Below are 72,089 nucleotides of genomic sequence, written 5' to 3'. Positions count from 1 at the left end.
AGAAAAACAAAAATGTGGCCAAGTAAAAAAAAAATTACCACAATGGCCATGTTGAAAAATGTATATCTCATTTTACATTCTCTGTCAAGATGTAGGTATTCTGCTTGCTTATTGGTCCTTTAGAATCAAGGTTCTTATATCTTTCAAAGTTGTTTGTCTTTATAATGCTGTTGTTATTGTATGCATTGTTCTTCTGGTTTGGCTCGTTTCACTAGCATCATCTATACAAGTCTTCTGAAACCACACCTTAAATCATTTCTTACAGCACAATAGCATTTTATTATGCCATTTACCACACTTGGTTCAGTCTTCCCTAATTGATAGGCACTATGTTAATTTCCAGTTATTTGTCACTACAAAAAGAATTGCTATAAATATTTTTCTACATATTCCCTCTTTCATATTCTGCAATTTTCTCTCTCTTCTATTTCTTTGGGACATAGTCCTTTTTTATTATAGCTTTTTATTTACCAGATATATGCATGGATAATTTTTCAGCACTGACCCTTGCAAAACCTTTTGTTCCAATTTTCCCCTCCTTCCCCCACCCAGATGGCAGGTTGACCAATACATGTTAAATATGTTAAAGTAAAAATTAAATACAGCATATGTATACATGTGGGACATAGTCCTAGTAGTAGTAGAGCAAAGGATATATACATTTGAGTAACTTTTGAGTTCACCTTCCTGTTCTAATATACCCTTCCTCTTCTCCCACTCAGAGGACCATTGTTTACAACAAAGATATAAAGAGAAAAAAAATGAGATTTAGCAAAACAAATCTAACCATCAACCAAGTCTTATATAATATGCAAAATTCCATACCCCTTAGCTACCTATGGTAAGAAGGAAGGAAAGTTCATCTTCATGTCTTTATTATTCTCATATGTTACTCTGAAAATATTAAAATACTATATAAATGAGAATGATGGAAGGTCAAATCAATAAGCATTTGTTAAGGGCTAACAATATGTTAAATGTTGTAAATACTAGGGACACATAGAAAGACAAAAACAGTCGCTAGTCTCAAGGTGCTCACATTCTAATGGAAAAGAAAAGCAGCAAAAAACTATATAGATAGATATAGATTTAGATATAGATATAGGTATAAATATAGAAGATATAGCTAGGGAAAATTTAGAAGGGGCTATACTAGCAGTTGGGAGGATGAGAAGTAGAATCTCCAAAGGAGCTGGAAGATAGACACAAGGAAGGCATGAAAGATAATCAATGAAAAAGGATGGAGCTGGAAGAGGGAGTGTGGTGATTATCTTGAGTGCCATTTCAATTTGTTGTCACTAGTGGGAATTGTTTAAGGTTTACATATCTCTCAGATGTTGTGTGAGGAAGCCCAGGTCCTTAGTCCTATTAAAATTTAGTTTCTATTCTCAACCAACAGACTTGTGAGTTCATCTTCATCAAATGGCATCTGTTCAACATTCATACATGTAGAGCAGGAGCAGGAGATCATTACATACTTCAACAATACTATATGATGATCAATTCTGATGGACGTGGCCCTCTCCAACAAAGAGATGCACCAGATCAATTCCAACAAAGCAGTAATGAACTGAACCAGCTACACCCAGCGAAAGAACTCTGGGAGATGAATATGAACCACTACATAGAATTCCCAATCCCTCTATTTTTGTCCACCTGTATTTTGATTTCCTTCACAGGCTAATTGTACACTGTTTCAAAGTCCGATTCTTTTTGTACAGCAAAATAAATGTTTGGACATGTTTACATATATTGTATTTAACATATACTTTAACATATTTAACATGTATTGGATTACCTGCCATCTGCAGGGGCGGGGGGAAAGGAGGGGAAAAATTGGAACAAAAGGTTTGGCAATTGTGAATGTTGTAAAATTACCCATGCATATATCTGGTAAATAAAAAGCTATAATAAAAATTCACACATATAGGATACTTTCCTGGGTATTATAGGAACACACAAATCCAGGGCCATGGCTAGGAATTCTGCTGGCCCAGAGCAAACTCATTTGAGGAAGAGGGATAGATTATGGTCTGGATTATGGATTCTGTTTTCAAGCTCAATACTAATCTCTGTCCTGTTCCAGGGTTACATTGCTTGTTTCCATAGGATTCCATCTGAAAGGAAGGAGCATCTCTCTAGTGGCCCAATCTGGCCCTTAATGTGATACCAACCTTCTGGGGATGTGAAGTCTCCTTTTTCTTCCCTTTTCTCGAGGGGAACTATTGCTGTGGAGAAGAAGTGAGCTCCCCTGGATACCAATATCCTGGACAAAATCTTTCAGTCCAAACTGAAACGGTGACCAATTCAGATCAATACAGTGTCAACACAGACAAACAGATTAAAATCCACTGGCCTATATATTTTGTATGTATAAGCCCCTCCCCCTCCATAAAAACAGAGAACTATTCAGTGATACCAAGAGACAGACTTGGGTCTGAGTCAGACATAAATAAATCCAGCAGTCCTTAAAGAGAAGTACTGTTTCCTTTTGGATTCTATATATATCCTCTGTTTTTAGCACTATGCATTATACACAGTAGGAGCTTAATAAATGCAGATTGAATTTGAAAGCAATATTTGAAAATTTACATGAGGCTTTTTTTCTTAAATTCCCTAAATTTCCATTATTTGCACTCATTTCAGATGTGAAATAGATCCATTGATTATTTCTCAGACATGATCCCAGGCGAAATGAAGCTGTTTTAACCTATTGTTGTGCATCCTTCATTCTCCAAGAGAACAATGACATCACAAGGATGATGTCTTCTCTTTCGAGTGAATTGGATGTGAGGCAGAGCTGCACAGCCATCGGTCTTACTCTTTCCTCCAGTGATACTATGAGAACAGAAGGCACCCTGTACAGAAGGTTAGCCCCTTTTTTTAAAGCTAGTGAAATTCAATTAGCCTTCTGAAAACGAGACTAGCATTTCTATGAACACAGGGAAAAGTTGGTGGCTAGGCAAAATCCAGCTTCAGTGCACCCAGTTCAATCCCTTTTCTCTCATAGGATGCTGATGGAGCAGTTTTGATTCTAAAGACTAATTGGTACACAGTATAAAAATGAACACATTGACAAATGACTGAGTTCCGACCTTGCATTAGCAAAGATCAATGCGACAGCCAGCTCTCTAAAGCTGTTGGACAAACCTCAGATGGTAACTCAAAAGGAACAAAATCCTTCCTGAGAATGCCAGAAAAAGATACATCTCACAGACAATCACCCTACACTCCACAAATCAGTTCAGGGATGAGGGTGATAGCACGGCAGAGGGTGAAAGCCAGGAAGGAATGATCTGGCCACAGATAAGGAGCACCCAGTTACCCAGTCAGAGCAGTCAATAGGCCAGGAATCCAGGCAGGTGAGGTCAGACAAGGGACCACAGACCAAAGCCCTCTCTAAGGCTGACTTGATAATGAGGACAAAGGTTCTGATTCAGCTGGGGGCTCTTCGAACTTTGATGGGAAAGAGTATTGAGACTGGGGTCCTAAAATCTGACTCCAAATCTACTGTTTCTACCTGGGTGATTGTGATCAAGCCACTTAACCTTTTAGGTCTTAGGTTCCTCATTTATAAAATGATGGGGGTTGAATTGGATGAACTCTAAGGTCTCTTCCAGGTTTAAATAACAGAGATTTCTCCCTGAGCAGCCACAAGCCTGCAAGCAAGGCCAGATGAATGACAAAATCTTTTTGGAACATCAGTCAATCAATGAACACTTATTAATTGCCTACTATGTTTCCGGCACTTTATTAAGTGCCAGAGACCCTGTGCTAAGTACTGGAAAAGGGGAAAATATAATACTTGATGTTAGATATTGATGTCAACTTAATTCAGCACTTATTGTGTTTATTATTTGAGAGCAGGGGTTATTTTGTCACTGTCTTGTATCCCTGGTACCTCTCAAGGATCTGGCACATAGTAGGTACTTAAAAATGCTTGTTGAAGGCAAAGGGCAATAAATGATTATGTTAGGAGTTGTGTATACAAAGATGAAGTAAAATATAGTAACTGACTTCAAGGAATTTGTAGATTAGCAAATATATGAATAATTGTAAGTTTAAAAATGCATAGCAGAAGTTCAAATAGGGTGGTATGTGATTTCTGAGAAGAGGGAGATTTCTAATAGGCGGGAGGATCTGAGAGAGCTACAGAAAAGAAAGAGCTCTGGATTTGGGCCATCAAGTAAGGGAAGATTTGCGGAAAGAGGGAGGAGGAAGAAGTAAGGGAATTGTTCAGGGTTGGGGAGGGAGCTTATCTAGAAACGTGTGTGTTTATAAATACATATATGTGTATAGACATATATGTTTGCAGATATAGATATGCAAATGTGTATTTATACATAGAAATAGCTAGGATAAAAATTGGGGAAAGGAATAGTCTAGTTCGGCTATTGTATGAAGAGGAATGGTATAAGATAAAAATTCAAAAGGCAGTTGAGACCAGATTGGGAAGGATACTGAATGACAAGCTCTCTTCTGCATAGTAGATTTTCAAGTGGGAAATTGCATGTTATGGTGCCATCTGTGTATTAAAGAGACTGCCCTAAAACTATGAAGGATGAATTGGAGATGAGCGACTAATGAGAAGAAGACCACTTAGTAGGCTTCATTTTAATTTATTGGTGAGGCAATATGGGTTAAGAGGTTAGAGCTAATAATAAGAGGTTAATAAATGCAAATTGAATTGAAAGCAATATTTGAAAATTTACATTAGGCTTTTTTTCCCTCAATTTCCCCAAATTTCCATTGGTTGTACTCATTTCAGATGTGAAATAGGTCCATTTTGGTTATTTCTCAGACGTGATCCCAGGTGAAATGAGGGTATTTTTAATCCGTTCTTGTTCATCTTTTATTCTCCAAGAAGAACAATGACATCACAAAGGTGATATCCTGACTTTCAAATGAACTGGAGGTAAGTGAGGCAGCTAGGAAAGATTAAGTGTCTGAGGCTGGATTTGAACTTGGGTCCTCCTGACTCCAAGGCCAGTATTCTATCCATTGCACCATCTAGTTACCCCCAATAGGCTTCATTTTAGACCCCTCCCAAGAAAAGTCTGACCATTTGGGAAAAAACAGAATCAGGATTTTACCCTTTTTTACAGAGCTAACCATGTCATGAGTATTCCTTGGATGGTGAAATCCAGTAGGAACATACTGTTTGCCAACTTTGTGGTGAGCCACAAACCAGATTTGTCACCATTCAATTCAAATGGGGTGTCAATCCACAAAGCTGAGGTATGGGAAGGCTGTTGAAAGAAGAGTGGCTGGTGGAGCAGAATGTTAGAAAAATCAGGTTGAAGGATGGCCATTTATCCAACAAAGTTCCAGATAGGGAACTAGAAAACAATCAATTATTCACCGCAGATTTATTGGATACCTAGGATATTGCTTATTTTATGAAGGATGTAGAAGTATGAATTAAAGTTTCTGCTCTCTATGAAATTTGTCTAAGTGGGGAGATGAGTCATGCAGGTCAAAATCTCTACACTTAGTTAGGATTCTGGGATTTCAAATCACAGAATCCTAGAACTTTTGATTTGGAAAGGTCCTTAAAGGCTACCAGGTCTAATTTTCTTATTTTGTAGGTGAGGATACAGATGCTTAAAGAAATTAAATGATTGACATAAGTTACTAGGCATCCCATAGGATTCTTGGATAGATGGATGATGCGACTGGCTAAAATGCTGACTTGGGACAATGATTTTATGTAGAAGCTAGGATTTCTGGTCTGAAGAAATGGATTTTATTGAGCTATATCTGCCTCTGGCCTTGATTCATTCTAAGAAATGCCCCACAAATGTCACTATTGATTTCTTTTTTAAAAAAATGGAAATGAGAAAAACAATTCTAATCATGACTCAGTGCTTCTATTTTATGCAATATAAAATTATTTTTTTCTGGGAATATGTTCATGAAATCAGATGGAGATGACCAGAATCAGAACACAACTGTTTATCTACTCTGCTTCCTCACTCCTGAAATAAGATGTCCAACCTTTCCTAGACCATAGATCTTGTGGGGGATGAAGATTAAGAAGAAATAAAATCACTTTAAAATAAAGTCCTTGGTGTTAGTAAATAGCTGGCATAATGGATATAGGTCTAAATTTGGTGTCAGCAAGACCTAAGTTTGAGCTTTGTTCTAGACACTTATTAGCAATGGACAAGTAAAGCTCTCTCAGACTCAGTTCCCTCATCTGTTAAAAAAAAAAAAAAGATAATAACAGCATCTATTTCACACAGATCTTTTGAGGATAAAATCAGGCAGTCAATAAGCATTTGTTGAGCATTTCAGCATCCTGGTAAATGCTGAAGAAGTCAGAATATGATGGAGAGCCAACATTGAATAATTATGTAAAAATAAAGTATGGATAATCAAAAGGAAGGCACTAAGATTAAAAAGGAATGGGAGATGATATAAAGTAGTTTCTACATTTTATAGCAGTATGTAAAGTCTGGTTATATTAGAGCTGCCACCATATAAATTAGGGATTGAGAAGTAAAGGTATCCCTTGAAAAATAGATCTTTCCTGAAGCTTTACATGTGATCCATGACATTTAATCATATGGTAGAGAAGAAATACTGGAATGAGTGGAGATAGAGCATCCAACAGTTCAACTGCAAGCCAAATAAAAATAATCACCATATTCTATTTTTAGGCTTTACTATCAATACAGCCTATTTTCACCAAACTGAAATATGGTGACTGTAATTATGTCAGAAATATCTGGGTTAGCCCCTGCTGGGGAGAGGGTAAGAAAGGGGAGGGAGAGGAAAAGGGAACTGAGGGAAAATTAGTATTAGATTCTTAAGTCGTCCCATTATTAAATCATCAGTTCAAGCAGGGGCAAGAAGCCAACAGGGAACAAAGGTCATTATCATTATTAAATGAAGGCTGCTTGCTAGTCTGCAATGCAAGCCAGCTCCTGGGACAAGAATCTTTAACCTAAGAAAGCTAATTGCATTAACTGATGAGAACAAAGCATTTGAACTCATATTGCTATATAGAAAGATGGCTGAGTTGCTCATGCCTTTACCTAAGCCCTATTTGATTAATGTTTTGATGCATGTCTAGCTTCCCAACCACAATGGTTCTCCTCAATCAATCAACAAGCATTTTAAAATATCTGTTATATGTGAGGCACTATGGTAAGAAATGGGGAAACAAAGATAAAATGGTAACAATTCATGGTATCAAGGCATTTTCATTCTACTGGAGAAAATAATGCATACATGAAGAAGTATATATATATATATATATATATATATATATATATATATATATATATATATATATATGTACATATGTGTGTGTGTGTGTGTGTACACAATACATTAATAGCCAGTATTTATCTACAATCTTAAAGTTGATGATACTTTATAAAAGTTTTCTCATTTTATTCTCACAACTATGGGAGATAATAGACATTATCAACCTCATTTTTCAGATGAGGAAACTGAATCAGGCAAAGTTAAGTGACTTGTCTAGGATCATACAGCTGGTAAGTGTCTGAGCTCTGTGCTAACCCAGCTAATGATCAGTCAATAAACATATACTAGATGCCAGGTGGTGGTTGTCCTTTGTTCCTGAGAGGATCAAAATGACATCATTATTTTAGAGTCAAGTTACTGTATCGGACAGTTGCTGATCAGATCAATATAAATTTTCGGAATGCTCTGCACATTCCTGCCACAGGTTGCACATAAATAGTCCCTATGTTAGGTACTGTGCTAAGAGCTGGAATACAAAGAGGCAAAAGATAGTTCCTGCCCTCACGGAGCTCACAATTTATTGAGGTTGACAAGAAAACAAATATGGACAAAGAAACTACATGTAGAATAAATAAGGAATAATTAGAAGAGGAAAGGTTCCAGAATGTGGAAGGGTTGGGAAAGGCTTCCGTTAGAAGCTGGGATTTTAATTGGAATTTAAAGGAAGCCAATTCAATGATGAGATAACTCAAGGAGAATGACACTACTGATAACGTATGTTGCCTATGCACTATGTGCACATAGCAATCCTCTTGTAACTGGGAGGGATTAGGAAAGTAGTTTCAGGATTGGGATGGCAACAGAAATTGGAGGTAGGGGGATCAGGAAAACTCTCATGAAATTTAAAGGAAACATAGGATTCTAAGACTTAGAAGTTTAGAGGGAGACCAGTCCAGGTAAGGGGCAGAGCTAATGAAAAAAACACTGGATAAAGAGATAGAATGTTGTATGTGAGGAGAAATAGACAGAAGATCAGTTTGGTTGAACAGTATTGCATATTAAGGATAATAATGTATGACAGTCCTGGAAAGGTAGGTTGAAGTAAAGTTGTAAAGGGCTTAAAACACCAATAGAAAAATTGTATTTGATCTTAGAAATGATTTGGAATATCTTAAGGAAGAGAGTACCGGCCTCATCTGCACTTTAGGGATATTATTTTAGGAGTTATATGGATAATGGATTGGAATGGAGAGAGACATAGGGCAGAGACACTGATTAAAGGACTATTGCAATATTACAGGCATGAGGTAATGAGGATCTGAACTAGGGTGTAGAAAGAGATACATGCAAACAGATGAAATTGTAATAAAATCACAGGTCTTGACAATTGGTTGGATTTAGGAAGATGAGGAAGAGCAAAGATCAAGGATTATTCCTTGATTGACTGAAAGGAAAGTCTTAACAGAAAGAGAATAGTTCAGAAGAAGGATTGTATTTGGAGAAAAGATAATGAGTTCTGGTTTGAACATGTTGAATTTGATGTGACTACAGGACACTCTGTTAAAAATGGCCCTTAGGCAGTTGGCAGTGGAGCTCACCTTTATATGTACATGTAGATTATATTCCCTTAAAAAACATGAAGATTCTGTTCCCTGGAAGGAGCTACCTAAGAGATGTACTCTTTCAACAATCCATCAGTTAGAAATATTGTTCACCCCCTTATAAAGAATATAAATGCTATGAAGGAAGAAATGATTTCACGAGAGTGTTAGTACCACACATCCTGTACATCCTAGGCACTTAATTCACATTTCTTGGACTGAAATGGCTTCTCATCATGGGTGGCTATAGCCAATGTGCTATAGGCCTTCAACTCCTGTCCTTCCCCTCCCCCATATTTGTGCTTTCACCACAACCAACCATTCTCCTTTGGAAGCCATTCATATGCTTATTAATGTCTTTTGTGCCAAGTCTTGAACACATGAAACATCTTTGAAATGATGGTAAAGATCTTTCCTAGATCAGTGGTATTATAGATGCTAATTCTGAAATAAAATATTGTTTTGTCATTACTGGACTGATGCTTGAAGCAAAGCATTTGTTATTTAAGAAGATAACCATATTAATTCCTGTTCTATTTTAAATAAAGGGAGGGGGCAAAGGTGAGGGCTGGAAGAGAGGAAGTCAATGTTTGTCAAATGGAGCATCATTAGTAGGAAGAATGTTCGCAAACTCATCTGAGGATGAGTTCTCTTTTTATTGTCTGGGTTTTGCTTTTGTATTCCAAAGGGGGACTTTGGTGCAATTTTCAAGCACGCTATTATGAGCAAATTGTTTGATGGGCCATCTTAGATTTGTGACACATTTTAGTTTCATACACATAAAAATTAGCATCATGTACATATGAGCAGAGTAGAGCTGGCTGACAGCAACATAAAAATCCATGGAAAAAATTTTAGTTTATCTTTCTTTTTTCATTTACTACCCCAAACATGTGACAATGGAAAAATGTGAGTTGCAAACAACTTTTCACTTATCTGACCTAAAACATAACATGATAAATATCCTGTCCATCCTTCCCCCCCCCTCATTGTGGGATGTTGTCAGAGAATTACATCAGATACAAAAAGGGTGCTTACTTCAAATGTGCCTAAAAGTGGGGATTTAGGTAGAACCCAGCGGGCAGCAGAGGGGTGAAGTGCAGAAAATTAATCTTTGACTCAAACTATGTGGCCAAGACATATGGAATAGCCGAATACCCAGCTAACTGATAAAACCCAGCCATCTGGAAAGAAAGAGCTTCTGAAGTAGAAAAGATAACCCAAGGAATGTCGCCTGTCCTACTTGTCCAGGTGGAGGAAACACATCCTGGTTGAGGATGTAGAGGATGATAGAGTAATCAACCATAGGTAGTTTCCAAGGGGTGCTGGGGGCCTACATGAAGCCTTAGCTATCCAAGCAGAGGCTTGTCTGTTCCAAAGGCAGGAATTCCTCCTGTTCACAAGTTTCTGAGCCAAACTGGAATCAACTCCATTTTTAAGTCAGAAACCAGGCCATGGAGACTGGGAAATTCATATTAATGGCTGTCTACGTGGATGAAAAATGAGAAATTCAATGAAAGATCAACTATTTAGAGCCCAACCATATGGAACCTTCATTGAATGAGATTTTGTCCTATATTTTTAGGAGAAATTAGCAGATTACTAGAAAATAAATGGATAATTTCATTAAAAAGAACTTTTAGAAGAGAGTCTAGATTAAGTATACATTAAGAACCATCCCCTGTATCTTTTTTTATTGATAGTCTGATGCCATAAAAAGATATAATAAATTAAATTCAATTTTAAAAGTGTTTATTAAACATCTTAGGTATTAAACTATGTCCCAAGAATTAAACAATTGGTGCTTTGGAGGAGATTCCCTCCTATTATAATGTCCTAAGGCAGGCAAGTAGATTCATGATTGAAACAAGCTTTTTGTTTATCCCTGAGTTGACTGGCAATTTCTATTAATCAGGACATCTTGTGCCCCAAGCATTGGTGAACAGAGGTTTGACAATATTGAGTTTTTTGCCTCCAATATAAATATCCATGTGTTCCTGAATATATATGTTGGATACCCAGTAACGCCAAGCACATGCAAGAACACAAAGTAAAGAACAATATGAAAACAGTTGGACAAACTATCAAACTTTGGCTTTCAGTATTTGATGCTTTTTCTGGAAACTTTGTGACTACATGGGGGCAGGGGAAACACTCATAGGTTAGCCTTGGATCTCAGAAGGGAAGGAGCCTGGAAACTGTTTTTTTAAAAAGAGACCCAAAGCCAACAGATAGCAACAAAATGGAGCAGGATGAGATGATCTTAAGTATTTGTCTTGGGTCTATTTCAGCTGGTAGTGGGAGGTCATTGGCACAGGGAATGGATCAGGAAACTCCCTGTACCCAAGCAGATGGTCACCTGCTCAGCAATTTATAGCTATTGAGATTTGCTGCAGAGTATTAGGAGGTGAAATGATTTTCCCAAGTTCCTATAGCCAGCGTCTCTGTCAGAGGTGGACCTCATATCCAAGTATTCTTGACTCTAAAGCTGGATCTCTGTCCATTCTAACATATGACTTCTTTAATATAATATACATGTACCAGAATATAATTATATTTTATTATATATATAAAATATGATTATATGTATACATATGCATATATATATATACATATTACATATAGAAAGAACATATGTACACATATTTTAAGTTTAACTGATGCTTTGGAGTTTTGTATTATTAAGATTTCTAGATTCCCCTTCCCAGTGAATCTTCCCTTAAAATAACAACAAAAAATAAAGTAAAATTAACTGATACACTGACATTTTACTCCTATGATTTTCTACTTCTCCAAGGAAAGGGAAGAGAAACATTTCTTAATTAGTGGCTAAATTATTTATATATTTGTGCTGCGTAGAACTCACTTTTTAAAACGTGGGTATGAAATAAATAAATAAAAATAAAACATGGGTATGCCATAAAATGGTCCTTAACAGCCCTTTTGAGAGGAATAGAAGTCAATCTCATACACACATACATATAACACACACATATACTTATGACACTGTTGAAATAACAAGTTCAGTGCCTCTAAGGTAATTCAATGACTTCTATTAATTAATATACATATATGTAGGAACTGACTAATAAATACGTATGTAGATGGATTAAGCAGTCAGATATTTTTCAGGGATGACTTTTTTCAGCGTGAAAATGCTCCTAATCTCATAGTTCCAAAGGGGCTACAGATGTCATACTGGAACTCCGCCACTGAAATGCTGTCTGTTTTTGAGCAGTTTTTTTTTTTTTTCTGGTCACTGTTAGCTCAATATGATGTTCTTTGGAAAACCAGGCTCTATCATGGCATGATCCAAGTCATGTGGTGCTTGTTTTCAAGACCAACTCCCATGATTGAAGGCAGATGCTACTTATCCTATTCTCACTTTTGGAGGAACTCTGTAATTTTTGGTGGGGCAGGCAATAGTCTGCTTTGTCCCATAGAGCTGACCATCATCTTTGAAAATGACTAGATCAAGGAAAGTACAATCCTTTAGTACAGCCATTTTAAGTTTTCCTTCTTCCCCTGCTTTAACTCAGTTCATTTGAAATAACTCCTAACCTGAGGAACTGGGCAGTGGAAAGAGCACCATGGATGTAGTTCTAGCTGTCACTAACATAGTGGTTTTACTCTTGGTTCTCAATGTTTTCATCTATAAACATAGAGACTGGGTTTAGATAATCTCTAAGATCTCTCTTAATAAAATATTTTAAGAAGAGTCTGATTCAGGAAATCAAGAAAGCCTAAATCTCTCTTGGAGCCTAAGATGGTTCCACTGTACTTAAAAATGGTGATAGATCACCAAATATATAAGGGAGAAAGACATTTCCCCCTACTAGTATGTATCACTATTGGAATTCATAAGTCAAGAACTCAATTACTTCAACTGAAGGCAACGATATTTATTAAATGCCACCTGTCCAACATTTTGAGGGATGCAGGAGAAGTAATAGATGAGATATGAGATCCCTACACTTGGGATGCCTACAACTTAGCTACTTATTGATCAGCTTGCAAGTCTGAACATCTGTCAAGAGTCTTTGCCTACTGTTATATATGCTGTAGGGGAAGAAATGGAATTGAAACAGAAGGCCTGATCCCTTTCCATTCACTAAAAATAAAGCAGTATTTTTACTTTATGGAAAAAGAAAGTAAGTAAAAATTGGTCTTTCTTTAGAGCAATAGTTGGAAACCTTGGCTAAGATAAACACTTGTTCTACTCTGAAGGTAATTCTATAGTTTTCAGTAAAAACAGGGTTCCATTGGCCCTACCTCAAGAATCAGATGCCCTCAAAGAATGGATTTAAAGTAATGGTATCAAACAAATAGAAATGGAGACCACTAGACCATACATGAGGACCTTTACAGATCGTGTAGCTCTAATGCATCTATGTAAATCTTTTGTTATGTATTTTGTTTTGCTAAACTTTTCAAATTATACTTTAATTTTGTTCCAGTGGCACTCTGATTTTGTTATTTTTTTTTTGTTAAATATTTTCTCATTTTGCTATTTTTTAATTGCTATTTTGTTAAATATTTTCCAATTATGCTTTAATTGTGTTCCAGTGGCACTCTGTAGTGTTTTGCGTCATGTTTTTTTTTTTTTTTTTTTTTTTTGACACCTATGATTCAAAGCTTCCCCTACTTTAAAGTAGATAATGCTTGGGAGGTATAGTGATGATAACCCAGCCTTTGCTTGAAGACCTTAAGGAAGAACCTCCTCTGCCTTCCCAGAGAACACATTCCATTTTGGGATAGCCCTAATCAATATAAAGTTTATCCTTACATAGATCTACATTTCCTCTTTGTACCTTGTACCCAACATTTTACTTTTGCCTGTTCAGTTCCAAAGGATCATCTAATTTCTTATGGAAGGTGGAGTACTGAAATCTAGTTAACATGGTTCAGCAAAGAAGGCTAAATTTGCAGTCAAAGATCTAGGGTTGAAGCTCAGCCTCACCATATATTACCTACATGATAATGGGTAAATCTTTTAAATTCCCTAGGTTTCAGTTTCCTCATCTTGTTAGTTAAAAGAATTGGACTAGGATTCTAAGTTCCTTCTAACTCAAAATGCATGAACGCCAATCCCTTTAAGCACTTCAGTTTGAGAGAATATGAGTACCTTGAAAAAATAAAAAAGGACAAAACAAGGTTTTGATGCATTGGTTGTCATTTTTTACATGTTTTGATTTATTTTCTCACTGGAGAAATGGTATCAAATCACAGGAGAGCACTGGAGAAGAGATTTGATGGGTTTGCCTGAGAAAATAGCCAATTATGTGCTACTATACCTTGAATGTTGACAGGAAGTTGAAAAGGGGAGGAAAGAGGGTGAGCATCCCTTACCTACTACTTAGTTATCTCTCTTACTTTCAAGTAGCAAATTACCATGGGCCCAGATTGGAATCATAGTTCAGGACTCTGAAAGAGAAGCTCTTATGCTCAAAATGACAAATGACTAGGGATTTTCCAACTCTATGGGAGTGATGACTGCTCAATCAAGTATTTATTTTATTTCTCTGCTTTTAATAAAATTATTTTATAATATTGTGTAATGCTTACCTGCAGTAGACCTCAGTCCACTAGGATGGCACTAGAGGTGTAGGTAAACTATGAATATATTTCCCCAAGTTTCTAGGTAGGAGCTATAAGTCACTAGAGTGAGAAACTCCCCTAAGATGCACCTAAGTCTTTCTTGTCATGTGAGCATGCATCTATTTGTCTATTCATTTATCTATATATAGTTGTATAAACATATTAATATGTATTATACACATATGATATATGTGGGTGTGTTTATAAATACAAGCACACATATAAATAACATATAAAGATATATATGTATACATACATGTATCTATATAAAACAGGTAAAGTAGGGATTTTACCCTAGATCCTTTCTTTGACTTAAAATCTAGCTCTTTATATTATACCATGTTAACTAGATTTCAAAAAAAAAGTAGATATGTGAAAGAATATCTTCTCTCTCTGAGTAAATATGTGTATGTGTATGCTTGCGCACACAACTACCTCTGGATACTTATGAAACACTCAAGGCATTCAAGCATTCAAGGTCCTCTATAATTTGATTCTGACCTATCTATTCAGGTATATCTTCTACTATTCTCCAAAATAAATAATTTTTTTACCAGATGGACCTATTTACTTTCTCTTGAATAACTTATCTTTCATATTCTTTCCCCCTGGAATAATTTCTTCCACTTATAATGTCCTTCCTTTAGATCCAACTACCTAAATTTATCTATTTTCATGGTTCAGATCAAGTTTTCCCTGAACTTTTTCCTTCTTCTAAAATCACTTCAACTTAAAAAAGTGATTTTTTTTCCTTAGTAAAGGACTCAGAATACACTTCATTATATGTTGTTATAGTGTTATAATGTATACCATTATGTTACATATTGTTACGTGTCTTTTCTCCTCAGCTAAATAGCAAACACTTTGAAAGTAGGATTTGTGCCTTTTATTTCTTTCTATTCCCCTATCATGCACAGTACTAGATACATCATTATCACTCATTTTTCCAAGCAGTTTATACACTGCAACTTTCTTACACACTGTATAATCCATTCAAACTTGTTTAACATTGCCAATACACACACACACACACACACACACACACACACACAAACACACATATATACACATATATGAAAAGGATAAATGGTCATGTCTTTCCATGGGCAGTCTCCATTGCCTCAAAGCTATCCTTCCTCACCTCTACTTCTTGGAACTCCATCCCTGTCTGCCCTTCCCCTACTGAAATTACTTTATATATCTTTTGTGTTTACTTATTTATATACATCTTATTCTTTCCTGTTTCTTAAGCCCAAGAGAATACAAGATCCTTGAAGACAAGGTGATTTTATGTCTTTATACCTATACTGCTTTGCGCCTAGCAGATATTTTTTAAAAATTTTGGTGAATTTAATTAAATCTATTGAGATATTCATGGCACTTAAAAACTACTACTTCTGAGGAAGATGGCAATTGATAGGTACAATGGATATATGAACAAGGAAAGAGCCAGCCTAAAACATTTGAATGATGTCATAAATGCCATTCTGTCTTCATACTACAAATTTCACTTGAAAGACCCTCATTTCCACTCCATCTACAAAGTGCCCTGATTCCTACTAAAACTAGAGCTTGGTTTTTATATTTCTCTCTCCTAAATTACAGTGGTCCAGAAAGGGTCAATGCTTCTGAACATCATGAGCTGGTGCAGGATAAGGATAATGCATCTTTATTCTCTAAATTCCCTCTTTTCCTTCCCAAATTAATTTTCCAGAAGAAGTAATTAATTATCTGTAGAACAGAAATGCTCTGTGGAGGCTCAAAAATCAATCAGCAATGCCAAAAACAAATTCAAAAGCCAAATTAATAAGCAGATGTTCAATTTCATCAGAGGATTCTGCCTTTATATGCTGTGACAAGGCTTGTGTATCTTTCTATTTTTACCCCTGCAGAATTCTAGGCTAGCCAATTTTCTCTATTTGCTTCTTTTGGGTATAGCCAGGACTCATCAGGGTTATACAGCTATTCAGTTCTCTCCAAGCCAGAGAATTTGCATATAGTATATTGCTAATGTACTGCTCTCACTGATTGCTAGTGACCCATATGTCTCTGCAGTGATGGAGCTATTGCTATATCCTAGCTTCATGGTCACTGCCAGTTACATATTAGAATCTACCAATAAAATCAGAAAAAAGCTCATGGTCACAGCTGGAAGAGGGAAATGGCCATTCATGAAATGATAAAGTCATACCAAGTTCAGGGTGTGACTTTCACAAAATATCCAAGTTCTTCTACTCATCTGTCAGCTCTGTCTGAGCTTTTAGGTGGCTTTAGCGGTGCTCAAAAAAATGGGGATCTTTACATGTGGCTCCTGGAAAAGTAGAAAGCAAACCATAACAATGCACCTGTTCTTATACTGGTCTGGAGTATTTCTAGCTGGAGTTGAACTAATAGAGTTTCAAAAACATTCTTAGTTCCTGAAAAAAAAAGTAGCAAGGGCCAATACAATTGAAATCCCTGTGAAAGGGATTTGTATCCCTTAGGATAATCTCTACACTATGTCCAGGATCACAGATTTAGGGTTAGAAGAAAATCATAAAAAACCATCGAGTCCAACCTCCTCATTTTTGCAGATAAGTAAACTGAGGCATAAAGAGGTCAAATGATTCTGGGGTCATCCAAGTAGAACATTTCTGAGGAGTGATTTGAACTTCTTAATTATAAGTCTAGGTACTATCCACTGTGCCAACTTTTCTCCTAAACATATCATGACATATGAAAGGTAACTTATAAAAAGAGTTCAACATTCTTAGGTATCCCTACAGAGGTAGCACCCTACAACAATCTTCAGGGTCAAAATATAAGTAGTGAAAATAATACTGCCCACAGAAAGGGAAGGGGGAAATGAAGTAAACAGAGGGAAGGAGTAGGAAGAAAGGGAGTTTACAGAGGAAGGAAATAGAAGAGAGAAATTATCGCATAATCTTTAAGAACCCAAGGTCACTTTGATGAGGCATTAGGTTAGGATTTTAGAAGAGATTGGAAGTACAGAAGCATCTAAAAGAAAACAGGGTCCATGCCTATGAGGAGACAAGGACGTTAGTGTGTGTGTGGGGGGGTAAGTGTAGGAGGGGATATTTGAGAGATAAGAGAATAGCTGACTAACATTTATGGTGTAGCAGAGAAAGCAGATTTGAAATTTGAAGCCCTGTTTTCTACTAGTGGCCATTTCCTAACCCTGTGACCTTGTAGAAGCCATTTAACATGGGCCTATGAAATGGAAATGATTACACAGGTACTACTTATCTCCCAGGGGGGTTGTAAGGAAAGCACTTTGTAAAAGGTGACGAGGGATCACCTTTAGATTAGCCCATCCCAATATATTCATCTTTTTGTTGCAAATGATTTACATTACTTCAGTGCTACAGAACTAAAGCTTCTTTTCACAGTTTATTAAAAAAAATACAAGTAGTTTTCTCATTACCTTCCAAACCGTACTAAATTAGAGACTGAAAAGTGCAAATGAATAGCTGGCCATCAATTCTGCATGGCTCATTGTGTTCCTGTGTGCTCACTACCACTAGCTGAAAATAACTAGAGTAGCTCGTTCATAGAACACACTAAGAAAATGATGGAGAGGGGGAGGGGTGTTTTGAATCTCATAAGGCAGATTTATGTTAATATTTCTAGAGGGCCCAAGAAACCTTTTGGAAAGGTTCATTGGGTGGATGGAAGTAAACTAAAGCATATCTTTTCTTCTGTCACTAGTCTGGTACTTTCCCTGATTCTGCTCTCTGAGGAGATAGCAACATTACTGGAAACATCCAACATATTTAAAAATGTAGGCTATAATTCTTGAGTTAAGATTTTTAAAAAAATATCTAACAGTGTTACAAATCAGAAAAAGGAGCTAGAACAGCTGAGAGGTGCTAAGGATTTTATTTTTCATTTATTCTAACACCATTTTTTTATGGAGGAGAAAACTGAAGATTCCATGTCGGACAGTATATACACAAATTTTCTTAAGGAATCAGAACTAGCATTTGCATAGTGCTTTGAAGTTTGCAAAGCAATTTGAAAATATTATTGCATTTTGATTCTTCTGAAAGTAGGAGGCAAGTAGAAAGTAGAATCAGTGGCAAAGGCCGATCTTTTCCTAGCTTTGCTAGCTCCCAAATACGGTGCTTGTTTTTTCACTATATGAAGCTGCCTTCTTAAATATTTGCTCTTGATAAAGAAATGATCTTGCCCAGAAGACATAAAATCTAAATTAATTGGATCCTTCTAAATCACAGCACAGCAGGTAGGAGAAGGCTTCAAGTCTTTCTCTTTTCCTCTTTCTACCTGTTGACTTTGAGTAAAACATTCACATTCTCTAACTCTATATCCCTCATAATAAACGGGAATAATAATACTTCTCTATTGGGTAGCATTGTTGTCAGGCAAGTGATTTATACAGCCTGAAAGTAGTTTAACCTTTAAGCTATGGGAACAATGGATTTAGCATCAGAGGATTCAAGTTCAAATCTCACCAGTGCCAGTTATTTACTACTAGTGTGACTTGGGCAAGCACTTTCACTCAATTTCCTGATCTATAAAACAAGGCAGTTAGTTCAAATGGCCAATGAGTTTCCATGATCTTCTTTGAATTATTAAAGAAACATTAGGATTAAATGGACTGTTAGGAGTCTTGTTTTCAAATTCTGACTCTAACATTAGCTACGTGACCACAGGCAAGTCATTTTGTCTCATCAAACTTCACTTTCCTCATCTGCAAAGTGAGATTAATACTGTACACATTACTCACCTCATAGGACTGATGTGAGGAAAGTGCCTTCCAAACTTTACAGAGCTCTTATTATTCAGAGATAGGCAATATCCATCCCATGGTTATTCCTCTCTACCTGACTCTCTGACTTTTCATTGATGATTCAGCCACCAACACAGTCACCTAGAAACACCTGAGACAATTAGTCACTCCTACAATTTGCCAATATAGACAATGCTTTCTTATTTCTCTTCCCAATATCTTTCACCTTCATTGTCTTTTTTTCTTCCTCCTCGTCTACTGCTTGTTCCTGAGAACTTCCTGTGAACTCAACTGACACAGTTTAGGTATACTGGGAGCCACCACAGTTACAACATTTGCTGATCCCTTTCACTACAAAGTATAACCAAGGGACACCCATTTGTGGAGGGGTAGTCCTTCATAATAAACTTCCCAAATGTGAGATTGATGAGACGTGGCAACTATTATGAGGGAAAGCTGAGTTGATTTTCCTGTAGTTATATTGGAATAGGAGTCAGGTTTTCCCTTCTTATAAAGATCACAGCTATCTTTTTTTTTTAATCACATCTCTTGATGATTTATTGGCTAATAAAGGATCACATAAGTTAATTATGTAAACAGCACTTTACAAATATTCAGAGAACTATGTAAATGCCAGTTACATGCATGTATGAGTACACATGCAGATACATGGGCACATAGATACATAAAGGGTTTGTGTATGCATGTATACACATATATACCCATGGGAATGTATAGATTTATTTACTCATGAGTAGGAGATGACTGGTGTAGAGGAATAAATATTCATATAAATAGCTACTGCCCACAGGGAGGATAAGTAAAGGGATAGAGAAACAGAAGCACCGTGTATCAAAGAGAATATGACAATTATTTCCCAAAGGTAAAAGATTAGGTTACTTTTGGAAGTCTGAAAAGCTGGCTATCACAAAGCAGACTATAATTCTGGGAAATTGAGGTTCTCACTCAGTTATGCTTCCAATGGAATAAAAAACCAAGTCTTTATTATTAGCATTTGGGAGAGAGGCCCAAATAATACCCATCAAACTTTATTACACTAACCAAGAGAGCAGAGGGGCAGAGGGGACAGCAGAATGGGGGATGGGGAGAGACAAGAGGTAGTAATAAAAACAGAGTAAAATCAATCCCACTGCTATTAACAACCACTATATTTCCATACTTAGATCCAGCAGCTTCTGCAAGGGTAGATAAGAGCTGAATGAACATTAACAGCACACAGCAACATTAACATCTCTTCACACAAACTCTCCCTCCCCTTTCTCTCTCTCTCTCTCTCTCTCTCTCTCTCTCTCTCTCTCTCTCTCTCTCTCTCTCTCTCTCTCTCTCTCTCTCTCTCTCTCTCTCTCTCTCTTTCTCTCTCTCTGTCACACACGCATGCACACACAATAGATGCAATGCTCTATACCAAGACTGACATTATTCTTACTTTTCTTTGCTCTGCAGCAGCTTTCTGCCTTGTTTGAGGACACTCCATATTTTATTCTTCTCTTTACTCCCTGACAACTATTAAGACACATGATTCCCCTTGAGATACAAGCATAATTTGAAAATGAACTTTTTATTTCAGCTTCTCTTGAGAGCTCTAGGGATTTCCCCCCTCAAAACGGCAGCCCCCAGGGCCACAATGAAATGAAAAGATGAGACAGAAACCAGGAATTTGTCTTCTGAACAAAAAAGTCCCCCTCCTCCGACTCTAGTGGGCTCATGCAATAGCCAGCAAACAACTGTTGGTAAATGGTCCTCTATTGCCCAGCTTCTTAAACTAGGGTTCACAACCCCATGTGGATTCTCATAAACTAAATGTGGGAATCGTGAAATTATATTTAACCAGTATATTTTTGATTTATTTACTTGTTTTTGTACTCACATACCTCGGGTTGCATAAAATTCGTTGGGTGAAAAGGGATCATGAGTGGAAAAAGTTTAAGAAGTCGTGCTCTACTGAAAACACTGCTTCTCCCCAGTACAGAGACTTCCAATTGGGAATCGTGCCTGAAATATTTAAGGCTTAATTCTCAAGCCGGACTTGTGGAGCTTCATGATTTCTCTTTTGGATTGGACTCATAGCAATAACACTCTACCCTCTCAGTAGGGCTCTTTTGGATGACCTAGGGAAGGGCATGATTCAGTGCTCTTTCAACCACTGAACTCTGTCAACACAAGACAGCTGGATATTTTCATAAGTGCATGGATTTGGCTTTGAAGGAGACCTAAGAGGCCATCTGATCCAACATACTCATTTTGGAGATGACTTGGAGAGGCAAAGGACTTGTTCAAGGTCCAAAAGATGGTTAAGTGTCTGAGTCAGGATTTTAAATTGGATCTGTCATGGTCCAAGTCCCATTCTCTACCTACCATAACTATCTCCGCTCCTTGTCTAACAAATGCTTTTCTGACAGGCAGAGGGGAGAGGGCAGCAATGGAAAATCTTCTGACATCAGGCAATCATTCTTTGCATCACAAAGGGGAACTGGATCAAGGCTAGGAAATCTGTCACAAAGTGATGAGAATCAAAGCTAAGTACATTGTGTATCATTCTTGATTCTGAACCAAGTGGGAGTTGAGTTGAGAGGAGGGAATATTACATTTGGCCCTAAAGAAGAGATATGAAAAGATACCTCTTTTATTTTGCAGAGATGATGGGCTCATGGGAGCAGAGCAGTATATAGGTTTCTAGATTTTTTTCAAAGTATTAATTGTTTTTTTTCTTCTTATATTTTTCCTTTAAAACCTGTTTGTTACATGAGATGGTGCTCTGGGAAGTAGCAAGAGGAATAATAGAGGGATTTTTAAGCTTTGTACAAAAATATATCAATAAAACTTATTTTTAAAGGAGAGCATACTCCAGCTGAGAATCAGTACAAAAGTGTTCACAGTACAAAAGTTCATTATATAGAAAAATTTTTCTAGGATAAAGATCAAAGCACTGTGCATGACTTTCAAGGCACTTCATGATTTGGCTTCCATTCTGTACATCCTCTATATTTTCTTTTAGACCCCAACACAAGCAATTTCAGGCTTGTCTTTTGTTTAAGTTTCTTTTTTCTTCCACAATACCTTTGGCTTTCTCCTTCAGTTTTTCCAAATCCCAGCAATCCCTCAAGGTCCAGCTTTATGTCCACCTTCTCTAAAAGGTTCTCTTTGACCATTCCAGCCCATTTGATTTTCTCCTTCTCAGACATCCTCCCTGTTTGCAGTAATGATTGGAGTATTTCATCATTTCCTATCAGAGGATCATAGATTTATAAAGCTATTTGGAACCTCGAAGCCATCTCATCCAACCAACCTATTTAACAGGCAAAACTTAAGGCTAGAGAAATGGCGTGACTTGCTCACAATCTGAGTGACAGATGAAGGATTTGAACTCAGATCTTTGAATTCTAAACCATGTTGGAGGAGAGCCATTGGTATACTGCTATAGCTAAGCGCAGGAGTTATGGACTGGAATTGTAATTCTATTTGTATCAAGAACTCTTCTCTCCATCAATGCAAGCTGACCCCTTCTATGAAAGTTAAAGTCTGAGAGCTGCTCAGAATAGAGGGACTAGAGATATAGCCTGAGGGTACAGGGAACCTACGATACTCCTGAACAATGTCTGAATCAGATTAAAATATAATTGGGAAATATTTAACAAAATAAATGGCAATATAATAGAACACAGATAATGCTAATATATGGTTTTCTAAGTCAAAATGTGGCCCACCCAGATCCTTTCATAAGGTATATCAGCTCTGTTTTTGCTAGATTTTTTGAGACTAATGGTCTGCAATACTCAAAGGATAACTCAATTGTCCAGGGCAACATAGTAGATAGCAGACACGGGACTTGACCATAATTCTGGGGCAGACTCTTTAGCCATCACTCCATGTTGCCTTTTACTGCTTCACTAAAGTGGAGCTTATTCCCTTTCATGAACAGAAAGCTATTGGAAGGCAAACATGGTTGTTATATTTCCTTTGCATCCACTGATGGCTGAGATAGTGTTAGGAAAACAGCAAGGCCTCCATAAGTTCTTGACTGTGTTTCTGTTCTTATGCTTTTCCCCTTACTTAAGACTACTCTCCCAGCTCCTCTCATCTGTTTGAATCCAGCCCTATCTCCTCCACAACTTTTTTCATCCTTCACTGGTATCCTCTTTTTCTGAATATCGACAACATTTATTGAGCATCTACCTTACCCTGCTAGATATTGATCAAATGCCAAAAAGAACATTTGCTTAAAAAATATTTTTGGAGAACTCACACAAGGCAAGTGTTCACATGGAAGTCAGAAGAAGCAATATAAGGGCATTCTCAAGGTCTTTGAAGAACTCTGGAATTGATAGGGAGGCACTAGCTCAGGATTATCTAGCCCGGCATTCCCACCTCAAAAAAAAAACCATTGTGCTCTATGATTGAAGCAGAATTGCAGTCATTCAAAAGAAACATGAGACGTGCAAATTTAGAAACATCTCTGCTCAAAATGTTCATATGGAATATTTATGCCCCATCTGTCGTAGAGCCTTCTGAGCCACAGTTGGACACACTACACCTCGATCTAACATAGTGGTCTCAATTTGGCCTCTTTAAGAATGAGGAACAACTGATCAAGCAACTATAGATGGCATTATGAAACCCCTTAATTTTAGAAAAATATAAATTCCTGGTACCCACAAAGGGCAACAAAATAGAGACACAGGATCAAGGATGTGCTTAATGTTTTGACAACTGACTCCTAGGCCAGGAAATATATACATGACATACTTTGAAATTTAATCATCTAAACATTTTTCCATCCTTTTCCTAAATCAAGACAATAAACACAATAATATATCAAGCTCTGATTTGTTTTCCTGTTTCCAAGGTGCAAATGTTTGTACAAAGTATAGATTTAGTACACTCATGCCTGTTAGGTTTTTATAAATTGCAGCATGTAATTACTGAACAGTTGTGTCCCCCAAAATGACTCCAATTCATGCATAAGGATATTGTGTACTTGAAAAAGAAATAGAATTGGTCATGAAATGAGAACAAAGAATAACAATTGAAAGACCAAGAGTTGCTTGGGTAGCTACAAAGTATTCAAAAGCCTAGAATCTAATTTTCTGTTATATTGGGAAAAATTCTCTGTGAAGGATTTATTGGAAGAGTAAGAAATACACAGAAAGAGAAGGAAAAGAAGGGTTGTGCTCTGTACCAGTGGATGAATGACAAGATCACAGCTCTACTGAAACATTAATGCGTAAGTGCTATATCCTGTCTGTCATTAATTCTTAAGTGTGTCATACATATGTCTTGTTTCTCCAGAGAAAAGAACACATAAACTCTCAGAAGTCAGGGATCTTGATTTTTCTTCTTTACATGTGCCTGACACATAATAAGCATTTAATAAATGTCTACTAGGATGCTCCTCCATGACCTCTATCCCCCCAGGAAAGCTGTTTGCCCAATTAGAATGTAAGCTACGTGAGGGCAGAGATTGTTTTGCTTTTATTTTTTTATCCCCCCACAATTAGCATTGTGCCTAGTACAAAATAAATATCTGACAAATGTTTTTTCATTGATTCATTTATTCTAAGGGACTAACAAAGAGTAAAGCGCATAGTAGGTACCTTAATAGTTAAATGGATATGAAGATTTGTAGAGTGGGACGTGATTTATGTCTTTCAATGTTTAATAGGTAGTCATGTGGAAAAGTGATAAGATTTTAATCTATGTTGTCCCAGAGAAAAGAACTCTGAGCAATGGGGGAACATTACAGGGGAGAATGATTCATACTTCCATGAAGAACATTCTTGTAGTGACAGCTGTCCAAGAGGAAGCTAGATGACTAACTCTCAGGGACGATGGAGAAGGGACTCCAGAACAGAGCTGGAAGCTGGGCTTAATGCCCTCTAATCCATTTATAACTCTGAAATGCTAAGATTTCATACATTTTTGCATATATTTACTTTACAAAGGGGAATTAGACCTGCTCTTACCTCCTTTTCTTCATCCTTCCCTCTCTAATACAATTCACATTAATTTTGGAGTCTACCAGTACCACTGTCTACAAGAAGCCTTTCTTGATTCCTTTTGATGCTAATGCATTCTATCTGTTGTTTATCTCCCCTTTATTCTGTATATATTTTGATTGTACATAATTATTTATATGTTGCCTCCCCCATTACACTGCAAGCACTTTGAAAGCAGGGACTACCTTTTATCTTTCAATCTCTATAGTATATCACAATGGTATACAATAAGTACTTAATAAATGATCACAGGCTGACTGACTTCTCCTTCTAAGTTGATCCCCATTGGCAGAAATGTTCACATGTAGCCTGCCCATTTCTTATCATCCATTCTTAGCTACAGAGATATGGCTTATATAATCTAATGATCATAAATGGAAGGAACCTGAGAGATCAGCTAATCTTCAGCCCTTTCCTAGCTACTAATTTTTTCCCTGCTGTCTGCACACATGTCCAAATCTCTCTTATTCTTAAGACACTTTCATTAGATCTTAATATGTCCAATAACTATCACCCTCTTTTCAGTTAAATTCCAGGAAAAAGGCTGTCTTCCACTCAATATCATCACTTTTCCTCTTATCCCCATCTCTACATTCTGGTTTCCAGCCTCCTCACTCAAATTAAAATACTCTCTCCAAAATGACCAATTATTGCTTAATTGCCAAATCTAATAGTTTTTCCCTCAATCCTCATCCCACTTGACTCTCTACAGCCTTTGTCACAGCTGACCAGCTTCCCCCATGGCTACTCTTTGCTCTCTTGCTTTGTTGTGAAACTGCTCTTGCTAAGTTTCATTTCCATCGGTGTGACCAATGCTTCTTAATTTACTTTATTCTTTTATCACCAAAGTCCACAAACTTTGGGTATTTGTTGGGGTTCTGGTCTGTGCTTTCTTTTCTTTTTCTGTCTAGGCTCTCATCCTTTGATAATTCATTAGTTCTCATAAGTTCAGTTATTATCTCTACACAGGTGATTTTCAGATCTACACACCCAGCTCCTTCCTTTATCACCTCCAGTTCCACATCACAATTGCCTTTTGGATATTTTTATTGGATTGGTCCTCAAGAAATCTCCTATGCAACGTATAGAAATATAACTCATCTTTTCCACAAAACTCATCCTTCTTCTGAACTTTCCTACTTCTGTGCAGAGTTTTGCTGTCATAACCGTCTCCACCCTTTGTCTGACTTACTCCACAATATCAGTTACCTTATTTTATTTCATTCTCCCCAATATTACTTAGATATATCTGCCCTCCACACACAACCACAACATAAACCCAAGTTTAGGCCTTCTTCACCCCTTTTCTGGACTATTATAAGAACCTCGTAGCTGGTCTCTGTACCTAGAAACCTCTTTTTTTTTATTCCATTCCATCCTCAACCCATTTCCAAATTGATTTTCCCACACTACAGACCAGACCATGCCTCTGCCCCCATCCTGGACTGGAATCCAGTAGGTCCCAATTGGCAGGATGAGCAAATATCAAGTCTTCTGTTTGGCATTTATATCTCTTCAAAACCTGGACCCTTCTTCTTCAGTCTCCTTATATATTACTCCCTCCCATCTACTCCACTTTCTAGCCATATAAATCTTTCTACCCATAAGACAAGGTACACTCTGCCCCTTCTTTTCCATGTATACATCCTAATCCAGCCCAAAAGGTAAACATTTATTACTCCTTATAAAACTGTGTTCACTACTATCTTATGACTTTGCATGGGGTATCCCTCATGTCTGGACTGCTGTCCCTTCTTACCTCTGACATTTGCAGCCTCTGACTTCCTTTAAACCTCATCTGAAGCACTACCATCTGCATGAGAACCTTTTCTGAACCTATTAGCCATCAGAGCTATCTTCCAAAAGGTTACCTTCTGTTTGCTTTGTGTTTCTTGGAAATAATTATATGCAAATCTTGTTTTCTCCCTATAGACTTCAAGGGCAGGGAAATTTTTTATTTTTTAAAATTTTGTATCCTCGGTTTCTCCCACCAAACCTGGCACATAGTAGCTATTTAGCAAATGCTCATTGATGGACTGATCTAGCCCAATGCCTTTAAATACAAATCAGAAAAATGGATCCTAGAGAAGTAACTTCAAATAAATCTATAAAAAGCAATTTTTGAATTTTAAAGTGCTATAGAAATATGAACTGCTGCAATTATATTATCACCATCATTATTCATCCTCAACAACATTATTATCATCTAAAATCATACAGATCAAAGACATGAGTTTCTGATTCCAAATTCAACCCTCTTTTGATTATGTTATGTTGTAAGAGCTAAAGCCTGTTAACCTCAATCTTCTCTGTGGGAACAATGAATGCATTGGAGTTTTTGCCTTCCTGCTTTCCAACCTCCTGGTCCCACTCCCTGCTGATGAATGATAGTGGGCCACAGAACCAAAAGGAAAATTCCAGTTAGAGTGAGAAGAAAAGAGATTTAAAGATAGATGGTCGCCCTGAAGGGTGATCTATAGGGAAGGACAAGTAAACTCAGTCACCCAGAGGCAACAGTTCTGACTGCCAAGTATAAAAAGTGATACAGAGCAGCTGGGAGTAGTAGGAGGCTGAGAGAAATACAGAGCCTCACACAGGTGTATTACTCATATTCAACTACAGAAATAGATCTATGACCTCACTAATGTGCTATCTCCAAGGACAGAGATGGAAATCTTGTCCGACTGTTGATAACGTCTTCTCACTGGTTTGTCTTGGTTGGGTCCAGTCAATATGCTAAGACTTTCATCAATTTCTCTTGATAGCATGAGTATGCCAACAGAGCAAATAGGGCAGGGGTTCTCAAACTACAGCCTGCAGACCAGATGCACCCGTCGGGTTATGGCAAATGGGCTGAGGGGCGGAGACAGAGTGTGAGTTTGTGTTTTTACTATAGTCTGGCCCTCTAATGGTCTGAGGGACAGTGAACTGGCCCCTATTTAAAAAGTTTGAGGACCACTGAAATAGGCTATCCCTCAAGTATCACCCACTTTAGCCACATAGCCACCCCAACTTTTTCATTTATACATTTCTTTGATAGCATCCCTTATTCCTTTTCTCCTTTGTAGTTGCTTATTTATGTTATAATTATAATAGCCAAAAGTTAGCATTTATATAGCACTTTAAGATTTGCAAAATACCTTAGAAATATTTTCAGATTTGATTCTCACAACAGCTCTTGGAAAAATGCTATTTTTCCTTGATTTTATAGATGAGAAAACAGGCAGACAAAGGGTAAATGATCTTCCCAATGCTACACAGTCAAGAAGTATCTCAGGCTGGATTTGAACTCAAGTCTTATTAACTTCAGGTTTAGAACCTTATCCATTGTGCCTCCTAGCTGCAGTATATTCATGCAACTTTCTATTCCCCTTTGAATGGTTACCAATTTCTACTCTTGGGAGATTGCAGGGTTCCATCCATGATTTATGAAGAATGCTATAATTAAAAACGTAGATATTTCAGTGACAATTTTGGGATCATTAAAAGAACTTAAAAACACAATATTCCAAAGACAAGGTATACTCTTCTCCTTCTTTTCCATGTGTACACCCCAATTCAACCCTAAAGGTAAAAATAAATTGGGCTCTCCAGGGGTAAGAGTCCCATTTCCCCTTAAGTTGGCCTAGGAAGTACTACTTTGTAACTGCCTCACAAGAAACAATATGATGTCATAGAAAGAACCCTGGGATTGAAGTCAGAATTGAATTTGAGCTTCATTTTTCACCCCTTTTCTGTATGAGTCAGTCACTTCTTCAAATTTGAAATAAAGGAAGATTTGTTCCACAATTTTAAAAATAGAGTATTTTAGTGTTTTTTTAAGGATATTACTGGTTGTATTTTAAATATTAAAAAAAATTTCCAGCTGCACAAGTGCTCATCTTAACATCCAGGTGATACATTATTGAAGAGCCTGCAAAATAAAAGTCTCTGGAGCCTATAAGTTAGGAAAATAATTTCATACTGAAAATATTATTGTTGAAAATCTATATAAACACTATTGAATGCAAATATAAAGAAAAGTTAATATACTATTGTATACAATTATAAAGGAGGGTACAAAAATATAGAGCACATTTAATTCTCTGAGAAATTCATGTACAATCCCAACAACTTTAAAAGTCTTAAACAACTTCATGTAGATAAAATGTTTCAATATGACCCTTAAAAACATATTTCATTTTCAAGTCTTCTCTCTTTGTACTAATGTTATACAAGGAGGAGTTAACCTGAGTTCTTGCAGGCTCTGCCAGTGGAATTCAACCTCATCAAGTCCAAGCAAATTAAAAAGATTCTAAATATGGGGTAGGTGACAGACTTTGTGACAGTTTTCCAGGAAACAACATATCTTGGTGCATAGAGCTGTATCACCAGAAACTGGCCAACAGGCCATGAATTATTCAATCATAACAGTTCATGAAACATGGAGGGAATCTCATTGACCCGAGAATTGAATTGTGATGGACCCTGGTAAAGGACATAGCTACACAGATGGAATCAAAGAAGTTGGGGCTGTGTGGTAGCTTTAAGGATTATCTAATCCAGTCCCCTCATTTTCCATACCAGTAAATTCAGGCCCAGAGTGATTATGCAACTTGTCCAAGGTCATGGGATGATTAGGTTTAAGGATCACAGCTGGATGCTGAATGAAGCAAGCAGAACCAGAAGATCACTGTACATGGCAACAAGAAGATTATGTGATGATCAACTGTGATGGACTTGGCTCTTCTCAATAATGAGGAGATCCAAAGCAATTCCAATAGTCTTGTGATGCAAAGAGCCATCCACATCCAGAGAAAGAACTATAGAGGCTGAATGTGGATTGAAACATAATATTTTCACCTTTTTCTTTGTTTTTCTTCCTCACGTTTTTCCCCCTTTGGTTTGATTTTTCTTGTATAACATGACAAATATGGAAATATGTTTAAAAAGCATTGTGCATATTTAACCTATATCAGATTACTTGTTGCCTTAGGGAGGAGAGAAGTGAAGGAGGAAAGGAAGGAGACAAATTTAAAACACAAGTCTTACAAAAACGAAAGCTGAAAAATACCTTTACATGTATTTGGAAAAATATAAAATAGTATTAAAAAAAGAAAACAACAAAAATATGTGATCATTTTGATAGATACAGAAAAAGCTTTTGACAAGATGTAAATCCTATTTCTGTTAATAACATTAGAAAACACAGGAATAAACAGAGCTTTCCTTATTTTTAAAAAAAGACAGAACTGAAAAGGAACATAGAAGGCATCAAACCTACCCTCTCATTTTATAGATAAGGAGCTAAAGCCAAGAGAGTTGAAGTGATTTATATTTGTGGAAAGATTTAAGTCTTCCTGATTAAGGTCTTCCTGATTTTGGAAGCCCAAGATCCTACTCTAGACCATGTTGCTTTCTTAGGCTAGGATTCAAATTCAAATCCTTGGATTCTAGAGTCAGTTTTTTGCCCCCCATACCACACTGTCCTCTGGACAAAGGCCAATCGATCATTTGGTATCTCCATTCTAGGCTAAGGACTCTCATTCTTCTTCACTTGGGCTCAGAATTCAAAAAAACATTTATAAAATATCTACCACTGTGAGCAAAGACAAAAACTGAAAAAGATCTTATTTCAGCATATAAACTGCTATAAAATGTGGACTGTTAATATTATTATAAATGTCCTTGGTATATATCAAGAGAGTACGTAGAACAATCAAAAAATGCTTACTAGGCATACTAGGCTTTGCTCATAGAAATATATATATTGACCCATCAGTCGAAGGAAATATTTGTTTGTGCCATATCTGACATCTTTCCAACAAGCCTTTTAGATGGGCCTAGCTCTTTAGGTAAGAGATATACAAGAACCTTATGGGATTGACTACAGAAAACACTTAATAAATATATTTTTTTATTCATTCCTTTATTCATTTGTTCATTCAATAAAGTGTGCCATATCTGACAACTTTCTAACAGACCTTTTAGATGGATCTAACTATTCAGGAAAGAGATGTAGAAGAACCTTATGGGTTTGACTGTGGTAAACACTAATAAATGTTTTTTATTCATTCATTTATTCATTTGTTCATTCAATAATTCTCAGGATGAAATTATCACCAGAAATAGCTGATTTTGGCCATGACACTAGCAGAACAAAAAAGAAATGTAAGAATGTTCTTTAGTGGCCCATGGAATGAAACAATGATCTCTTGAAAAATGTCATAATTCAAATCTTGATGTATGCTTTCGTTTCATTGGGTAGAGTTTATCAACTAGATCTAGAAAATAGGTTAAAAAAAACTATTATTCCTTCTTTCCTTTCTTTCTCCCACTTTCTACATCTAATAAAGAAACAAAAATCTCTTTCAAAATCTCTTTCATCCAGCTTTTGGATAGGGCTTCCAGAGGTTCAAGTAGTGATCCTCCTCTTCAACTGTGTTAAAGGGAAAGTTCAGGTTGTCACAAATGGAGACAATTGTTTTCCTGTGTGTGGAAGGCCTAAGGAGAACCAGAAGGTAGAAAAAAGGATTGGACAATCCCTATGAGAAGGCCAGTCTCACTTATTGTGGTTTCTTGTAAGATACCTGGTAGGAAGGAACCATCACCTTCAGAAAGAGGCTAAGGTCCAGAAGAACTCTAGATCCACAATTCCATTTTTAGACATCTAGTAATCCTAGCACCCCTCAGGGTAAGAGTTATTCAACCCATCATCTCCAATAGGTCACATGAACAACAGTTTAAGTTTCATACAATTATCAACTTCCTGTAATTAGAAAAACTCCTCTGGGGCTTTTGACAAGAATAGCATCTCAATAATCTAGATAAACTGTGTTCAGGGCTTTCCTTCCTTTACAGCGTCAGGCCCATGTCCCATGTTGTTTCTCAACATACTGCCTTTGTGATCTCAGGTAGGTAACATGGCCTCCCTGGATTTCAAGTTCTTCATTTGTAAAATGATGTGGCTTGATCAATGATCTCTGAACTCCCTTCTTCTAGCTTGGGGCCCTTGAGTGTTCCTTCACCACTGAATAAGGCTGCAAAGGGCTCTTCAATGCTTCTTTCCACCTGGGAAGCAAATGCATTATGATGGTACTGTTGTGCACCCCCCTCTTCATCTCTGATCATCCCTGTCTTTCTCCAAGCTTCAACCTGGGTAATGTTCTTTATGGAAGACCCTTTCTGATTCCCTTGGTTTCATATGCTACCGTCTTCTTAAATTGTCACATATACACATATTGCTTACATGGTATATACTACTCCTAGTAAAATTTAAATTTCTTGAGAAGAAAGAGAGGTTTTTGTTGCTTGTTTTGTTTTTGTGTGGTGTTATATTATATATATATACACACATATACACACATATATGTGAATATACATATATATATATATTTATTTATTTACCCTCTGCGCCCACCACCATACCTAGCACAAATTAAACATTTAAAATCGAGGTCCTTAAACTGAATTCTTATTCAAATAATCCTTTTTTCCTCACTAACTGATCAGTTTTTAGAGGCATTATTCAATTAGGATTCCAGGGAACTCTACTTCCAAGCAGCTCCATCTGTCCTATTCAGAGGGGCACTTTTGGGGGGAAGTTATGGGCAGATCACTTCTTGAGGAAGTTATGGGCAGATCAAGAGGCCAATAAATTTCTGTAAATACTCAGGTCATGGTGCTTTACAAAGATGAGGTCAGTTTGCTCCCATGAATCATTCACGACTCACCAACTGAGCCACCCCTTGGCTCTAGTAAATATTACGAGATGACACATCTAAGCATTTCTTCCTAGATACTGGTTTCTTTTTTCAGTACATCAACTTTTTTGTAGAGTTTTCTGACAGGCTCGTGGTACCCAAAGAATCATACAGGATTTTCCCTGGATCAGGGTCCCTGAGATTTGCCAAGTTCGGTAATGCTTTGAAGAGTTCAAAGGAAGCAGACTCATATGTGACTCATGATCTCCTGATACACCACGCTGCTAGATGCCTGGCACAGTGCTCCATGTACAATAGGTGTTTAATAAATGTTTGTTGAATGTAAACTTCTCGAGAGTAGAAATTGTCTCTTTCTATATATTTGTATCTTCAGTGTCTAGTATAGGACCTGACATATACAGCAGCAGGTGTTTAATAAGTGTTTGTTTATTAACGAATGCCTGACTTAATACTTTGCTGCAACTCTCTGCTTATTTAAACCCTAATCTTTCTTAATATGAAGAATGAGCCAGTACTTAAATAGTGTTTTGCAAACATTTGATTCTAATAACAACCCTGTGAGGTAAGTGCAATTATTACCCCCATTTTAGAGATAAGAATGGTTTAGAGAGATTGATTTATTCAAGATTACATAGCTAGAAAGTCTAAGGAGGTATTTGAGACTGATTTCAAATCCATTGCTTTCTCCCTTTCCCTTCTAGGTTCTACTGAAATTGCATTTACTTCCCTTTCACTCCAGATAATAATGATCTCTCTCCTTTATGGTGAGTAATGAGTGCACCCACTTAACACTTAGTCTATACAATCTTAGAATCTCAGAGATGGAAGGGAACCTGGAATCCATCTTGTCCAAGTTACCAGATGAAGAACGTCCCTGAAGACAACCCTCCCAAATGGCTGTAACCAGCCCACTTCCTTTTGTACTCATATATCCTAAAGAGTATTTTTTTGATGCTACTTCTTGCCCAGAAATTAGTACTGGTAACATGTTGCATGACTTATGCTACCACATGTCTTTCTATTGCTCTTTGTACACACATAATTATATACCCATAAGTCCTCAGTTATTTTTTGATGTAACCATTTTCTACCCACTTTATTGGGCTTGAATGGTCAAACATTCCTTTGCGCACATGTCCTATCTTTCCATTATTTAGGTATATACTGTCTTTAAGGGTGGGGATTGCCAGACAATCCTTATGTTCCTACTACCTTACCCATAGTAGGTTCTCAAAAAAATGTTGGCTAGTATCCTCTTATGAATAGCTGGCATTTAAAAATGTTTGTTGAATGGAAATGTTTGGCTTAAATAAATTATGATGGTGCCTATAATTCTGAATCTACGACGTGAAAGGCAGTGAGAGTGGGTGAAAGTTGAGAACTTCTCCAACATCTGGCAGACTTGTGGCTGCCAACACTTGAGTACAGATAGAATTATTGCCAGTGTAATATGTCCATCTGGGAATGTGTCGGTAATGCCAGCCTTCAACTCTTGAGCAGCTCCTGGATGAGCCAAAGGTTTTGGGGAAGGAAAAGTGAAGCCCCTTCCTCTGCTTTGTCAGTTTCTGAAATCCCCTTTTTAAGGAAGTATCCGCGCCAACAATACTCACTCCTTCATTCCTCCTTGGGCTGGGTCCCAGACTCTGGATTTCTTTCTCCCTTAAGCCCCTGCAGGTATGTTTTCCCTCCTGTCCCACCTTTCCCATCTACCTTTGAAGTGGTTTTTTCTATCACTAGAATATAAGCGCCTCAGGGGCAGGGGCTGGGTTTTTTTTTTTTTTTTTTTTTTTGTTGTTGTTTTTCTTTTTTTTTTGCTTCTATTTAGATTTCTAAAATTTATCACTGTGTGTGTTTAATAAATGTTTTATTATTTCTCATTGGAAATAAGAGAAAAACAGTATTACATATTACACATGAAACACTTTTTCGGCTTCATGTGGGGGCATTTTGATGTAGTGGAAAAACACTAAATTTGGAAACAGAGGACCTTTATTTGAGTCTTCATTATAATACTGCCTGATCACTCCCCAGACTTTGGGGTCCTCTTAAAGAATGATGGACAAAATCATCGACCACAATACCCCAAGCTAGATAATTCAAAACTTGAAATTGAATAAAGTGAATTCTTCCCCCCCCAAAAAAATTAATAACACTACCTGGTTGTGTGATCTTGAGGAAATCACTTATGTTCTCTTATAATAAGCTTCGTGTGTGTGTGTGTGTGTGTGTGTGTGTGTGTGACTGAGTGGTTTGAACTCAAGCATTTCTAAAGTGCCTTCCAGCTCTACTTGCATATAATTTTTGAAGACAAATGAAATCAGGATAATTAGAGCTCCCTGAAAGGGTCCTGATCCTGCTAGCCTAACAGTCCAAATCAGCTAATGGATTTCTTTCTTTCTTTGCCTTAATCACTGAATGGGTATTGCCTCAGTCAAACAGAGGCCTGTTGAAGATCTTAACTTAAAAAGGCCAGTGTCTCCCACAGCAAACAGGGCCATCTCTGGACATCCTGATCTATATCTTGTCATTGGGCTCAGATGACTCCAGAGGAGAAAGTGAGGTTGGTGACCCTACTTAGCCCTCCCTAACCTAAATTTAATTCATTTTCATATCATGATGTCATCTCCCTGATGTCATGATTGTCTTTGAGAATAAAGGACAATCTCTTTATCTCCTCCTCCTCTCTCTCTTTTTTTTTTTTCATTTCTTATTATTTTTAGGAAGAGACAGTGTTAACTCTCAATATATGAGGATAAAATATATGCTCCCTCCATATCCACCCCACCATGGTGTCCCAAAAGTCTTATTGCAGTTATTGACCTAAAACTTCACTGAGACTTTGGGGATATCCTGTATACACAAACCTACACACAGGCACATACATATAAGTAGATGTATGTATAGAGTTACATACACATATATATTTATATGTATGTAGTTTTTACTTTTCTATGTATCTCCATCAAATATAATTCTGCTTGGATTATAGTTAAGTGCCTAATAAATTCTTGAATGTTGGAGTGGATGGATATATGGATGAATACAACCCCTGCCCTCAGGAAATTTACTGGGTGGGGAAAAATAGTAAATAAGAACAGAGAAGTACAATATAGGGTAGGCAAAGAAGAACTTTAGAAAATGCTCTAGAAAGATTTAGAATGAAACAGGCGCTTTTGGTTAGGGGCCACAGAAAAGGCTTCTGGGAACAATACAATGATTTTAGGGATGTATTGAAATTTCAAGATGAGGGACCATACGATTTTTTAGACCTAAACATCAAAGAGAGGAAACAGAAGTCCAACCACTGTGGCCTACATTTCCCCACCAATTATGGGTCTATAGCCTCTAGTTACTTTGCAACCACATGACTCTCTCCAGCCAGCATGTAGCTGTTGATATTTAAAAGTGGAGTGAAAGAAATTTAAAAATGAAAGAAAGAAAAGAAAAGAAAAACATACAGTCATAATGATTCAGGCTGAGTCTTTATCCAGAATTACTGGAAACGCAAGGAAACAGACAGGGTTAGTCACTGAAAAAAAATCAAAATACACACACACACACACACACACACACACACACACACACACACAGAGGCACGCACACAGGCCTGGCCACTGACTCACTGACTATTGTAATGTTGCTGAGGAAATGAGCCAGGACATTTTTAAAATGCAAAAAAAAGGGCAGTTAAGTGCTCAGGAAAGGTATTTCCCTTAGAGTTCAAAAAATAACTGTTGGGCTGGGTGGTGCAAGCAGAGGTTCAGAAAGGTTTGCCAACTGCCTTGTCTGGCCAATACTTGATCAAAGAAGCTGGTTGCTTCTTAATGATATACCATAGTAAGACCTTTTTCTGGTTTGTGTTATTTTTTAAGTTTTGATTTTGGTAAATGTAGGGATAGAACCTATTTGTGAAATGGCTACGGGGAATTCCCATGGTCACACAGGTGGTGTCACAGATATGAACTTCCTGAACTCTCACCAGCTTTCAGTTGTGACTCGTATCCTTTCCATCAAAAGTCTTTTTTTTCACCTTTTTAAAAAACGGTTTTCTGAAGGTTTCTTCTCCCCGAGAGGCTTGGAAATGTGAAAAGAATAGAGTCTTGTTTCTGTAGCTTGGTATTTATGTATGCTTGAGGTAAGAAACCTGTCTTTCCTGAACTTCAATTTCCTCACCTGTCAAATGAGTACAATTCTTGCATCACCTACTTGTGAGGAAAGAGCTTTGTAAAGGGTAAATTTCTTAACATTTATTATAACATAATATATAGTATAGTATATATTATATATAAAATAAGTTATTATATATTAGCTATAAATAGACCAGTTGGATTAGATGTTCTTTGAAGTCTATTTGAGCTGTGCAGCCTAAACAATCATTCACAGGATTACAGTTCTAGAACTACAAGGGACCACAGGGACTATCTAGTCTAATCCCTTCATTTGACAAATGAGGAAATTGAGGACCAGGGTGATTAAGTCATTTTCTCCTTACAAAATCAAACAGATCAAAGGCATTATTCCTAGGTTCAGGACTCTTTTCCCTTGTACAACACTAATTCTCAGAGCATCTAGGTAGCACAGGACCTGAGTTCCAATAAAGCCTCGGACACTTGGCACTTACTACCTACATGACCCTGGGAAAGTCACTTACCTCTGATTGTCTCACAAAACAAACCAAAAAACCCTCCAAAATACTAGTTCTCTCCCAAGAAGCAGAGCTCCTACCTAATGTGGGTCTCTTGAATGACAGTTTTTGCTCATTTAATTAGAGGCTTTCTCTTTTCAGTGGAGGGAGATGTCAACAAGTGTGACCAAAAGTCAGTTCTGGTCCAAGAAAACTTCAGTGGATTGGATCAAGCACAATCGGCTCCAGAATGAGATTTTTGTTGATGTTCTTGAGTTGTTTTGGTCAGGTATGACTCTTTGTGACCCCATTTGGGATTTTTCTTGGCAAAGATACTGGAGTGGTTTGCCACTTCCTTCTTCCAGACTAGGATACATCCTGCTCAAAGACAGATCCTCTGGCTCTCCCATCATCAAATATGAGTGTATTGACCTTCTGCATCCTGATTGGTTGCTCTGCCAATTGGCCCAGACTGGGCAGGGATCCAGCAGGTAGTGGGGGATGGAAAGGGGACAAGTCACCTTTTTCCAGAGTAGTGGAAATCAATTGGATGTGCAGCCAACCTTCAGCTCTCATTATGTCAGGCAAGCAGGGACAGTTCCCTCTGCAGAGAAGCAGCAGAGTTATGTGGGGAAATCCATTAGCAAGGAAACTGGATCAAACTGCTCTGTGCTGCAGCAACCTTGCTTGGACATCTATTCATCTGCCCCTCCCACAGTCCCTTCACTGCCTTTTCTGGGTCTTTGTGGCTTGTCAGTCTTATTCATGTTAGTGATCTCTCCTTTGCTACTCCTGCAGCTTAAAAAAAAAATATCACAGAGCTCATGGCTCAGAGAGTGTCTTTTAAGTCCTGGGGACTATTTAAAAGGCCTAAGGAAAGTAACAAAGCTTTTTGGATCTGGACATAGTGCTTATTTTACTGGCATTAAAGAAAGACCAGGGAGCTCTATACTGATAGACTAGGAGTCCAGCATTATTAGATCAAGTGGTTTTAGCAACATGACAAATCCTGGATGTGGTCTAGCACCTATATCCATCGCCCTGTGACTGGATCAATGCTCAAAGAATCATCTGATCATATATTTAGACTTGGAAGGGACATGAAAGATGTCTCTAGGGAAGATCCATTTGGCCATTTCACCTAATATACTTTTGATGTCATTCTACTCCCTAGGGCATTGGGATAACAAAGGCATCAGCTTTCCACCATTGTACAGATGAGGAAGTCAGGAAACCAAGTTTCAGGAAGCTAATTACTGTAGTTCTCTCTAGGGCAACACGTTGGAAATGGCGGTTAAAAAAATTATATTTTTCTCAGCAGACTAAAGTGAAAAAGGAGAGAAAAATCAAGGAAAGGCTTTTCTTCCAACCTGATAATTACCTTTTGTCCTGGCCTTTACAAATGTGCAGGGATTATGCTTCTAACACCACAAGAAAGTGGCAGAAACGTGAGCATGTTAATTCACTCATTCAATAAATCAACAAGTGTCTATTAAGTGCCTATTCCATGCTGGGCACCATGTCAGGTGCTGAGGATACAATGGACCAGAATGAAACAGTTCCTGATCTTAAAGAGTTTATTTTGGAGGTGGAGGGCAGAGGTAAAAAGATACTTATATTTCCTGCCATCTTGGGGGGAGGGAGGAGGGGGAAAATTGGAACAAAAGGTTTGGCAATTGTCAATGCTGTAAAATTACCTCTGCATATATCTGGTAAATAAAAAGCTATAATTAATAAAAAATACTTACATTTATAAATACATACAAACTAAACACATAGAAAGCCGATTTGGGAAGGGGGAAGAAATATTGATAGCTGGGGGAATCAGGAAAGGGACTGAAATGTGAAGGAATCTAGGGCATTGTCAAAGGAAGTATGCCCTCCCACACACACATAGGGAACAAGCCTCTGAGGACAAGAATGGAATTCTGCATTAATATCTGCTACTAATTGTAAAATAGAACCAGAATGGTCTGCTGGATAGAATGATATGCTTAGAAACCAGAAAATCTGGATTCAAATCCCACCTTTGATATTTACTAGCTATCAGAGCCTGGGCAAATGACAATCTCTGCTCATCTCAAGCATCCCTCTGGGCAGGGGCTGAATTCCATCTCACAGGTCCACTATGCAAAGCACTTATCACTTATTTTTAAGCTTAAATTAAAGGGAGAGGGAAAAAAAAAAACAATGGTAAGCAGAACTGATATCTGAATTTGGACTCACTAGCTCCAATTTTATCTTCTCTCCTTACTTGAGATACAAGCTGTTAAAACCCACTGCACAGATCACAGACTTATAGATCCATACCTAGAAGGGACCTAAAAAGCTAATTCAACTTCCTCATTTTGTGAATGAGGAAAATAAGGGCTAAGAAAATTAAATGATTTGCCTAAGTCTCATAAGGCAGAATTTGCATCCAGATCCTTTCATTCCAGTGTCATTATCTTTCCCACTCTGGATCACCACAGATTTGAACCCGAGACAGTATTTCTCTTCCAGTGACACAGTAAGGTGTGTCAAACAATATTTTTTAGCCACAGAGAAATGTTTTATTTTTCTCACAGTGCTTCTGCTGATGGTATATGAAATTCCTCTTCCTTCCTGGCACAGACAACCTTCAACAGCTATAATAAAAATCCAGTTCTGGTGCAAGGGCAACTGCAGGTCAGTAATCAGGTGGGTTTACTGTAGCTCAGTCAGACAACAACTCTAATCATTATTGATGGGAAGGGAGGAAAGCCAGCATGAGCTAAGACCATCCTGCAAGGGGGAGAGCAAGAGGTGGAGTTCCAGCTGGAAGTTAAACCATGAAATGCTCATTTCTGGCTTTCAGTAAAAGCCCGTGCTTTCCTAAGAAGGTAGGCTGTGTTGAAACAGTCAAGTTGGAGACATAGCCAATTCCTGGGTAAAGAGTAGCTGGTTTCAGAGTGCCCTTGAATTGCATTTGCTTAATTAACTTCATGGCCATAAAAGGCTAGCACTCAGACAAAGGTCCCTCCAGAGAAACTACAAAATTAAGTGTTGTCCAAATATACCATGTAAAATTATGAGTGCAAACTCAAACTCTGTCAGTTCCTTTTACAATTATATGGACCCACCTTTGACCTCCTTGGGTCTTAAAAGATACACAGAGGTATAGGCATTCCCTTCCACTAACCAGAGGGTATGTGCTATTCATTCTTGTCATTCTAGGCAATTCAGCTAAGGGCTGTTAGAGAGAAGAAAAGCCAGAATTGACACTAAAGGAAGTACATACACTTTAATTGTGCGTGTGTATGAGTGTATGTGTGTGTGTGTGTGTGTGTGTGTGTGTGTGTGTTTCAGACAAACAACCAAACAAATCTCAGCCTACCTCTATTGATTGGCAATCAGAATTCTAGGTTTGAATTCAAGACCTGGCATTAAATACTATGTGACTTGAAGCAAGTTGCTTCATTTTTCTGCACCTTGGTTTCTTCATCTGTAAAATGAAAAGGGTACACAAGATGACATTTCAGGTCCCATGTAGTTCTAAATCGGTTATATTTGTTGGTCAAAGTGATATGATATGATTTTTGTAGTCCCCTGATTTTAAGGAATTCTGTTAAATCAATAATCCTAAATCTTCTGGCTTTGGAGTCTGCCTCAGGAAATTCCCATGCCCATTCTGTCTGATTTGGAATAGACCACTGAATAGATAGCTTCTGGCCTCAGGGTAGTTCCACAGAGCAAACTCCTGAAATAATAGTGAATAGACAACTCTTCACTTCATTGCGGATTGTCAGATAGATAATCTTTTGATCAGTGATAATTAAATTCTGGAGACCACTCCTCTAGGCCATAGAGTTAGTATCTCAATGATAGAAAGCTGAATAAAGAGGTCTCCTCCCTTTTAGGCCTTTGCTAATTTCTTTTGGAACTTAGCCCACTTGTAATGATGTTACAATTACAATAAAACTTTGCTCCTTGACTTGGAATGGGTTCAAACTTGCAAATTATTTTAACACACTTTACAATATCAGTCTATGACCCCAAACTTTTGGGGTCCCCTTCCCAAACTCAACAAAAGGATCAGTACTTCATAAATTTTTAATTTATAATGAATCTGAGATATTATTTGAACCATCCCTCTCAATCTCCTTTTAAGACAAGAAAGCTGAAAAATGAACCTATTCTTATCTATCATTGGATAATAAGGCTTAAGAAATCTTCAAGATTCTATAATTTGTATCTAAGGACTTCTAACTGGTACCTCAACTTGTCTAGAACCCTTTGCTACTGAGGATTTGAAGGAGACTATTTTCTTCAAGGGGAATAGAGGGAAGAATGGATTCAGTGAAAAGATCTGATTTCAAGTTCCAGTTTGGAACTGACTAACTTGAGCAAGCCATTTGGAATTCTCTGAGCCTCTGTTTCCTCATATATAAAATGAAAGAGTTACACCAAATTAGAAGCTTTTAACCTTGGATCCATGGATTTTCTAGGGGGGATATGAACTTGAGTGGGTAGAAAATTGCATTTTTATTTTCATTAATCTTTGGTTTCCTTTCTATGTGTTTTACTTTATGCCTTTTAATATATTATTCAAAGAAAGGATATAGAGATTTTACCAGGATGTCAAAGAAGCCTGTGACACATAAAAAGAAAAAAAAGAAAAAAAGACAGAAACACAAAGTTCCCTTTCAGGTTTAAACTGCAATTTGGTATAGGAGTGAAATTTGGGGTGGGGCAGTGGTGCCAGGGGTGCTGTGAAAAAGAGGGAGTAGACAGCTGGTTCTTTATTTAGAAGCTTTAATTTCTTCCTTTCACAAGTATCAGAGTCTTTTTCTACCCTTCTGTTCCTCTTCTCCAAAAAGGATATGGTGGTCAAGGTTGTAGGAAATAATCCATCAGATTCCATGGACCTTATCCATGGAAGGAACAGGTGGAATTTTAGGAACTCTGACAAGTCCCTGATCAAAAATATTTCCCCATCCTACAACCATACCCACCAAGCTATTTTTAGGTTTAAGGTATGATGCCATAGAGGAGGGAGAGCCTAAATACATATTCTCCTTATCTGAGATCCAAGCATTCACTCAATGGGACAAAGAAAGAGTTAAGTGTTTGTAAGAATATAAAAAGAAAGGAAGCTAGAATGCTGGGGATGCTACACCACAGATAGTGAATACCCTAGGTGGGCAGCAAAGGGAACATTTGTTTATTGCACAATTTTGATGAAGGTAACCCTATCATTCCTATTCCATTATTTCTCATCTCAAGACCAGTCAAACTGCAGAGGAGACAGAAGGAAGGGCATGAGGTAATCTATTTTTAAAATTTCAGTGTAAGCATTTACATCTCATATTGGAAAATGCTATAAATCAGGGCTTGATTTTTTTTTCTGATTGACTAGACTTAAAAATGTTAATAATGCAAATTATTTAAAGTTAAAATTGAATTTAAAAGCATGTCCTGCAATATTGGAGTTATGGTTGTTAAATATTTACTAGGATACTACTGGATAGAGGTAGGAGTTTCTTGTACACAAACACATCAAAACTGAATTTTCTATTTTCATTCTAGAGGAAAGGACTGAGAATCAAAGTTCACCTTGACCCAGACCACCACTCTAGGGAGCTCCAGGGCTCCTGAAGGAATAATAATGGAGGAGAGAAGATGGTGTGAAACAAAGACCCCAGACTTTTTTATGCAGCAATCATAGCTCATGTTCATATCATCTTTAATTATCACACAGATTTTCTATCCAGACATAAGAATTGCATGTATCATTCTCTTCCATTTGACAAAAGATGAAAGGAGATCCAGGGAGATATATTGAATAGATATACTGATTACAGCAAATTATTTGAATTAGATCTCAAAACCAGGTCTTCCAACTTTAAAACTGGCATATAGTAGTACTCAATAAATGCCTATTGATTTAATCAACTCCAGTGCTCTTTTTACTGCTGGCAGATTAAGTGATGGAGCTAGAGAATCACATAATCAGTAATATCTGAGGAAGTAGAATGTAGTCAAAAGAGCTCAGGACTTGAATCTAAGTCCCAACTTTGCCATTTATTGGCATTCTGACATTGGAAAAAATCCATGGGACTTAGTTTCCTTATCTGTAAAATGAGAAGCTTAAATTGGTTGATTTCTAACTTCCTTTCTGTCTCTACCATCCTGTAATTGTATTTTTTTAAAATATCCTTTCTTTTTGCAAAATCAGAACTGAACCTAAGCTTTCTATCTTTATGGAGGCAAAGGGATAAGACTAGTCTCTTCTGTTTTTGCATACACTCCACACTGCCTAATAAAAGATCTATTTTCCTCTTCTAAGTTGTTCCACATAGTCATTTTAACCTTAATTTGCATCAGTTCTGTACTTTTTAGCTAAATTCATCAGGAATTTTCTTAAGTACCTGATATGTGCAAGGCATTGTAGGTCATACACAAGACATGGTTTCTGGTTTCAAGGAGCCAATAGGCTAAAGAAGAAAAAGACCTCTGCACGAATAATTATAATAAAAAGTGAAAAATTTGGAAACATGTATGAGAAGCCCAAAGTGGTAAGGGGATTAGAAAAGGAAGAATGCACTTCCTATTGAGCAATCTGGAAAGACTTCTTAATGCAATGGTGTTTGGCATGGCTTTGCAGACCCAGGTCTCTAGAAGGTCATATTGTAGGGAAAGGACATTAGGGTATGCCATGTAGATAATAAAATGGATTTCAGGAGGAAAGGATGAGAGGATTCCAGGTAGAGAAGAGGATAAAAAAAAAGTTGGGAACGTGGGTAGAAAAGAATTCTTTAAAAGATCTGTCCATCTGGCAGTCATTCCAGGCCCTCCAACTCATCAAGTCCCACAATCTGGTTTATTATCTTATTTCCCCTGGGATGCTCTTGCTTCATATTTGTCTATAGACATAGTGACAGATACAGGCATCTATCTCTATACTTATAGAGACATATTCATATGGATGTACTTATGTGTATGTTTACAAATTTATATGGACTCATATATAAATATATGTATATGTATATATACATATGTATACATATATATGTACTTTTGTATATGAGTATACCTAAGTTTATGTATATAGAGACTTAAGTGTATGTATATATCTATATAATATTTTAAAAATCACTAGCAACTCCATTTGCCCAATGTCTTTTGTTTATAACCTTCAAATCAATTTTGTCTCTGCCTTCTCCCATGGATTATTTTATTTCTTTCTTCTATCTCTCCCTCCTTACCTCCCTTTCTCTCTTCTTTCCTTCCTTTCTTCCTTTCCATGCTGTGATTTCATCTCAAAAACTTCCTCAGATGCAGATGTCACTTTCTCTATGATTTATAATCTTAGAAAGTTGCCTGAGCACTGGAAGGTTAAATAATTCACATATTACGTACATCTTCTTGACTCTAAGGTTAATACTCTATTCACTTTACTTTGCTACTTATTCCTACTGGTTTCTCAACTCTCCTAATCTTATCTCCATAACAGCTCCATCAGCAGTCACCTCCCTTCTGTGATGATTACTAAAACTACCCAAGAACAGGTACTCATTTCCCATTCTCTGGACTCTTAAAATTACTACCCTTTCTTCCCAATTTCCAATCTATACACAATGCCAGACAGTAGAGATTTTATGTGACTCCTCTGCTTTAAAATGTAAGTTCTACCATTGTATCTGAAGCCATTTTCAGTCCTTCAGATCTGTATCTTGCCACTGGCTCCAGATAGCTCTGGAGAAGAAAGTGAAGTTGGTGGTTTTGCATAGCACTCCTCAATTAAAGCCATTTCATTTAAAAGCCATAGCATTCCCTTCCTCGTGTCATAGTTCTCTTCCAGAAAGAAGGACAAACAACAAAGACCAGGGAATTAAAGTTCAAACTTTTTAGTCTGACAGTGGAGGCCACATGGTGCTGACAAATAGGAAGCTCGAGACAAATAGGAGGCTCCAGGGTTTGAAGGGGAAGTCTCTATCTTGGTCTTATAAATTTCGAGTAAGGAAAAAAAGTTGAGGTAAGATTGAAAATATCTATTAGAGGTCAGATAAGAAAGTAAATTTCATTTTTAGGAAAATAATTTCCCTTTTTAACTCTGCTTGCACCTAACCATCCTTTATGTTATCTTGTTTAGAAACCATGATGGGTAGGGGTGGAGGGAGGCAATAGTGCTGCCTTAAATAATTAGTCAAATTTGAGTTTCAGTTCCCATATATCTATATCTATCTACTTATTTATCTATCTACTTATGCATTGATTCTTGGATAATTGCTCATTTAATTTTAGCCCAATGAACATTTATTAAATACCTGCTATGTATATGAAGTATTTGAACTACAAGGCCATAATGAAATAATAAGTAGTCTGTCTTTGAGAAGCTCATATTCTAATGGAGAAATAAGCCATCTAATGACATAAGAAGAATACCAGGTATGGTATGAAAAAGGCAAAGATGGTAATCAGACAAAGTGATCCAGAAATATATGAGAAGGGAGAGGGCATTCAACTCAAGAGCTCAGGGCTTTTCAGGGAGGAAACAGTACCTGAGTTGAACTTGAAGAGGAAACAAGGTATTTAAGAACCAAGGAGATGTGAAGGAGATGCCTTGAAACTTTCGGTTCCCAGTTTTAACATTCTCTTAAATAGTGAATCCTCTTTATATTCAACTAAGAAATCAAACCCTGCCTGGAAATCTAAGTAAAGGTGCTAGGATTTGTGATGTCTACAGAAGTATAACATGTGGTTTTCACCCTCAAAGATCATAGGACCAGAGGATGGAGTTTATGGTCTAGTTGAGGAGCCAGAATATACATGTGGCTGCAATTAAATGCAAACTTGTATTATACAAATGTTGCATAATATGGTAATATAAATATCGTTCAAAAGTAACATATAATTAAACATTCATTTGTATTGTCCAGACTTTAAGTGATTCTGCCATTGCCAAATGTCTCTTAATTTCCTTCTTTGCTCTTCAGTGCTATTGCCATAGACCTAGTGTAGGGAGGCTTTAGTATCTGAATGGGTCCTGACTTCCAAACTATCCCTCACATTGCTGCCAGATTAACTGTACATAAAGCAAAGATTAGAGAGAGACAATTGGAAGTCCTAGGTTCAGGTTCTGCCCCTCACATGCTGACTTTATGATACTCAGAAAATCACTTATCCTCCCCAGTGCCCTAGCAAACTCTGTAATACAGACCAAATGCACATCTCAGTTGGTAGAGGGAGCTTCCTTATTGGAATTCTTTCTATCAAAGAAATTAAGTTTTTGTTCCTCTTGAAATATACAAATCTGATTATCACTGAAATTACCTTTTTAGTTCCCTCTGGGATGTAGAAATATGATTGTCCAAACCCAGTATGGCTCTCTACTGCAAATATAGTCCCTGGCTCCTTGTCCTGGCAATCAAGGTCCTCTTTCATTCACGTTATTTATTAATTCATACTCTTATTTTCCAGTAACACAGGACCACTTGATGTTCGGTATCTATCCATATCATACCCTACCTTTCCCTTTTGCTAAATATTTCCCCATGCCTAGTGTGCCCTCCCCCCATGTCAATCTATTAAGCTTTTGCCCATCTTTTGAGATCTGGCAGGTTATGAAGCTTTCACTGATATCAGTAGTTCATGGGGAATGATCTTTATCTCCTTGCAAGTCAGAAAGAGCTTCTTTTGTAACTCTTTTAGGTTTCTTAGTAAGTGCTTCAAAAATATTTGTTCACCACATTTACTTTGTATTACTTTGTATATATATATGCGATATCAGTCACTTAACATTCATGAAATACCTACTATGCACCAGGCATTTAGAAAGGTTTCCATTAAACTATGCCTTTGTTTAGCGAGGTGAGATGAACAGAATATTGACTATGAAGACATTGCTTTTGATGCTTCTTACTGAGATGACCTTGAAAGTGACTTTATCTCTTTGGACCTCAGTTTCTTTATCTGTAAAATGAGAGGAGTTGAACTAGAAAGTCTTAGGTTCTTTCCAATTCTAAACCTAAGATCCCTGAGGGCAGAGACTAATTCTTATTTTAAGACTCCCCAGAGCTTACCAGTGCTTCCTAAATGGCAAGTGTTTGGTCAATGTTTTTTGAATTGGACTGGGTTCAATATAGAAGCAGGACTTTAGAAGCAAGAGAGATTAATGAGGGCAGTCAGAGTCTTTTATAGAGAAAAGAGCTCTTAAAGGATGGCTACCTGTCAACCACACCTAGGACTTGTGCACAGATTAGAAATTATGTTCATAAAATGCTTATGACAAGCAAGTGATGAATACAAGGTATCATTATTTATAAATACAAAGCATTCTGTGGTTGTTATTTCTTGATTAATAATTTCCTGTGTGCTTGGAGGTATCTATAAATGTCTGCATCACTTCATCAGCTGTTCCTGTTCTCCCAGAAGCTCCCGCTTGATCTTCAAAGGCCCACGCTTTCTACTCTCACAAGAATGGGACAATTAGCACTCAACTCAGCCAAGTGAGTCAGAACGTACACTGTCCACAACTTGTCTCTTGGCAGGGTCCCCGAAGGCCTTTGACACCCATTGAGTAAACAAGTGCAGCCAAGAGAAAACCTCAGCAGGGAATGGAATTTGAGGGATTGCTAGAGACCAGCGCTTCCATTTTGGAACCAGCCTTTATAAAAATGTGCCATTTCTTTTTGTAATTAAAATTTACTTTAAAAATGTAGCAAAAATCCTATTTTCTCCGCTTCCCGCCTCCCCCTTACACCTTAAAAAGAAAAAGAAATTTAAATTTGCATAGACAATACAAATCCCCTGCATTGAACTTGTACCATGATATCTCAGAAGCAAGATAGTGTGTTTTATTATCAGTCTCTGGGTATAATGGAATGCAAATTAAGGAAGTATCCATCAGTTGGGAGAAGGCTGCACAAATTAAGGGATCTGAATGTAATAGGCTACTATTGTACCATAAGAAATTATAAAGGGGATATCTCAGAGCAACCTGGGGGAGGGAATTGTATGAACTGATGCACAGTGAGGTTAACAAGGACTATTTATAGTTGACAATATTGAAAATGTCCCCTTTTTATACAATTTCGATTTGGAAGAGAAGGGAGATAGAAAAAAATGAAGGTAAAAATAAGGGAATGGGAGGAAAACAAGAGTTTTACAGCATATGAAGATGTCTTCAATTATCTCACGTGGTATGGCAGAATTCTCAGAAAATTGTCTTAAGTGGAAGTCACTTCTATGGACATATAGTTCATCTGATTCCCCAACACACACACACACACACACACACACACACACACACACACACACACACACATTAATCTGTATCATAGCTATTGTCCTATCGTGATCTCACAGTGTTTAACTCTGGACATGTATTTGCCAAAGGCAGAACTTTTCCTATTAAAAAAAAATCACAAAGCAAATTTAACTAAGTACTACTTCCTTTCTGTGGTCAATTCTATATCTTAAATGTCTTCTGCTTTCCTAACAATTGGATGAAATGAAACCAATCTCTTGAACTATACTTCAACATAATCATTTCTATTTTATATTCTTAGCCCTGGAAGCCCTAGGAACATGAAAATTTCTCAGAGTTGCAGCTCAGGGAAATTCTTGGCGGAAACCAGTTGTTAATTGCAATTATATCTAAGATATCTCAACAGAAGGCTAGCTAATATCTTGAAACCGAAAGTCAGAAAGTGAAAATTGGGTTGCTTATGAGGATTACTGAATTCTGTCACACCCCCCCAAATAAGATACCCTAGCTTCCTCTTTTTTCTTCAACTGTAACCCTTGGGGTCTGTTAAAAGTTATTGGTGAGAACAGATCCAGCAGAATTTCTTTTCACATCCTGCTGGATCTATACTGTGAATGTCTTAACATTTCTGTTGTGGACCTGTCTTTAATATAATCTGTTATTTCATGACAAACTGTGAATTGTGAAAAGGAGATGATTAATTTCTTACTTTTCTCAGGGGTTTTATATTTAAAATTTAACTCTTAGAGAAGCAAAAATAACCTCTGAGAATGAACTTGTGATGGTGGATTGGGGGGAAATTGTTGCTTATTTTTTTTTCTTTTTCCTCTTACAGCACTGCTACTTCCCAATTACTTACTCCTTTCCCTTAGTCCCATCAGCTGGGGGATGGCTGCACAAATTATGGAGAACCTTCCCTGTATCATTTAAGTATAATTAAGCAAAACATATAAACACATTGACCATGTCTGAAAACACATTTCTCCTTCCAAACCTGCTGTTTACCTCTTCTTTGTTGAAACACTCATGGCATATTTCCTTTCTAATGATGAAATTACAGACACAATATTTGGAAAATGAGACAGATATTTTAGAATAAGGGAATAGCAGTGTATAAATCATTCTATGTAATTGACCTTACTTCTTGTATTCCTGTAGTTATATATGTCTAATCCAAGGAATAAATATAGATATTTATATACAAGAGATGATTTGTAGATTTCTTTCTTGATATCTGAGAACTTTTTTCATCTCCAAGGTAATGTCATCCTGTAGAAAGAACACTACATTTGACATCAGAACTCTGATAAAGCTGTGTGATATTGGGCAAGTCACATAATTTCTCTGGACCTCATTTTTTTTTAATTTGTAAAATGAAATGGTGAAAATCTAGGATACTCATTACAATAAAACTTGTACAAGAGTAAAATTTAGCAGTAGGGTAACAGTTTCTCACTCATTCTTAATGCTAATAGGGTGAGCAGACGTAGCTCTATTTTTTTCTCATCTCAAATTCAGTTACAGAGGGAGCTGTCAGTGTTTTTGGAGCTGCTATAGTTTCAAAGGTGTAGCTGAAGTAGTGACAGAAGGCACCAAACAGATGGTGCTGGGATGAGGAGAGCTGATACACAAGTTCAATAGCAAACTGGAGATCTGACAGCAATAACTACGTTCTCCCCCTCATCCCAACTACAAGCTACAATGGAAGAGGTCTGGGCAGGAGAGGAAGGTTAATGTCTTTTTCTTTTCAAAGAACCTGTTAGCCTGACATACATGACTATTTTATTTGGTGCCCAATTATGTCCTGATTACTGATCCATGAAGGATATGTTTTCAGATGGACCTGTCACAAACTTCTCAGTCACAAGCCATCAAAAGCATTTACCATTCGCCTGTCAGGAGTAATGAATGAGCATCATTGACTTAATGGGGCCAAATATTAAATCCAGTTTTCTTAACAAAACCTTCATCAGATATTATACATTAGGCTTCGGATTGATGGGTTTTTCTTTCAAACAAATCACAGGATACAAGTAAGATATTTACAACCAATTAGAATCATAATTGAAGATAATTTCACAGCCACAGAACAAATGCTTTCAAAAAATGAACACATTTCTACAGATTTTCCAAAAGAGTAGTCACGTGGATAAAAAATACTGAAAATTGGACACAGGAGCCAATTCATATTTCATTCTCATTTAGGATGGTCTGATTTATTGGAAAGGTTGTGTGTTTTCGGCCTTAACACACACACACACACACACACACACACACACACACACACACACACACACACACAAAATCCTTTATGTAAGCTCTGTTCTCTAAACAGCCTAATTCTTTCATAACCCAGCCATTATTAACAATCAGCATGTCATATTATTGCTTATGGAAAAGGAGAAGAACTTCTCACTGCCAGCAATAATCAAGCAATTGGGATTTTGCATGAAGTACCAACTATATGTGTGCTTTTCCTTCATTGGTAGGTTTAACTCTTTAATCATTTGATATTTTGTATTAATGTATTGTTTTCATGCCTTTTTATTAGGGTACAAGCACCATGGGAAATAGGCCAATGTTTTATTAAATTTTGTATTTTTCACAATGCCTAACACAATTTTCCAAGTAAATAAAATGCTTAAGTCATATCTGAATGGCTAAAAAAATGCATTTTTCAGTTGTGTCTGACACTTTATGATACCATTTGGAGATTTCTTGACAAAAATACTGGAATAGTTTGCCATTTCCTTCTCCAGATCATTTTATAAATAAAGAAATTGAGGCAAATATAGTTAAGTGACTTGCTTGTAATATCTGAGGCTAGATTTTAATGCAGGGAGACAAATCTTCTCAAGTCACTGTTGAGGTCCAACACTGTGCCATCTAGCTGCCCAAAGAATGCTTAGGTAATATTTGAGTTGAATAGCCCCAGAATGAGAGAGATGAATTTAGAGATTTTCTAGATTCCTCATTTTTATAGACAAGGAGCTCAAAGCAAAGAGAGAGAGAGAGAGAGAGAGAGAGAGAGAGAGAGAGAGAGAGAGAGAGAGAGAGAGAGAGAGAGAGAGAGAGAGAGAGAGAGAGAGAGGTCTTTTTCACAATCACACAGCTAGTTAGTAGCAAAGCTAAGACTCCAACACAAGTTTCCTTAATCTGATTTCAATATTCTTTCCTATTTATCAACTTTAAATCCAACCAGTGTCGTTTATTATTTTTCTAAAGGAAATGACTTCTAAGAAAAAAAGGCAGATGTGATCAATTGATTAAGAAGGTAGAATCTGTGACTAGGACTTGGACTGGACCAGAATTTACAACATAATAATGATATAGTCCTGGCTAGAGATGGAATAAATCTAACAAAGTTCATGTACATCCAAGCTTAAAAATCCAATTAAGTGGCAGCTAGGTGGTGCAGTGGTAGAGCACCAGCCCTGAAGACAAGAAGACCTGAGTTCAAATTTGGAGCAGACACCTAACACTACCTAGATGTGTGACCCTGGGCAAGTCACTTAACCCAAATTGCCTCAGCAAAAAAAAAAAAAAAAAAAAAAAAAAATCCAATCAAAAGTTTTAAAATATGAAAAGTAAAGGGTGTGGAGTAGGAGAACATTGTTTATCAATGTACTGACATAGATATTCCAGATAGTAGCACCAATATAGAAATATTTGCATAATATCTTGGATTTAACATATATTTTTACCATGTTTAACATGTATTGGATTATTTGCCATCTAAGAAAGGGGAGCAGGGGAAAGGGAAAAATTGGAACACAAGGTTTTTCAAGGGTTAATGCTGAAAAATTATCTATGCAATAAATTTTGAAAATAAAAGGCTTTTATTTTTTTAAAAAAAAAGAAGACATATTTGCATAAATGTCAACCAGAAATTCAGAGGAGGCCAAAATCAAGAAAAGGAGTGGAACTAATAGTTTCAAACGTCTTTGCAAAATGGACAAAGTGTAGATAACAAGTAATATAAATTAGAAATCTCACACAGAGACTTGATGTGATGAGATCTCTCATTAGAATAAGGTTCTACGTTGGCTTTTCAAAATAAAGATACTGAGGTACCCTGGAGATGATGGAACATTTTGTGGAAAGCATAAATGAAAAAGTATGTTATATTAAGAAAATATTAGTGAAGCAGCTAGAGAATGCAGTGGATAGAACACTAGGCCTAGACGACCTGAGTTCAAATCCAGCTTTAAATATTTCCTAATTGTGTTAGCCTGAGCAAGGTTTTTAACCCCATTTGGCTTGGTTTCTTCCTCAGTTAAATTAGCTGGAAAAGGAAATAGTAAACCACTTCAGTATCTCTACCAAGAAAATCCTAAAAGAGGTGATGAAGAATAAGAAATGACTTAACAACAACAACTTTTGGGGGGAAATCCAAAAATCAGATTGGGAAAGCTTGGCAAAGAATATTTGGGTAAAGATTATAATACATAAAAAGAATAATATTGTCTTCTTAGTATACTACATATCACTTGAATAGGAAGAAGAAATAGATAAGGGGATTAGGAAATAGAACTTAGGTCTGTCACAGTAGCACAAAAATAGGAATAATTGAGACTTTCAATTATTCAATCATTCACTAGAACTCTCCTGAAAAAAAAAAAAAAACTAACAAAATTTCATTTCTCAAGAAATAAAGAAATTGCCTACGACTGTTACCATTGCTGCTGACTGTTACTATTGCTGTTGATATTACTGCTGCTGAGTTATTACTGTTGCTGGTTGTTTTTGAATACTGCTATTGCTGCTATTACTACTGCTACTGCTACTCCTGCTGCTGCTGCTGACTGCTACTCTTGATACTGTTGCTGACTGCTACTATAGCTGCTGACTGTTACTGATTGCTACTACTGCAACTATTATTGAAAACTCCTGTTGCTGCTATCACTATTATTACTATTGCTACTCCTATTGTTGACTGTTACTACTGCTGGTGACTGTTACTGAATACTGCTGCTGCTGACTAGTACTGCTGCTGCTATTACTATTACTACTCCTGCTACTGAGTGTACTACTGATGCTATTTCCATTGCTGCTAACTGGTACTACTGATGATAACTATTATAATTGTTGCTGACTGTTACTGACTGCTGTTATTATTACTGCCACTGCTATTAATCTACTGCTTCTTCTGATATTATTATTACTGTTGATGCTGTTATTGCCACAGTTGCTGCTACTGCTATTAATGAGACTATGAAATAGCATTTCTATAGAATCTTGAGATTTTCAGAACAATTTACTAATGCATCCTTTTTTCCTCTAAACCACTCAGAGAAGTAGGTAGAATTAGTACTCCTATTGTATAGATACACAATTTAAGTTGTCTGAGATTGAATTTGAACTCAAATCTTCTGACTCCTTACTTAGCTGGTTTAAGGAGCTTATGATTATTTGTTGTTAAGATAGCTAGAAATTGTGGTAGAGGCCTGGTTCCAGACAAATTAAGGCAAAAAAGGTCACCTATGAGAACCAGAGATTAGGGGCTTGTAGTGAGGGACAGATGAGGATCAAATCCTTCCTTTTAATTGGATATTCAATATGTGTAATTAAAGATGCTCTGAAAAGAAGCCCTCATGTCCAGAAACACCCAGAAATTCAGCCAAATGTCTAGGAATTATGGGAATTTTCTTTATAAGGCGTATCTGTCTTCAGTAATTCTCCCACCCCCAATGCAACATTCTTCATCATTATATCTTGGTGCACATACCGTGACCGTGCCTCCATGACAGGTCATATACCAAAGGCACCAGAATACAGAAGATAAACTACATTCACAATAAGCCAAGTTCTGCTCATGGGCTTCCTAGCTTCTTATCAGCACAGGCTGAAGTGGAGACTCTGTGACAGGGAAAAACTTATCCCCCTTAGAAAGGTTGCTAGGGAACCCTCCAACCCTTCTGCTTCTCTTGCCAAAACTAGAGGCACTGTTTACAGCTCTCGGGGAGGTGAGGCCCTCCCATTTTGGCTGGGACCAGCCTAGTGCCACGGTGCCACACGGTTCTGAATGGGAGTAGGGGAAAGGGTGGAGAACCCACCAGGAAGAATATGGTGGAAAAAAAAATGAGGCTCTATTTGTCTCTTTCCAAAGAGGCACAGGGGAGTGACACCCATGTGTTACAGAAAGAGATGTCCCAAAAGGAGAGTTGCCTTGCGGCAAAAGCCCTCAGCCAGTGGGGAAAAGCTGTGCACAATAGAAAGCTGAAGAGATGAAAGGAACATAATGGGAAATAATTTAATGGCTCTTTTGATGGAGCCAGCCTGCTGGGAGTGCACAGACATAAATCCAGCTGCTTGGAAACAAGGCATATTGGCTTCTCCATTGAATAGAAGGAATACAGGCAAAATACAGCTCCGTGGTGTTACTGAGAAGTAAATATATGATAATTATCATCTCCTTCCTGAAGGAAACAAGTTATTTAATTGTATACATAGCATGCCTTGTCGTTCCACTGATACAGCCCTCTGAAAAAGAGAGGACTTCATCTGCAAGCCCTGAAGGCTGATAATACTATGATTGTGCCTGGAAGCCATTCTCAGGGAGCTTTTTATACTTTGTTTTCCTGTATCATCTTCTGGAAATCCTGTTAATGCTAACAGAAGCATCATGGCATTATTTGTTTCAATTGCAATCTTTCTTCTATCTGCTAGTGTATATCTACCAGTTGGAACTTAACCTATTGCAAACTGGGTCATTTCAGTCATTTATTCTCTATTACTACTACTACTACTACTACTACTACTACTACTACTACTACTACTACTACTACTACTGCTACTGCTATTACTGCTATTGCTAATACTGCCACTCCTCCTCCTTCTTCTCTTTTTATTCTTCCTCCTCTTCCTTCCTCTTTCTTCCTTCTTCTCTTCTTCTCTCCTTCTCTTCCTTCCTTCCCTTCTCTCCCTTCCTCTCTCCCTTCCTTCCTTCTCTCCCTCCCTCTTTACTCCATTCCTCCTTCCTTCTTTCCTTCCTTTCTTCCTCTCTCTCTCCTTCCTTCCTTCTTTCTTTCCTTTTCTGCCTCTCTTTTTCTTCTTTTTAATTTTCTTGACCTTCTTCTTTATCTTGTCTTCCTCCCCCTCTTCCTTCATCTTCTCCTTCTCCTCCATGTTCTTTTTCTTCTCCTCTCCCTCTTCCTATTCTAATGACCACAATCAAGAAAACAGTAGAGGCCATTCCTTTTGGAATGGCTTTTGAAATTTTATAAAATGTTTTAAAGCCATCAAACAGAGGAGAAAAAGAAACAAAAAAGTAGGAATCAGCAGACTTGGATCCAAACCACAGCTCCACCTTATCGTGTGACCTTTTTTCTGTTTATTTATTCACCTGCCAAATGAGGCTAAGGTCTTTGTATAGACAGAATCTGCCAATAGATACTATAATGTCACATAGGCTGAAGTCATAGATACTAAGGTGCTTTATAGAATTGAAAGGCATGGAGGTGTAAGATATTTTTGCAATATGCTGATTTTTTTTTCTGCTTTGGTTTTTTTACACCCTAATCTATTCTTGATTCAGCTTCTAGTGATCATAAAGCCCAGGTCCAACCATTTCTTTTTCTTATTCAATAACCTTCAGTGGCTCTCCATTTCCCCAGGATGAATCTTCTGTTTGTCTTTTAAAGCCTCTCATGTCCTGATCTCTTCTGGCCTTTCCAGTATTCTAATACTCTCTTCCTCTCCATATATTCTTCCACCCAGAAGCAGACCTTCCTGATTCTTGAACATGATGTCATCTTTTTGCTGGCTGTCTCCCATGTAAGGAACATTCTCCCTTCTCCCTTCTGCCTCCTGGCTTCCTTATTTTCCTTCAAGACTCAGGTCAATCCCTACCTGTTGTCTTCCCCAGTCTCCCCCTCATCCCTTTTGCTTGTGTTTTCCCTCTGAGATTGCCTATTTGCCTGCACATATCCTGTACATATATAGTTGTTTGCATACTGTCTCTCTTATTAGAATATGACTTCCTTGGGGTCAAGGATTGTTTTTAGTCTTCTTTTGTATCCCTAATGCTTAACAAAGTGCCTGGCACTTGGTAGATGTTTAATAAAAGATTGTCACTGATGAGGATGATGTTAAATCTTCTCCAGTACATTCAAATTCAGCATCCATTGTGGTGGGATGGTTGGGAAATATGCAGTCTAGATGCAGGGCCTAGTCTTGCCTACTCAGTTATTTTAACAGGTGTGCATTCATTTCCATCTAAAGTCTCGGCCACATGAAGAAGAAACTGCTTGGCAGGATATTTTTAGATGCTCAAGTTGCTTAATCAATTCAAAACTGCTGATGATTGCCTATTTAAAGAATTTAACTGCAGTATCACTCTGAGACTTAGGAAAGAAATTATTTCTTGAGTAAAATGAATGAGTCAGGAAACCATCGCTGAACTAAAACTATCATCCAATCTTCTCTCCTCTTGCCATCTCCAAATCCTGAGTCCATGGCCCCAGGAAATTTTATACATCTCTGCCAAAGGCAAATCTGGTTTAGCCAGCTATATTTATTAGGCCACACTGTAATTCATGTCAAATGGGAAAGCCTGTATCTCCCCCCACCTCTGATCTCCAAAAAAAATACATCTTCTAGCCAATTACCTCAATTTCCTGACCCGAAGCATTTTTTTTAATTACAAAAGTTTGAAATTCACTGGCTTAGACATTAGCAATTGGATATACTCTCTATCTTCTCTACACAACCCTAAACTGTTAGACCTTCTCTCCATCTTGGCCCCAGAAGTTCCCCACCAAGGAGACATATGACATATTTCTTTTTTTTTATGGATAGCCCTTTTTTAATTTTATTTTTTATTATAGCTTTTTATATACATAACATGCATGGGTAATTTTTCAACATTGACCTTGCAAAACCTTCTGTTCCAACTTTTCCCCTCCTTCCCCCTCCCTCCTCCCCCAGATGGCAGGTAGTCCCATACATGTTAAATATGTTAAAGTATATATTAAATACAATATACATATGACATATTTCTAATGAGACTATTTCTGTCTGCCAAATATGTTTCACATTATACCTGACAAGCCTTACAAAGGCATGGCTTATAATCGATGTGAATTCTAAGGAGGAAATGTTCTAGAATTTGGAAAGGACCTTAGAAAGAGTTTAGTCCAATCACTTAATCCCACAATGAAGGAAGTGGGGGCCTAGAGAGCTTAAATAATTTTCCAAAGATCACACAAGTGGAGCCAAGAATCAAGTTCAGATTTTATGACTTCAAATAATAACAAGAACAATAAGAGCATTTATATAACACTTTAAGGTTTACAAAGTGCTTTACACATACCATCTGATTTGAGGCTCATAATAATCCTGGGAAACAACTGCTATTATAATATTCCTACTTTATAGATGAAGAAATTGAAGCTAGTAGGGAATAATAATGATAATGATGGTGATAACCTTAACAGATAGCATTCGTATAGGGCCTACTATGGCTCAAGCATTGTGTTGAGCTCAGTGCTTTCAGGTTATCTTAGTTTATCTTCACAATAACCCTCAGGAGGTAGATGCTATTATTATCCCCATTTTACAGTTGAAGAAACTGAAGTGGAGATTGAGTGACTTCCACAGTTAATAATTATTTGAGGCAAGATTTGACCTCAGGTCTTCTTGATTACAGGTTCAATTCTCTATTAAATGCTCTATTTAGATAACTACAGTGACTCCTCCAGAGTCACATAGCTAGTAAGTGCCTGAAGCAAGATTTTAACTCAGTTATTCTGACTCCAAGTCTGGCACTCTTAAAACTGTACCACCTAGCCAATTCTAATAGACTTGTGATGGAGACAGCTATTTGCATCCAGAGAGAGCATTGTGGGGACCGAATGTGGGTCACAACATAGTATTTTCATCTTTTGTTGTTGTTTGCTTGCTTGTTTTTTTTTTTCTTTCTGATTTTTCTTTTCTTTTTTGATCTGATTTTTCTTATTCAGCATGATAAACATGGAAATATGTTTAGAAGAATTGCAGATATTTAACCTGTATTGGATTGCTTACTTCTAGGAGAAGGGGAAAATGAGAGAGGGAGGGAAAAAAAATTGAAACACAAGGTTTTGCAGGGGTGAATGTTGAAAATCATCTTTGCATGCATTTTGAAAAATAAAAAAGCTATTGTCATAAAATCTAAAATAAGATTTTAGTTTAAAGATGAAAATGCGAGGTAGTATGGGGAAATAGCTAAAAACTTTTGGTTATATATTCTACTTAGAACAAAAATGTAAAGATGTCTTCCTCACAAGTTCTTTGGCAATATTCATTTTTTCACACAAAATGGGAGGAAGAGCTAAATTCTTACTTTGAGCTATATAAAACTGATCCCTTAAAGAAAAAAAAAAAAGCTGTATCACCTAGACACTAATTATACTACAAGCTGTATAGCAAAGGCACTAATGAAGATGATGTTCAAAATGTGATATTCATAGACTGCCCATTTTCCTCCCAGGCCTTTTACTTTTCTGACTACACATACTGACTGACAGGAAAAATGAATAGCACTGAGAGTTGGGGAGAGAGAGGAAAAGGAATATGTAATCCTCAGATTCAGAAAAAAAAGAGGCCAGCAAAAAAGAAGAAAAATAGAAGAATTGTTGTCACAGAAGCCAAAGAAGGAGAGAATATTAAGTAGGTCAAGGTTTATGAGAAGGACCTTTGTATCTGACAATTAACAAATCATTGATGATCTTGGGGAAAAAAAAAAGGAGAATAAAAGGGTTAAGAATTAGGCTGCAGAGGCGTGAGAAGGGGGTAGATGTAAGAATGGATGCTCCCTGAGAACAGGGACTGTTTTTTTTTTTCCTTTTCTTATATTTTCACTTCTTTTTAAAATTATTATTTATTTCTAATATTTGTTTTAAAAGAATTTTTTTTAGTTCTGAATTCTTTCCTTTCCTACACCTTCCCTACCAATTGAGAAATCAGGACATGTGGTATCAATTACACATATGAAATTACACAAACATGTTTTCATATTAGCCATGTTGAAAAAAAGCAAGCAAAATAAAATGAAAATGATTATTTCAATTTGCACACAGACTTTATCAATCATGCATTTTCTTTTGGAATTGCCATGGATCATTGTTAATAATTTAAAATTATTAATTGTTAACATTATTAATAAGTTAAAATATTGCTGTTACAATGTTCTCCTGGGTCTGCTCACTTTAATTTGCATCTGTCCATATAAGTCTTCCTAGGTTTTTCTGAAACCATTCTGCTTTGCCCTTTCTTATAGCAAAATAGTATTCAATCTCTGTCATATACTATAATTTGTTCAGCCATTCTTTAATATATAGGTAGCCCTCATTTTCTAGTTCTTTGCTACCACAAAAGAGTGGCTATAAATATTTTTGTAATATAAGTCCTTTTCCTTTTTCCTTTGATCTCTTTGGGTGTATTCTCATCTCTTTGAAGGAGTGCCAGATACATAGTAAGTACCTGAGGAATGCCTGTCCAATGACTGGTAAAGTAATAGAGAAAGCAAGTATGGATAATTTTTTTTTCTAAAAGTTTCAGAATGAATGAAAACAGAGGACAAGAATGAGAATTCGAAAGAATATCAGGATCAAAGGAAGGTTATATTAAGGTATACGAGATGTTTTTAGATCAAGGAGAAGTCAGTGGATTCGATTGAATATGAGTGAGGAATGATGTATAGAGCAAAATATCACAGATAATGGGGCCATAATGGGCCCAGGTATATATATTGATCATGTCAAGGAGGAGAACACCCTGTTGTGAGACCAGAAAGGAAAAGAAAAGAATGAGAGCTGAAACGGAAACATTATAAAGCTTTCTTATTCCTTCTACAAAAGCCTTATTGAAAATTCTGCCCTCAGCCATGTCCAATTCTTCATGTCATTTAGAGTTTTCTTAGTAAAGACACTGCAGTGCTTGACCATTTCCTTCTTAAGCACATTTTACAGATGAGGAAACTGAAGTAAGCAGGGTAAAGTGACTTGATCAGGGTCACATCACTGGCAACTATCTGAGGCTGAATCTGAGGAGTCTACCTGATTCCAAGTCAATGTTCCATCCACATGGCCATGAACTGCCCTCACTGAAAGTAGGGACCTATTTATTTCTCTTCTCTCCTACATTACCCATTGATTCTTCCATCCCCTTCTAGAAGCTGAGAGAACCTGTTGATTCTTTCCAAGAACTTGGGGATTACTTTGTATCTTCTTAATAATATCTTAGCTATTATTTAGTATGAGAAATATAAAATGGAGTGTTGGTAGATCTGTTATCAATCAAGAAGAATTCATTAAGAATTTACCATGTGTCAGACTCTGCTGAGCCCTGAGCACATAAAAATGTAAGAAATGAGGCCTCAGAGAGTTTACATTTTAATAAGGAAGAGAACATGTAAGCAACGATGACCATACAAGATCTATACAGCGGAACTGAGAGGTGAACCCAGAGGGAAGGGACTGGGTGGGAGAGGAACAGCAGATAAAATTCTTCCCCCTGAAGGTAAGGATTAATGAGTCTTAAAAGGAGCTGGAAGGGCAGAAATAAGAAGAGAGAGAGAATATTGCAGGAATGGGAGACAGCCAGTAAAAAGGAACAGTGGCTAAAGCTAATCTGTGTAGTCAGAGGAAGAGCAGGAAGACCAATGCTGCTAGAGGTAGAAGAGTAGGGAGTTAGGTGTGAGAAGACTGGAAATGTAGGATGAGACCTGGCCCTGAAGGTTTTTTGAAGCTACCTGCTTATCCAGCTGGATAGCATTCCTTTGCTCACTCCCCCAGCCTCCCTTCCAAGCCTCTTCCTTTAGCTCTTCAGATACTACAGCTCTTCAAACTTTCCAAGATAACTTCTTGTTCTATCACTCTCCTGGTCCAATACAACTCTCTTTAACTACTATCCCTGGGGCAACCTGGCCAAAAAAAAAAAAAAAGGAACCATAGGCTCAAAAGAAATGATTATTTACTGGACTATAACTATTCCAGCCTTTTACTCAAGAAATCTATATCGTAGACATACCTGATCCTTCAGCAAACAAGCATTTATCTTTTCTATCAACAACAAGGGAAATGGTCTCAAACTCAAGAGTCAAGCTGAGTTTGCTTGCTGATGAATGTCAACACTGTTTTCCCAATCTTCCAGCTTTTGCACTGTTTTCCAGGGCTTCCCCAGGGACATTGAATGCTCTTAATAATAATGCCAGACAATCAAAGAGAGGGGTAAACTGGTTGGTGAATCATGCAAGGGGGCCTGCAAGCAAGAGAACCCAAGAACCAGAACCTAATATTTGTCAAAATGTTACTGAGGCATCTACCCACCAGAGAACGCTAATCATGTTAATCTGGGCTGGGTAACAACTAGCGGCACATGCTCTTTATGTGGTCAGCATAAAGAAAGAACAAAATTAAAAGCACTTCGAAGTCTTAGAACCACTCTGTAACTGTTTACTTCTGATTGGGAATAGCATTTGGTAGCCATTAGTTCTGCTGCCTGGCGTTTCTAATGTATGTTTTCTTTGAATCACTTGCTTCCACCAACACTGGGCTGGATAACAGAACAAAAACAGCATGGAAGGGGAAAGCCTGTGGTCCTCTCTGGAACATTTTCTTTCCAAACAAGAAATGTTTAAGCTGCAAAGACTCAATCACCTAAGTGACGCATCAAAACAGCCAGCGATGAAAACCAACCCAAGATGGGTCAGATGTGCACAATGGCATACTCCATGGGAGGAGCAGAGGGGCTCAGATTTTACCTGCTCGAAAATGACAGGTCTCCAAGGCCACTATTTTTGATGAATTGTTCATCAGTTTGAGGAAGCTGAACACTGCAGTGCATTCATTTACATGCAAATAGCTGGGAAGTGGTTTCCCCTAGGCTTTCCAGCTAGAGGCAGATGAGAAAATTGAACAAGAGTGCTGGGAAACAGAGGAGTCTCCTTTGGGTAAAGCTCCCAGCAAGCAAGCCAGGTCTTTAAAAAAGCATCATCCAAGTGGATCTCCTGACCTGCCGTCATAGATCATACTCCCCAGCAAAGGAGGCTTGGGGAGGTGTAGTGCTGTGTGTGTGTGTGTGTGTGTGTGTGTGTGTGTGTGTGAAACACTCTAAGATTCTTATGTTACATAATATATATGTGTATATATATGTGTATATATATATATATATAGAGAGAGAGAGAGAGAGAGAGAGAGAGAGAGAAAGAGAGAGAGAGAGAGAGAGAGAGAGAGAGAGAGAGAGAGAGAGAGAGAGAGAGAGAGAGAGATCAACCCTTTACTTAACAAGCATTAGTTGATGGTTTGCTCTCTGCAGTGAACCGCCATACAACTATAAAAGGGAGATGGTCTCTGTACCTAAGAAACTCAAAGCTACCAAAACAACAGATTCACAGATGAGTAGGTATAAGAGAAAGAGATCTATCTCTATTGATATAGATATATTTTTGTATTGTGAATATCTATAGATATGGAAAAAATAGAAATTAGTGTATTTCTGCACAGATATAGAAACAAAATGATTTGGGGAGAGAAGCACTGACACTGAGGGCAATCAGGAAAGGTCTTTTAAAGAAAGTGGCACCTGAACTGAGTCTTGAAGGAAGCTAGAAGTGAAGGTGGGGAGGGATAACATACAGGTATGGAAGGATAGTAAGGAGAAAAGCCCAAAAAGGGAGTTGGAAGGCTGCAGATGGGAAACAAGTAGACCCCTTTGACATGGAAAATAGATTACGTGCCAAGGATGTGATGTGAAGTTGACCTAAATAACAATCATATTGTAAAGGACTTTAAATGGCAGAGGAATTTGTATTTCATCCTAGACAGAATTTGACCCCTTTAGAGCTTCTTGATTAAGAAAGTACCCTAGTTAGATCCGTGTTTCAGAAATATCTATCTGACCGATGTTTGGAGGATGGATTAGCAAAGGAAAAGCACTGAGTTGGGGATAACAATTAGGGAGCTGGTAATGAGTAATGGGAGGCTAAAATTAGGTGGTAGCCATCTGAGGAGAGGTAAGCTGTTGAATTCGAAGAGATGTTGTTGAGTTAGAATCTAGAAGACATGTCCAATATGGAATATCAAGCAAGTTTTTGAGAATGAAAAGGAGAAGATAACTTTTCTTGATTATGAACCTCAGTGACTAAGAGAATGGTGCTTCAATGTCCTAAAAGGAAATTGTAAAAGTTAATGGGGGTATGTTTTGGAGGAAATAATGAGCTCTGTTCAGATATGTTGAATTTGTGATACTTTTGGGATAGTCAACTCTCAAAGGTTGTATGAAACCCTCTAGGTTCTTATTGGCAGTCAGGGGGTACAATGAATAGAAAGTCTAACCAAGAGAAAGAAAGATGTGGGTTCTAATGCAATCTCAGATATTTAATAGCTACGTGATTCTGGACAAGTCACAGCTTCGGCTTGCCTCAGTTTCTTTATCCATAAAATAGGGATAATAAGAACAACTGCTTTCCAGAGTTTTTGTGAGGATAAAATATTTGTAAAAGACTTTGCAAATCCTAAGGTGTTATATAAATGCTAGATATTATTATTATTATTATTATTTTATTACTATAGTAAAAAAGGCTTCTGACTTTCATTGAGAGCTATTCTCATGGGAAATGGTAATATAAATATGGGCAGAAGCCAAATGGTTATTACCAACACATTATTACTTCTTCCACTAAAGTATTCCTCTTAGTGTCTCATTATGGTAGGGAGCTAATGCCTGAAAATTCTGGAAGCCAAGGCCAACCAGAGATTGATTCCTGTCAGATCCTAAACAAATCTGGAGGAAAAAAAAAAGCTTTGAGTATATCTATCTGCCATCTGAGGACTGGCCTAACTACTTTTGGAGAGCCTCATTCCCAGAAGGCCATGAATTTCTCTTTTTTTTCAGCCATAACAACTCATAAAGTCCATCTGCTAAGCTCATGAAAGGGGCATGATTGGCAGCAATGAAGGGAGCACACACACACACACACACATACACACTCATACTCACACTCACACTCACACAATCACAGATCCTTTAAGAAGTATGTAATTTCTATTTGCCATTTGGAAAGAATCTGTGGCTGGAAGCCTTAAGACTGAAAATATGTGACGCAGTGAGCCCTGCCAATGCCATATATTTTTTAAATGAAAAGGTCCTCATGAGGCAGATGCCCACCCAAAAAACTGGAAAATGACAGGAAAGAGCCCCACCTTTGAAGCTAAGGGGAAAAAAGAAATGGACTTCATCTCCACCCAGGAGGGTGGAGGAGTAACAACGGGGAGGGGGAGCACTTTTGAAAAATTCTGTGGAAAAGTAATAGAAGCAAGATCATTTATGCTTTTTGTTTCACCCTTCTATTTTCTATTTTGTTGGATTATCTCATCCCATTATCTGTGGGATCAAGATTACCTCTACTCAGTTTGCCTCCTGAATTAATGAAATTTTTTTCTGTAGCACTGAATAAATGAATACATTAAGGAAGTGTGGAGCAAATAGAGAAAGCGTCTGGGATGGTTTAGCCTCCCTGTTGTACTGACATCCATCATGAAGCATTAACAAGAGCACTTAGACAAGGGTACCCACATCAAAAATAGAAAATGGCTCTTCCATCTCTCTATGGTTTACTTGCCAAGAGTGTCACATGCTATTAAGAGTAAGGGCACAAGAGGCCGAGATAAGAGGGGGGAGAAATGGGATTGGCATCAGGAAGTCACTGGTCTATTAAAGGCACATGGTGAATTTCTGACAATTCCCAGGGCTTCCTGAGGGATATGTCTCTGTTTCCTCTCCCTGGAATGCTACATCCAATAACCGCCCCCTCATCCCCAATCAAAGCCTCCCCACTCAAAGAAGAAACACCAGGTCTAACAAATTATAATTCCTGAGGACAAATCACAAGCTATTATAATTATCCAGAAATCTAAGAGCAGCTGTCAGTGTTCATTACTAAAGTTAGCCTGTCTCAAGCAGGTGTCATTGCAGAGGTACCAAAAAAAACCCTACACTCCTTGGAGAGATCTCTTCTAGATACATCTTTCAGGTAATACGTGGAAACTAGAGCAGCAAGCACTCCTAAAGTCAATCCTAAGAATTCAGATTAGAGTAAAATAACATAGAAAGGCAAAAGAATGAATCAACCCTCTTTTCCGGCTCTATCCCCATCAATCTAACACTTTGAACAAATCAGGGTCTACTATGTGGAGATTCAGAAGAAGAGATTATATGCTTCTTGTCTTCTAAGAACTTGCATTTTACTCAGGGAGACAGAGATATACAAAATAATAAGCACAGGTATACAAAATAAAAGGAAGTTATTTTCAGGGCTGGGGAGGCACTAGTCACTGAGAAGATCAGGAAAGCCCTCATATAGGAAGGAGATGATCCTGGAACCTATAGATTCAGTGAGGTGGAGGTGAAGAAGAAGTGAATTCCAGGCAGAGTGGGTCAGGGATTTGGGGTTGCATGTGGGAAAACTGCTTTTGCAAAGACATGGATTTAGAAGATGGCATATTATGTGTGAAGAACAGCTGCAAATCCAGTTGATTGGACCAAAGGCCATGAGGAGGAGAAATGGACTGTCAAAGAAAAGTCCTCATTAGACACAACTTTCTCCAAATTGTCTCCAAGTCCCTTTGAAGCTCTAGAGAGGAATCCAACTTATTAAGTCTGAGTTCATCACCAGTGTCACTTCCTGTTACAATAATCCAAGAAGTGAGAATGGATGGCCACCATCATGTTTGCCATGGTTCTTTTCTCAGAAGGGAGGGCTGTATAGGGAGTCAATATCTACCACACCAGAGTCATTACAGAGGCCTCCTCTATGGGGCTACAGTAGTCAGGGTCTAGTCCTGTAGGTAACTTTAGCAACTTAGCCACAGTTGGAAAACACAAAGGAAAGAAAGGAAATAGCAAGTGTCTTCCCCATTCATCCCTCTCTCTCTCTCTCTCTCTCTCTCTCTCTCTCTCTCTCTCTCTCTCTCTCTCTCTCTCTCTCTCTCTCTCTACTCTCCTATATACACACATACACACAGACACAGACACACACACACACACAGGAAGATCATTGCCATTCCTAATATTTACCTTTAGTCATGATCTTTATCATCATCGTTATCATTTTGAAGGTTTGCAAAGCATTATAAATACCCTCCTTTATAATGTAAGTATGTTTAAATACATTTGTTCTATTTATAATAAAAATTGCTAAAATTATATAACATCTTAAAGTTTGCAAAATGCTTTATAATGTATATATGTATGTACATATGTTTACGAGTTTCTTGTTCTTTGTTCTCAAAGAAGACCCAAAAACATAATTCTATCAGAATCAAGTTAGTGTGGCCAACTGAGGCTGATCAGACCAATAAGAATTCTGAAAGCTCTGCCACAAGTGGGACTATGAACATTTGCATATGTGTACATGTCATTTATTCCTCAAAACAATCCTCTGAAGTAAGTGGTATTGTTTTCTTTATTTTAAAGATAAGGTAAGTGAGGTTAACTGATTTGCCCAGGGCTCCCAGCCCGGAATGTGTGAGGCAGGATTCCTAAGATTGTAGGAAAGGTGACTTGCCTAATTATTTGAGAGGAAGTTGTAGCAGAGCTAGGTATTAAAGGTGCTGGACTCTGTTCTTCCTCTAATCTTTCTCCTTGTCCAACAGCTTCAGCAAAAATGAAAGGCTCCTGGTTACAGGATAAGAAACACTAAAAAATTCTCCTGACTCAAATGATTGTATCTGGTCATCTGCTGTTACCTTCCCCATTATTGGTAAACAACCTGAAATCCCGTTTTATCAAAGCCAACTCCAAAGAAGCATTAGAAATGGGATGATGAACTCCAAGAAAATTAATGCTAGAAAGAACCTTAGAAATTATTTAGTTCAATGTCATATATGTTATTAGTATTTCCATTTTGCAAGATGAGGGAAAAAATGATCAGAGTGGTCAAGTTATTTGTCCAGGGTTACACAGTTAATTTCTAAGGAGTAAACTCTTCTGTTTTAGAATATTTCACATTGGCTGCTTCCTGCTCTTCCAATCTTCCACTTTATTCTCCTCCACATACTCTACACAATCCACTAGCACTGGCTTTTTATTTTTTAACTCTTCCTCACACATAACACTTCATCTCCTATCTCTCTCCCATCTCCTTTTTTCATTGGCTGTTCCCCATGCCTACAGCAATCTCTCTTCTGTTATCTACCTGGTCCCTTTTCTGTTTTCCTTCAAATCTCAGGGGAAAAAAATCCCTCCTTTTTGTAAGAAGTCTTTCCCTATCTCTTTAACTTTTGTGCTTTCCCTCTTGGCTTAATTCCAAAGTATGCTGTTTATATTCTTGTTTATACAAAGTTGCTTGCATTTGTCTCCCTCAATAGACTGTAAACTTCTTCAAGGGGGGGACTGGCTTTTTTTGGCCTTTCTTTGTATTCCCGCATACCTGGCCCACAGCAAGTATAGCTGCTGGCTGATCTGACATCCCTGATCTCCCTTAATGCCAGTCTCTTCCTTCTAAACTAATCCCCAATTTGTCTTATATGTATCTTGTTTGTCCATAGCTGCTTTCATCTAGCCTGCTCCATTTGGTTTCTTGAGAACAGGGATTACCTTTTGCCTTTCTTTGTATCATCAGCACTTTGCACAGTCCCTGGGACATAGTTGACACTTAAATAAATTTGCTTATTACCTCAAAGCAAGATTCAAACTTCCTAATTCCTAACTCCCAAATCCCAAACTCTATCCTTTCTTATATGCTGTTATTCTGGAACTTAACTTAAACTTAAAGAAAAATAAGGCAAAATTTACCTTGGTCATTTTTCCATATTCTCTTGATACTCTTCTATCTTTTCATTGCCTTTCAGAGGCCCCATGTTACTTTACTGGCTGTTCAAAGTGCTACATTCATTTCAAGGGGAACTAAGTGTTCTTATGATTACTATTAAAGTAATTCTCAAGGAGAAAACCCAGAAGTCACCTCTTCCCCTACCTTGCCAACTACCTTCTTTTCTATGCTGATCTAAAGGAAAGAAGATATCTGTGGGCCCACTCCTTGTCATTTCTTCTAGTGCTCAATCAAGGGGCTGAGAAAGTCACCTGAAGATTCAACAAGAAATAGTATTCCAGAAACATCGCTTTTGAATTAGTTTTATCTCTAGAAATAGAAGGAAGCCGCTAACATCATCAGAATTTGATGCTAAGCCTTTTCATTTGATGGGGTCATAGGCTCAGAGGAGCATCCTAGAAAGCTGATCATCACACAAATAAAGACCTCCTCTCTGCCCTCAATTTCCTCGAGCACTATGGTTTCATAAGTGGCGAGGGCAGATGGTTATTGGGAATCAGATAAAGAACATCAATAAAAGAAGCCACTCAGACTTTCCACCCCGCACTCAGTGTGAACCTGTAAGCTATTAATGCACAATACTATATCTCATTACTCAAAGCTTCCCTTAAATAGTTTGTCTTCATTTATTTGACCTCTTTTGCCAGAGGTTCACCCCCCCAAGGCATGCAGCAAGTGAAATGAAATGAGGCCATATCATATCTGAGTTCTATGCATTCTATCATTTGCTATTTATAAAAGTGACATTTTCATCTCCCAGCTCTGGGATGGGCTGAGCCAATATCGAGAATTCTAATCTTCCTCACCTCCACTGTTTAAAATTCCGAGCTTTGTTCATAGCTCAGACCAAGCTTTGCTTCTTACATTAGGCTCTTTCTGATGACCCAAATGCTGAAATCACTTTGGATGTGCCTTCTATATATTTTGTATCTACATATATCTATTCATGTTGCCTTCTCCTGAGAGAACATAAGCTCCTTGAAGGCAGTCCCTTAATAATAACTCACATACAAGACATTGATCCAACCAGGTCTTGTTTCAGAATCAGATTAACGTTCCACTTCTCTGATTACTGGGACTCTGATCCACTTGGATTTTGAACCTTTGCCAACCTTGCCCTGATACCTATCCTTAATATGTAACACTCTAACACCTAATCTATGTTTGCCAGTTGATTGCAAACCTAAGACTTTCTTTATCTTAAAAACTGAAAAAAAAAATCAATATATTCATTTTTGTACTCCATCCCATTTAAAGCAAGTAATATTATATTGCGACACAGATAAGGTCTAGCACCCAAGGGCTCATCAACTTTCTTTTTATGTTGCTCCACAGCTCAATAGATAAAAGAGGCAACAACAATCATGCAAAGCAAACCACATTCTTATGAGGTAGCACTTGGCGATGCTGGGTGTGCCTTTCCTATGCTAGCGAGCTAGGGATGACATTAGCATTTCTGCTGATGGACCTGTGAAGGATCACACCATAGGCCATGGGCCATGCTGACCACAGCTCCTTTCCAGAGATTATTCCTTGGAACTAACCCAGGGATCCTTGTGATGACTGCTCTAGGGCTTTTTTTTTTTTTTCCCCCACAATCTATTCTAAACTTTTTTGATCTCTAAATTCTATCTTGAGATGCCGAGGCTCCTGGTTGTTTGGTCCTTGAGGACCTTGAGGTTCAGATTCTGCTATTCATTTTCTCTCCTTTTTTCTGCTGGTACTACCATGATCTTGGTTCCTGGTTTCAACACCCCCCCCTTTCCCTCATTGTCCCTTTGTTGTCACACATTCCAGACTATAAGTATATATCTACATATCTTATGCAGGTGAGGTCATGTAGAGACAGGATGAAGAAACATCAAGAATAGGGACAATAGGTGATCAAAATCCATGTAAAAGTGATTTTTCAAACTGTGAAATCATGGCTCTCTAGACCTGGAACCCACATATACAGCTCTGGCCCTCTTTCCGGCATACCACGAGAATGACATTTATGAACACAGAACATTATTGTGCTTGTTTTGGGATTTGCCCACTTGAGTGCTCTGAACAAATCTCCTAATTGCTGGTGAGTTTTTGATTTAATATCTACATTCTTTCCAGGTCCTTCTGTTTCTTTTTTCCAAAAGGGAGAAGAGGAAAAAAAGAGTTTGGAATAGATATTAAATTGTCAATTAGCTCACAAAAGAAATAATTTAATTTGACAATTCACTCCCCAAGTTCATAAAAAATTATCCTTTTTCTCATAGGTTTAATCTCTAAGTAAGATCCACAATGCAACTGGACAAAAATATTAAAAAAAAAACTTTTCAAGGTTCCCTCTAAAAAGAAACAAATATTTATATGCCTAATTATATATCCATATATAATTATGTGTAATTATATTATATACATAATCTACATATTCAATAATGGATATTAAGCACTGACCATATGTACAGTACAATTCTAGGTACATAATTTTAAATGTTTATTCAGTACCAAAATCTACCATCTCTCTCTTATTCCCAACCTAGCTAAGAAAGATCACTTTTCCACATCTGCAGTATCAGACTTGCCCATATGCAAAGTTCAGTCCCTTAATAATAACTCATATATAAGAGCCCTCTGACTCCGAGATCTTGATTCAGAATTGGGTTAGCATTCCAGTTCTCTGATTACTGAATCTCTGACCTTACTTACTGATCCTACCTGGATTTTGGACCCTTGCCAACCTTACCCCTGGCATCTACCCCTTAATATGTGACTTACCTGGTTGGCTTCTTAATTTCTCCTTTCTGATGATTAGTAGCAGCTTACATGTTCCTCAACTGTTTTTTTTTGACCATCTGGATTCCTAACCTCCATGAGTAATTGCAAGTCATCTGTCTGATAGCCACTGTTGCCCACAGACCTGTATGACGCTCTGACTATCGGAATACACATAGTATTTCTAACAGAAGGAGCGATTCAAGCCAGCTTAACTCTTGGCCTACTGAGTTAGGGCACAGCTCCTGCTATTGTCTCGAGCCACTGAAAAGACTGTGACGAAAGAATTTAATATTTGATTTATAAATTCAGATCCATGAACAAAGGCATCTTGTGGCGACATCAAGTGCCTACATGTGCTTTCTTCAAAGAAACAAAGAGTTCTGGATAAAGAGTTCCTTCTTCCACTCACAAGTGGCAAGTCACTACAGATGACAGTCAGTCTCTACAAAGGACATATATCCAAAGGGAAGAAATGATTTGTAGTTCAAAGTGCCCTCCATCCAAATGCCATTTCCTTGGCATTAGCTTTTGTAGTTAACCACATGTAAACACATCCACACACACACATTGCCCCCCACATCCACACACGTGTCCTCAGTCCATTACCTCACTCCAAACCCCTGGTCTTCACACACACACACACACACACACACACACACACCCCAATATATATATACACACAAGATGGGCACATGCACAAAGCTTACTCAAGCATACAATCCTATTTCTTAATAAAAACAAGGAGAGTCAGAAGAAAAAAAGAAACAAAAGAGCTTTGATTTGTTTC

General features: G+C 37.5%; 1 long non-coding RNA gene across 1 annotated transcript; it reads left to right on the top strand.

Moving 5' to 3' along the window:
* The first annotated feature begins 24,103 nt into the window (after window positions 1-24,103).
* LOC141545546 (uncharacterized) lies at window positions 24,104-43,373 on the top strand. The gene is made up of 5 exons (XR_012483063.1): window positions 24,104-24,406; window positions 33,583-33,645; window positions 37,668-37,794; window positions 40,073-40,172; window positions 43,053-43,373. It is a non-coding gene; the product is annotated as an uncharacterized LOC141545546 (long non-coding RNA).
* The last annotated feature ends 28,716 nt before the right edge of the window (window positions 43,374-72,089 follow it).

The sequence above is a fragment of the Sminthopsis crassicaudata genome, chromosome 6 (assembly GCF_048593235.1).
Source record: "Sminthopsis crassicaudata isolate SCR6 chromosome 6, ASM4859323v1, whole genome shotgun sequence".
Lineage (NCBI taxonomy): Eukaryota > Metazoa > Chordata > Mammalia > Dasyuromorphia > Dasyuridae > Sminthopsis > Sminthopsis crassicaudata.
Note: the sequence above shows the minus strand (reverse complement) of the source record. Positions and strands in the feature narration are given on the sequence as shown.